General features: G+C 40.3%; 6 protein-coding genes across 9 annotated transcripts in view; 5 read left to right on the forward strand and 1 right to left on the reverse strand.

Moving 5' to 3' along the window:
- The window catches only part of si:ch211-225k7.2, a 3400-nt gene extending 2927 nt beyond the window's left edge, over positions 1 to 473 (forward strand). The window contains exon 5 of the mRNA XM_087260462.1: positions 1 to 473. This exon is cut by the window's left edge and continues 1190 nt beyond it. The gene's annotated coding sequence lies outside the window, so the exon portion shown is untranslated.
- The window catches only part of si:ch211-225k7.4, a 494418-nt gene extending 477049 nt beyond the window's left edge, over positions 1 to 17369 (forward strand). The window contains 3 exon segments of the mRNA NM_001123404.1: positions 15898 to 16103; positions 16491 to 16815; positions 16972 to 17369. Coding sequence (NP_001116876.1) covers positions 15898 to 16103; positions 16491 to 16815; positions 16972 to 17356 — 916 coding nt within the window. The 3' untranslated portion in view covers positions 17357 to 17369.
- On the forward strand, positions 5660 to 11591 carry si:ch211-225k7.3. Of its 2 annotated transcripts, XM_087260466.1 has the most exons (6): positions 5660 to 6914; positions 7951 to 7992; positions 8109 to 8147; positions 8240 to 8575; positions 8977 to 9321; positions 10689 to 11591. In XM_087260466.1, exons 3-6 carry the CDS (start codon positions 8111 to 8113, stop codon positions 11051 to 11053), a joined length of 1083 nt encoding a protein of 360 aa, XP_087116592.1. In that variant the 5' UTR covers positions 5660 to 6914; positions 7951 to 7992; positions 8109 to 8110; the 3' UTR covers positions 11054 to 11591. The 2 variants fall into 2 exon arrangements, with proteins under 2 accessions (XP_087116592.1, XP_087116593.1); XM_087260467.1 differs by lacking the exon at positions 5660 to 6914 and having other exon boundaries at positions 7327 to 8147.
- Positions 17370 to 29900: 12531 nt separating the features above from the next.
- Positions 29901 to 32894, forward strand: LOC147842943 (macrophage mannose receptor 1). Its single transcript, XM_087260465.1, has 5 exons — positions 29901 to 30130; positions 30304 to 30342; positions 30435 to 30770; positions 31047 to 31391; positions 32047 to 32894. The coding sequence occupies exons 2-5, from the start codon at positions 30306 to 30308 to the stop codon at positions 32409 to 32411; spliced, it is 1083 nt and encodes a 360-aa protein (XP_087116591.1). The 5' UTR covers positions 29901 to 30130; positions 30304 to 30305; the 3' UTR covers positions 32412 to 32894.
- An 8591-nt stretch (positions 32895 to 41485) lies between these two features.
- LOC147842944 (C-type mannose receptor 2-like) lies at positions 41486 to 54252 on the forward strand. The gene is made up of 6 exons (XM_087260434.1): positions 41486 to 41724; positions 48250 to 48291; positions 48411 to 48449; positions 48542 to 48898; positions 53088 to 53435; positions 53592 to 54252. The coding sequence occupies exons 3-6, from the start codon at positions 48413 to 48415 to the stop codon at positions 53951 to 53953; spliced, it is 1104 nt and encodes a 367-aa protein (XP_087116560.1). The 5' UTR covers positions 41486 to 41724; positions 48250 to 48291; positions 48411 to 48412; the 3' UTR covers positions 53954 to 54252.
- On the reverse strand, positions 42243 to 45114 carry LOC147842945 (uncharacterized). 3 transcript variants are annotated; one of them, XM_087260381.1, is made up of 10 exons: positions 44930 to 45114; positions 44544 to 44686; positions 44133 to 44352; positions 43937 to 44012; positions 43394 to 43680; positions 43257 to 43310; positions 43091 to 43179; positions 42801 to 42857; positions 42494 to 42699; positions 42243 to 42375 (listed from the first exon to the last, which is right to left on the reverse strand). In XM_087260381.1, the coding sequence occupies exons 1-10, from the start codon at positions 44999 to 45001 to the stop codon at positions 42272 to 42274; spliced, it is 1308 nt and encodes a 435-aa protein (XP_087116507.1). In that variant the 5' UTR covers positions 45002 to 45114; the 3' UTR covers positions 42243 to 42271. The 3 variants fall into 3 exon arrangements, with proteins under 3 accessions (XP_087116507.1, XP_087116508.1, XP_087116509.1); XM_087260382.1 differs by lacking the exon at positions 44544 to 44686 and having other exon boundaries at positions 42245 to 42375; positions 44133 to 44251; XM_087260383.1 differs by lacking the exon at positions 44544 to 44686 and having other exon boundaries at positions 42246 to 42375.
- Positions 54253 to 60948: the final 6696 nt, after the last annotated feature.

Consider the following 60948-nt stretch of genomic DNA (forward strand, 5'->3'; position numbering starts at 1 on the left):
ATAATACGTTCTATAATGTATACGCAATTAGTTTGTATAAAAAACAGAAATACTTTTGCATATAAAATAAAATATAACAATTGACCATAGGTGGCGTAAATTGTCTGTTCAGATATTGGTAAAATGTATTCTTTAATAATTGATTGATCTACTGAAGTTACTATTTTTCCTCGAGTCTCTTCCTCCAGGTTTTTACCTATCTGTAAAATGAATCAATGGGATCTCTGTCTGTGTTTTGATTTATATTGTTATCCTCACTTGTCAGAATGACTGGTTGCATTGTGTTTGTAAACTCTTTCAACATGTATCTTGTTAGTAACTTCATTAGAGATATCTTTGTATTGTTTTCTTTTAGTTTTATCATGAGGTCATTTGCTTCCATCAATAAGTATATGCATTCATGCAGTTAAAGAGTATATCATGAGTTTTCTGCATTCCTTGCATGTGCGTTAAGGACATATATATGCGTCTATGTACTTTATCCTTATTTTAGCAGATAAAAGTGTTTAATCACTCTCTGTCCTTCAGATTAGTCTCTGCTTTATCAGGAGTCTCCACAGTAGAATAACCTCCAGTTAACCAATCAATTAATCAATCAATCAAAGGCCTTTATGTGTCCCATACACTTCCATGTAGTCACATACACTGTCATGTAGTGAAATTGGACCCCCCTGACCATACACAAACATCACATTTCAGGGGAAGAAGGGTCAACGGGAGGTAGCATTAAGAAAAAGGAAGTAAGATACATTTCATGAGAGGCCAAAAAAAAAAAAAAACTCCCTCACACCTTGCCCTTGAATTAGGGCAGTGTGAGATCAGGGAGAAAAAAGCTCCAGCAGCCAAGTACATAGACATAACATCAAAACAGGGGATAAGGATATAGTCTGATTAGAGCAGGCAGCCATCTGGTCCTGCAGTTGAAGAGAGCTGGTCTACCTCGTCCAGTGGGTGAAAGCACACAAAGGCATGGGATGAGGGGCTAGGTAGTGATTGTCTATCTGTAGCTGTGTATGTGTAGCTGGGGCCGGTCTTAACGGCTCGACTACCCCTCTGCATTGTGTTGTGTTGTGTAAAGTAAAGAGCTGGAGTCTGTCTGCAGGTTCAGCGGTCATTTATTTAAGTGCTGCACAAACAGAGAACATGCAGTTAGTCTTCTCTTAAAACTCCTCTTACGCCTGCTACTGTTTATCTTAATTACAAATTTTTGTACTTCATACACATTTTTCCACAGGACAGGAGTAAATGCCTACCTCGCTCTGCTCTGTCCTCCGACAGACTGAAGCAAAGTGCGCGCTATGTCACTGACGTCACCGCGGCAACGCACGTCAATGACGTCATCGCGCCGACGCGTCAAAACAAAAATAAAACATTTTCTCTTTATTTCTTACATATTAATGACCAACAAAACAAAAATTTTGCGCGAATTTATAACGAAAACATACATTTAATACCTGTTACATATGTGTGTGTGTGTGTAAGCCTGTAGAATCCAACAGGTGTCCTTGACAGGAAGCAGGAATTTTAGAGCATCTCCTTATCTTGCTCTCTGGAAGAAATTGTTTGTCTCCAGTAGAGGCCGTCTGGCAGGAGAGTCACAGAGAAACCTAAAGAGAAGAAATATTTTTTTTCAAATTTAGGTTATATCTTCCAATTTTAAATATATTTAATGTCCGTCACTGGTCTCCAGGTCTGGCCAAATCTTGTTGCAAAGCCGCTAGTTTCACCTCAATGTTTTCCAAGTAGCGACCCTGCTCGCCACCATTTCAATCAAGCCGGCCAGCTTGGTGGTAGCAGCACTGACCACTTTCATCAATCGTCAATACCCCAGGGCTCTTTATAAGCCCATCAGCAGAAACCCTGTAATCAAAGATCTGAATAGATATATTCAATATCCTCCAAGGACAGAGCAGCCAGGCACACGGCGCACCATTTCTCCCACTCGTCCATCATGTATTCAGCTGCAAGCGTACCGGCAGGACAAGTAGGCTCTCCCAAGCCCAAACTTCTTGTTGAGAAGATGGTGTCAATTGAGTTTAGAGACTAGTTAAATAAATCCATAGTCCCTTATTCGTTTGGACACAGAGCATGGAGAGCCTCAGAGATAGAATAAGACGAGACAAGAGGAGCCAGCCAGGAAAGATATGGGACGGAGGGGAAAAAAGGGTGATCACCTTTGCTGAGAGCCAAAGAAGAATTACTAACATGCTCAACAGATGGATGCCTTTCCTGCTGCAACCCAGCACTGAAAGTATGCTTACTCGTGAACACCCAGTGCTGGGAAACCAGACACTCTCATTTTAACACACTCATACACTACGGTTAGTTTAGTTTAAGTCACATACACTGTATGTCTTTGGACTGTGGGCCAAATCGACACATCCCATGGAAACCTCCATGTACATAGATGGAACATGCAAACTCTACACAGAAAAACTTCCTGGTCCAGTCGGGACTCAAACCAGTGACCATCTTGCTGTACGACAACCGTGCAACCCAGCATCTGGCCACTTGGTGCACCGACAATAATCTGCTCCTTAACACCAACAAGATCAAGGAGCTCATTGTGGACTTCAGAAAGGGACGAACAGGCTCACATGATCCCATCCACATCAATGGGATGGCCGTTGAGCCTGTCTCATCCTTTAAGTTCCTGGGGACCCACATCTCAAAGGACCTTTCCTGGACCACCAACACCTCCAGCCTGATCAAGAAGGCTCACCAGCGCCTATTCTTCTTAAGGCAACTGAAGAAGAACCAGCTTTCATCAGCCGTCTTGGTGAACTTCTACCGCTGCACAATAGAGAGCATCCTGACAAACTGTGTCACAGTCTGGTATGGAAGCTGCTCTGTTGCTGAGCGTAAGGCACTGCAGCTGAAAACTGCCCAACGCATCACAGGGACCACACTGCCAGCCATAGAGGACATCCAGAAGAAACACTGTCTGCGCCGAGCACGCAGTATTCTGAAGGACACCTTTCACCCTGCTCACAGACAGTTTTCTCTCCTGCCCTCCGGCAGGTGCTTCAGGCTCCCCCGGACAAAAACAAGCAGACTGAGAAACAGCTTTTTCCCCAGAGCTGTCTCCCTCCTGAACTCTGCCCCCCACTGACTCTTTTGCCCCCCCAATACACCCCCCACTCTCCTCTAACATACACTCCTCGCAATCACTGCACTGTTTAACATTTGCACATTTAAAATTTGCACATTCACTGCACCACATTGAACTGTTTACTTATTGAACAGTACATACCCACTGCATATGGACATTTGTAATTATGTACACACCCACTATACATATACACTTGTAATCATGCTTATTTATCTGCATACTACTGATTATTAATAGCAACCTGCACATATATTCATATATTGTAACATATACACTTGTAATCATGTTTATTTACCTGCACACTACTGATTATTAATAGCAACCTGCACATATATTCATATATTGTAACATATACACTTGTAATCATGTTTATTTACCTGCACACTACTGATTATTATTAGCAACCTGAACATATAGTCATATATTGTAAATCTGTTCATAGCTTATCCAACCTGTATATAATGTTGATAGTACATCCATCTGTAAATATCACCATAGTTTTCTATAACTGCACTTTATAACTTACTCCTGTATCCTGCTCTTGCTGCTATTGCACTGCTGGTTAGACCTAAACTGCTGGTTAGACCTAAAGCAGCTAAACATAGAAGTTCTAGTAAATTGAAACTGTGTCAGTTCAGTTTTCAGAGTTGAGGTTTGGTTTAGTTTAGTTCAGTTCAATTCAGTGTGGTTTAATTTTCACTCCTGAAAGCCAAACATCATTGTCATCAAGTCTCAAACCAAACAAACCAGTGTACAGGAACAAAACTTCACCAATTGATGAAAGTGGAGAAAATAAAAAACCTAGTGAGAAAACAGGCTCTGTTGGGCATGACCATTTCTCCTCTGGGAAAACTACTTATGCCGAGATGCAGTCTAGATGCTGGAGGCCGAAGAACACTGGACGTCCATCGTGGAGAACTGCAGGTGTGATCACGTAGCTGGCCCTTGGGATCAATGCGGAGACTCGTTTGTCACTGGGGTCTTTCAGGAATTAGTCTCATGCTCTCCATTCCTTCATGACTGCCACAGCATCAGCTCAGGAAACGGCCTGGTCCAGGATTATAGATTCTTCTAGAAGTCCTCTATAGTTGCGATCATCTCTTCACTGGTCACAATCTCTAGATGCCTCGGGATAAGTATCTCCAGATGGAAATAGGAAGCAAAGAAAACAAATAGTGTAGCTGCTATTTGTAGCGTATTTAATGAAGAGACATTAAATATCAAGGCAAAAATGAAGTGCTATAAATAAAAATAGCAGTTATATGAATAAACATAGGTGAAGTGCGTCATAAAGGTGGTTGGTCAAGCCCACTCACCTGCATGGAGCACACGTGCATCATACTGTTATGTGATGCATTGTGTGTATGTTTTACTTAAAAGATAGGTCTTTAAAGGGTCACGAAATACCAAAACACATGTGTTTGAGCTGTTGACAGTCGTATATGTGTCCCACGCTGCTAAAAACACTATTAGGACACCTATATTTCACTAAAAAGTGTAAATTGGTTGTTTTTGCGTTATTTCAAGCAAATTCGTACTTCCGGTTTGAAACGAATTTTTGAAGCTGCGTCACGGTCATGACATATTAGCGTGTATTCCAGCGTGCAGACTGGGCGTCTGTGCCAGAGGGAGTCTTATTACGTCTTACAGTGTGATGCATTAATGCATGAGTAAAGCTTGGTTCAAACCAATCAGCGCGCTCTATTGTGCAACTTCATTAATATTCATTACTGTCACAGTGTTTAGACGACAGAGACGCCACGTTGTGTTGGCAAAACAAGCGTGAAGTGTTGCTTTTATAGTTTGCTGCAGTTAAGTTTTGTTTTCATTTTCTCTCTGTGAGAGCTCAGACTCACGTGTGGATTAACAGTGTACGCGACGCTCGACAACAATAACTTGCATGTCTAACGTGGATTATTGTTTACCTGAGAGCTGTTCTCATCTGCAAATGCTGAGATCCGGATTCGCTTGTAGTCTCCTCTTAATAAAGACGCGGCTCTAGTTGCTGGTGATTGTCCTGTCTCTACAGATTCGGTAAGTGAGCGACCAGTGCTCTTTGTTTATTCAGTTTGTTCGTATCGAACAAACTATTAACTATGTAAACATGTTAGCACCACAACCAAACTTTAACCTCGTGTAGGATTTTCCCCGCATTTTGAGACCGGAATAACACACGCGGCTTTCTGACACTACCTGCCGAGTGCATCTAAGTTTCCGGGAAATGCTGAGGTTTTTTTTTTTCTCTCATTTGCCGTGCGGTATCAAACATTGCATGAAAAATACACGCTTAGAGCAGTTCCTCGAATCAAATATCTCGTTTGTGAATTTCCAGAATAAAAGAGCCAAACTGCAAGTAAAGTCCACCATTTAATAATTTGGCAAATAATTCGACTATAGATGTCCATGTAAACACAGTCACTTTGTCCCCTGTGTGTGTGTATTTTGACTCTGAAACTCAGCGCACCCAAATAGACACTCCCACACCATGCCTCTTTTCTTCCTCCGACGCTCCCCCCTAAACAGAGCTGGACACGCCCACTTTTCTGACTTTTTCCAAAGTAGAGGTGTAAAAACACCCTGCTGAAACGAGGGGGTTTCATGGCCCTTTAATCTAGTTTTGAACTGACAGAGTGTGTCTGAGCCTTGGACATAGTGTAGGAGCCATACATGAGAAGGCTCAACCTCCTTTAGTAGTCAGTGACAATTATAGTGTAACCTACAGTCCCTCAGGCCTAAATCTGCTTTAATGTCCTTGACAGTGTTGCCAGATTGGAAACGTCAAAGTATCGTACCAGAACCTCAAAATTATTGTATTTGGAGGGAAATTATTGTACACAAATCAAACAGAGAGCATACAACAATTATCCAGACACACAGCATTTCGACACAACGTCCAAATTAGCACAATACATTAAAAACTAGGCATATCTTAATGGGAAGGTTCAAACTTCACCTCTGAGTAGATGTCATCAAACGTTGCATGTTGCCATATGTTGAGGGATTCATTTTGCTGTACAAATTTTATGCCGTTATGGACTGCAAAATAGTGCTGGTTGGCTTGAAAGCAGTGCGCCCTCAGCAGTGCAATTTTAACACACTCTGAGGTGTGCATGCATGCTTCTCGCCTTCTTTTACAGCACTAATTGTTTTAACATTATTGCTTAAAAGATCAACCTAAAACCTCAAACTACTGACCTAACCATGGGCACGCAAAGCAGGAGCGTTAACTCGTGAGAGAGAGATAATTACCGTACGTCTGGCAACACTGGTCCCTGATGCTGTTTAAACCCCTAAATGTATTAACCATGATCTAAATACAAATTCAAGAGTTCACACTTAGCTGATGATTGGTAATAAGCTAGTTTGGCATGCTGTCCCGGGAGAAAGCGCTGAACTCATGAGAGCCTCGAGCCCAGGGCTCCCTCCCGTTGCAGGGCGAGAGGGGAGTTTGAGCTTGGGTAGATCTCGAGAACCCTCCCCCTTCTGCTGCGTGAGGGTTGCTAAGGTGATGCGTTGCTGACAGAATTGAATCGAATTTGGTGCTAATTTGGTTTAGTCAATTTACTTAAGTGTCATGTTTTTGGGAGTGTGGGAGGAAACCGGAGGACCCTGAGAAAACCCATGCAAGCACGGGGAGAACATGAACTCCACACGAAAATGCTGTCCGTTTGGGTAGAGGCCCGAACCGGAGGCACTTTGCTGTGAGGCCGCAGTGCTAGCCACTGGGCTGCCGTGCTGCCCTGTAGACAAAGAGGAGGAGAAGGGCTGGAAGGGGGGATTCTTCAAGACGAAGATGACTAAGGTAAGGTGTTTGGTTATTTATACTTGGTTTGGAATAGTCTGATTGGTGGTTCGTACATTAGCTTGACTCAGGGCCAGCCATGTCAATCATAAGCATGTGATCCTCTCAAAATTAGTTTATGAATAAACTTCACGAAGATAATAATTATTCATGTGTAAGGTTAACGATCTGTTGTAGGGTTTGACACAGAAACACACTGTTGTTCACTGACGCGTTGAGAAAACAGCAACAGGAAACAACAGAAGAGGAAAGATAAACACAAATTATCATTGAACATCAGACCAGGATGTTTCCAGTGTCTTCATGAAGGATTATTATTATGGCAGCTCTGATACACATCTTTTGATCTTTTCTGTTCTCTTGATAGAACCAGCAGGTCTTTTAGATGAACTTTTTTTTTTTTTTTGGCAAAGCTGTGCATGTTTTTTTCTCATCCCACACAGATTTCTCGCATTATATTTTATTTTGATTTTACTGACATCAGTTTTGTAATCAAGCTTGTTTAAGCACTTGAAGAATGTCTCAGTAGTGTCACCTTTTAAGTGACATGCAGTATCCAATATACAGTAGTCAGTGTTTGAGGTTTAATAGAAGTACCTGAAGCCTGTACCATATTACTTGTCAAAATAAGTGGGGTTACAGTTACTGGGCAAAACCAAGTCAATCAGGGGTCCCCAAGAACCAGGGGCCAACACAGTGGAAGTAGTGTTGCTGTCAAGTATTGGATTCAGCTCAATTTGTATCAGCTCTGGGTTTAGACAGCCATGTTTATCAATATAATCACTTAGGCTTTATGGTTTACCTCCAGAATTTAAAAAAAAAAAAAACTCTGAAACAAGCCCCAGATTAAAATTTAGTTTTTTTAATTAATTAATTTAATCATTCAAGTTTACAGATTCTGACTGACGCAAATGTCATGATGCAAATAAGGGAAAATGGTGGAGTAAAAACACACATAGAGGAAGTAAAACAGGTTTTTAAAAAAAATAAACAAATTATGAAAAGTGACTAGAATAATCACAGTCTGAATCTGCAGACAGAAACATCAGACTAAGGACAGAAACACACCAGCTCTGAGGTAAGAACACAAATCTACTGTCTTTAACCAATATTTTCTTATTATTGTAATTTTGTGATGCTGTATTATTAGATAAAAGTGAAGTATTTGAGCTATTCATTGTGTTTCTTCTTCAGAAATGGCTCAGACTCTATATTTCCCTCTTCTCCTCATTGGTGAGTGTGTTTGTGGTTTTATTTATGGTTTATAGTTTCATTAGGTTTGACTCTGTTCTGAAAAGCATTAAAGCAAAGTGTCTCTTTCACAGCTCTCTGCTCCATATCTGAATGTGTTCAGCGTCAGTATCACTTTATACATGAGAAGAAGACCTGGACTGAAGCTCAGAGATACTGCAGAGAGAAATACACAGATCTGGCCACTGTTGACAACATGAATGACACGATTCAGCTGATGAAGAGTGTGAATGATGAACGTATCTGGATTGGTCTGCAGAGGAAATGGCAGTGGTCTTCAGGTGATCCTGCACTCTTTTTGAATTGGGCATATAGGCAACCAGATGGCAAAGATGAGTGTGCTTTTATGATAAATGGAGAGTGGCATGATGGAGCATGTAGTAACACCTTGTTCTTCATATGCTACAACAGTGAGTACAAACGCTTATAAAAAAACTGTCATTTAACAAAGGTTTATTAGGATATAAATATGACTGTAAAACTTGTGTAAATTAAGTGTAAATGCAATTACAAGTCAAATCCACTTTGTATTTTTCATTATATAAAACCAGCTACTCCTTTTGAATTATTTGTTATCTTTAATAGCACAATATATTTATTTATGACAGATGTTCTGTTGTGTGTGTGTGTGTGTGTGTGTGTGTGTGTGTGTGTGTGTGTGTGTGTGTGTGTGTGTGTGTGTGTGTCTGTGTATAATATATATTTTAGTAACACAGACATGCATGATGATTTCATTGCTGTTCCTGTTCACATTTTAACCTAAGCATAGAAGGGCTGAATCATGGTATCATTATTATTTTTTTTATTCAAGTGAGCAGAGGACTGGTGTTTGTCGATCAGATGATGAACTGGAGAGACGCTCAGAGTTACTGCAGACAGAATCACATTGATCTGGTCACTGTGAGGAACCAGAATGAGAGTCAACAGCTGGAGAAGTTCATTAATGACAGTAACTCATCTGGATCTGCAGTCTGGATCGGTCTGTTCAGAGACTGGCAGTGGTCAGATCAGAGCAACTATTCATTCAGATACTGGGATACCAATCAACCTGATAATCAAGGAGGAACTGAAAACTGTGCAGTGATCACTCAGAACGTTCAGGGACGATGGAATGACATCTCTTGTGATCATCAGTTTCCTTTTGTATGTCATGAAGGTGAGCAGATCCTCCAAACACACTCAATCCATCATCAGCTCCAGATCTCTTAAAGGTGCAGTAGGTGATTGCCACAATGCTAACCAGTTTGCATGATATCTTTGAAACACAGTCCCTCCCCTGCAAAAGCCAGGGCTCTTGAAAAAGGAGCGCGTACACCCTAAAGATTACAACCCTCTCTCGCATGGTGTCCTATAGTAACTCTGCTTAGTGCTTGGCCGGCGGCGTGCAGGAATTACACTTATTACTAAGCCATACTTACATGCTATTTCTGACCGAATATTTAGAGTAGCACGGTAAACAATACAGCAAGCACAACACAGGCTGTGATTGTTCAAAACTGAACCAATGTATATAAAACCTACTTCACCTCAGTAAAGCAGACTAGGCAGAATAGAGCTACTGATGTTTTGTTGTTAAACTAAATAAAAATGTACATTTATCGATGCTGTAAAAGGCCCTTATGAAATTGAAAATAATCACATTAATCTTTCGCCGGAAGATTGGGTTATACAACACTTCTGTGTGTACAACCCAATCATAACTGCACACTCTACATTAGTTCTGCGTGACTAAAATAGTTTTAAAACAGAACATGACCTACTTCAGCCATAATGTTGTCCTTCCTCCATCATTTTGCTCTGTCTCTCATGTGCAGGTGAATTTGCATGCTTGCCTTGATGGCGGATGTGTGTAAACGGCTGCAGATATTCAAATCTACATTTGTTGACAGTTTGGCCTACCTAACATAATTATAAGTGATGTCGGCCCAACAATATTTAACTGGATGAACATTTTTTTTTGTTTTATGCCTCATCCAGAAAATAAAAATACATATAAACACATTTAGATCATTTACTTTAATCATTACTATTGGAAAGTGAAGAGACTTTCAACCCGCACAACAACAACATGTTTCTGAAGACAATCACCTACTGCACCTTTAACAATTTCCATGCCAGTGTTTTTAAAAAGATTTGCAGCATTTATAATGATTTTTACCTGAATTTGATGACCCTAAGGAAGTTTTCTTATAGGAATAAATGATCATATTATATATAACAATAAAGTACTAAAAAAATTATATTCATGGATTTGTTTTTTCCCCCAATTGAATGTAGGTAGGTTTAGTCAAAAAGAACTGCATTAGGGCTTCCCTTAACTTAATATTAATAAAACTTGGTTTGCCATAAAAACTTGTCAATAGCAGGGAAGTGTTGTCTCTTAATTAACAAGTTTTCATGTCAATGGCAGGGAAAGTGTTAAAGTTGACTCTACATGTCTGACATGACAAATTCCTCCAGTGTTTGTTCTGCATGTTGTTGTTGATCAGTCTTTCTCTAGTTTCTGCTTTGTTTTGTGTCCAGATAAACTGATTGTGATCCAGCAGAATCTGTCGTGGTCTGAAGCTCTGAGATACTGCAGACAGAATCATGTGGATCTGGTCTCGGTTCAGTCAGTGGAGATGCAGCGTCGTGTGATGAACGTGGTTAAACTGGCGTCTACTGAGGCGGTGTGGTTGGGTTTGCGTTTCTCCCACATTTTGGGCATCTGGTACTGGGTGAGTGGAGAGACCGTGTTTTATCAGAACTGGGCTCCAGGGAACGGCACATCAGAGGAGGACTGTGAGCCCACAGTGAGATCTGGAGCAGTTCAGTCTGGAGGAAGTCAGACCTGGATCAGCCGTCCTGAAACTGACAGACTCAACTTCATCTGCAGCAGATATGGGTGAATGGGCATATAAGAACAAATGTGTAATCACTTCCATTCACTTTTCTCTTTATTCATCAGTTTGTATAAAAAACAGAAATACTTTTGCGTATAAAATTAAATATAACAATTGACCATAGGTTGCGTAAATTCTCTGTTCACATTTTGGTAAAATGTACTCTTTAATAATTGATTGACCCACTGAAGTTACTATTTTTCCTCGAGTCTCTTCCTCCAGGTTTTTACGTATCTGTAAAATGAATCAATGGGATCTCTTTATATTGTAATCCTCACTTGTCAGAATGACTGATTGCATTGTGTTTATAAACTCTTTCAACGTGTTTCTTGTTAGTAACTTCATTAGAGATATCTTTGTATTGTTTTCTTTTAGTTTTATCATGAGGTCATTTGCTTCCATCAGTAATTATATTCATTCATGTAGTTGAAGAGTATATCATGAGTTTTTTTACATTCCTTGCATGTGCTTTAAGGACCTATATATGCTGGAGTACGTCTCTGTATTTTATCATTATTTTAACAATAAAAAGTGTTTAATCACTCTCTGTCCTTCAGGTTAGTCCCTGCTTTATCAGGAGTCTCAACAGTAGAATAACTTCCAATCAATCAATCAATCAATCAATCAAAGGCCTTTATGTGTCCCATACACTTCCATGTAGTCACATACACTGTCATGTTGTGAAATTGGCCCCCCCACGACCGTACACAAACATCACATTTCAGGGTAAGACAGGTCAACGGGAGGTAGCATTTAGAAAAAGGAAGTAAGATATATTTCATGACCACTACAGCATCAGCTCAGGATACGGCCTGATCCAGGATCATGGATACTTTTAGAAGTTCTCTTTAGTTGCGATCATCTCTTCACAGTTCACAATCTCTAGATGCCTTGTATGAGTATCTCCAGGTGGAAATAGGAAGGAAAGAATACAATTAGCTGCTGTTCAAAGTGTATGTAAGGAATAAATTATTAAAATCAAGGCAAAACTGAAGTGCTATAAATGAAAATAGCAGTTATATAAATAACCATGAAAAACACATGATTATTTCTAACATGTCTGGTGCATTAAGACAGGAGAAGTGTGTCCTACAGGTGGTTTGTCAAGCCCACTCACCTGCATGGAGCACACGTGCATCATACTGTTATGTGATGCATTGTTTGTATGTTTTACTAAAAAAATAGGTCTTTAATCTAGTTTTGAACTGACAGAGTGTGTCTGAGCCTCGGGCATAGTGTAGGAGCCATAAATGAGAAGGCTCGACCTCCTTTACTAGACAGTGACAACTATAGTGTGACCTACAGTCGCTCAGGCCTAAATCTGCTTTAATGTCCCTGACAGTGTTGCCAGATTGGAAATGTCAAAGTATCATACCAGAACCTCAAAATTATCATATTTGGAGGGAAATTATTGTACATGAGTCAAACAGAGCATACAGCAATTATCCAGACACACAACGTTTTGACACAACGTGCAAATTAGCACAATATGTTAAAAAAAAAACTAGGCATATCTTAGTGGGAAGGTTCAAACTTCACCTCTGAGTTGCTGTCATCGAACGTTGCATGTTGCCAGATGTTGAGGGATTTGTTTTGCTCTACAAATTGATAGTAGCTTGAAAGCAGTGCACCCTCAGCAGTGCAATTTTTAACACACTCTTAGGTGTGCATGCTTTGTTTTGATGAGATTAACATTGGAAAAATCACGTTCACATGATGCATTCTAATGGGGAAAAATAAGAACATCAAGAGAAAACTCCCCTGTCCTTCTCACCTTCCTTTACAGCACTAACTGTTTTAACATTATTGCTTAAGAGATTAACCTCAAACTGAAAACTACTGACCTAACCATGGGCATGTGCAGCAGCAGCATTAACTCGTGAGCCATTCTCCACGTTGATTGGCTGAGAAGAGGTAACATAAGATGAGATAGAAAACGTGCCAAACTCCACTTTCTACTCACAGACAGTACAGAAAAGATGCAGCTAGATCAATGAGTAAAGAAGCCCAAATATTATAATGAAATCACTTTAAAAGGCCATACAATTCTAAAATTATCATACATTATAGGATTTTTCTCATTATTGATTGTACAAGGGTCGAAATTATCGTACAAATATGATAATTGATATATGTCTGGCAACACTGGTCCCTGATGATTAGACATGTTTATATAGCAATAGGAATCTAAACAAACTTGACATGAGATACTTTGCTGTTTGAACCCCTAAATGTTTTAATCATGATCTAAATACAAAGAAGATTATAATTCTTCATGTGTAAGGTTAACGATCTGTTGTAGGGTTTGACACAGAAGCACATTGTTCTTCATTAACGTCATGAGAAGAAAGCAACAGGAAACAACAGAAGAGGAAAGAAAACTCAAATTATCATTGAACATCAGACCAGGACGTTTCCAGTTTTTTCATGAAGGATTATTATTATGGCAGCTCTGATACACATCTTTTAAACTTTTCTGTTCTCTTGATAGAACCAGCAGGTCTTTCAAATGGACTTTTTTTAGAGTGAGCCGTGCATGTTTTCTCCCCATCCCACACAGATTTCATGCATTATAATTTATTTAGATTTTGCTACCATCAGTTTTGTGATCAAGCTTGTTCAAGCACTTAAAGAATGTGTCAGTAGTGTCATCTTTAAAGTGACATGCAGTATGCAATATGCAGTAGTCAGTGTTTAAAGGGCCATGAAACCCCCTCGTTTCAGCAGGGTGTTTTCACACCTCTACTTTGGAAAAAGTCAGAAAAGTGGGCATGTCGGATGAACAAAGGTGGGAGGGTGTGGGAGTGTCTATTTGGGCGCGCGCGAGTTTCAGAGTCAAAATACACATACACACACGGACACACACACACACACACACACACATACAGGAGAAAGTGATGGTGTTTAACCTACATGGACATCTGTAGTCAAATTATTTGCCAAATTATTAAATGGTGGACTTTAACTGCAGTTTGGCTCTTTCATTCAGGAAATTCATTCATGCCCCTCGCGACAAACGAGATATTTGACTCGAGGATCTGCTCTAAGCGTGTATTTTTCATGCAATGTTTTATACCGCACGGCGAATGAGAGAAAAAAAAAACCTCCGCATTTCCCAGAAACTTAGATGCACACGGCAGGTAGCGTCAGAAAGCCGCGTGTGTTATTCCGGTCACTAAATGCGGTGAAAACCCTACACGAGGGTAAAGTTTGGTTGTGGTGCTAACATGTTTACACTCGGTGCAATAGTTAGTTCGATACGAACAAACTGAATAAACAAAGAGCACTGGTCGCTCACTTACCAAATCTGTAGAGACAGGACAATCACCAGCAACTAGAGCCGCGTCTTTATGAAGAGAATACTACAAGTGAATCCGGATCTCAGCGTTTGCAGATGAGAACAGCTCTCAGGTAAACAATGTTCCTCCTTAGACACGTAAGTTATTGTTGTCGAGCGTCGCGTACACTGTTAATCCACACGTGACGCCAGCTGAGCTCTCACAGAGAGAAAATGAAAACAAAACTTAACTGCAGCAAACTATAAAAGCAACACTTCACACTTGTGGCGTCTCTGTACTGAAAACACGGTGATAGTAATGAATATTAATGAAGGTGCACAATAGAGCGCGCTGATTGGTTTGAACCAAGCCTTACTCATGCATTAATGCAGCACACTGTAAGACGTAATAAGACTTACTCTGGCACAGACGCCCAGTCTGCACGCTGGAATACAACGCTGTTATGTCATGACCGTGACGCAGCTTCACAAATTTGTTTCAAACCTGAAGTACGAATTTGCTTGAAATAACGCAAAAACAACCAATTTACACTTTTTAGTGAAATATAGGTGTCCTAATAGTGTTTTTAGCAGTGTGGGACACATATACGACTGTCAACAGCTCAAAAAATGTGTTTTGTTGTTTCGTGACCCTTTAAGGTTTGATAGAAGTACCTGGAGCCTGCACCATATTACTTTTCAAAACAGATGGGGTTGCAGTGGCTGGACAAAACCAAATCAGTCTGACCAGGGGTCAACACAATAAACTAATGTTGCTGTCAAGGTATTGGATTCAGCCTAATTTGCATCAGCTCCGGGTTTAGACAGCCGTGTTTATCAATGTATTCACATGGGCTTTATGGTTTACCTTCGGCTGATTAAGGTATAGTTGTACATAGTCATACCTGATGAACACAACAATAAAACATAAATAAACTCTGACACAAGACCCAGGTTAAAATGTAGCCTCTTTTATTAATTAATTTAATCATTCATGTTTACGATGAAATGTCATGATGCAAATAAGGGAAAATGGTGGAGTAAAAACACACAAAGAGGAAGTAAAACGAGTTTTTAGAAAAATAAACAAACTATGAGTTTGAATACTAGAATAATCACTGTCTGAATCTGCAGACAGAAACATCAGACTGAGGACAGAAACACACCAGCTCTGAGGTAAGAACAACACACATCTACAGTCTTTTACCAATATTTTCTTTATCATTGTAATTTTGTGATACTGTTGATAGATATTTAATTATTTGAGTTATTCAATACGTTTCTTTCTTAGAAATGGCTCAGACTCTATATTTCCCTCTTCTCCTCATTGGTGAGTGTGTTTGTAGTTTTATTTATGGTTTATAGTTTCATTAGGTTTGACTCTGTTCTGAAAAGCATTAAAGCAAAGTGTCTCTTTCACAGCTCTCTGCTCCATATCTGAATGTGTTCAGCGTCAGTATCACTTTATAAATGAGGAGAAGAAATGGGCTGAAGCTCAGAGATACTGCAGAGAGAAATACACAGATCTGGCCACTGTTGACAACATGAACGACATGATCCAGCTGAACAAGAGTGTGAATGATGTAAATGATGAGTATATCTGGATTGGTCTTCAGAGGACGAGTGTTTATAAATGGCAGTGGTCTTCAGGTGATCCTGTGCTCTTTATGAACTGGACATCTGGAGAACCAGCTGACAGTGATAATTGTACTATGATGAGAAATGGACAGTGGTTTGTTGTGCCATGTAGTAACACCTCATTCTTCATCTGCTACAACAGTGAGTACAAACACTACAGTGACAAACATTCATTAAACAAAAGATGCTTCAAACAGACACTTAAATGTAAAAATAGTAAAATGCTAAAATGTGCACTGCAAATCAAAAGTCAAGCAAGTCAATTCTACTTTGTAATGTAGTGAAAAATTTCTAACAAACCTATTAATATTAATGCAAATAGAATATGAGATGTTAAATTGTAATCTTGCTGACCATGGTTTGACCTAAAACAGTAATCATAGCAATTTCCATAATCCAAGTGTTCATAATTACTCAACTCTTCTGTAACACAGGCTATACTTAACATTTTACACCAAAACCACAAAGCAAAATAGGAATATTGATAAAATAAAATTTTTTATTATTATTTTTTTTTATTTCTTTAAGCCAGCAGAGGACTGGTGTTTGTCAAACAGACAATGAACTGGAGAGATGCTCAGAGTTACTGCAGACAGAATCACATTGATCTGGTCAGTGTGAGGAACCAGAATGAGAGTCAACAGCTGGAGAAGTTCATTAATGACAGAAACTCATCTGGATCTGCAGTCTGGATCGGTCTGTTCAGAGACACATGGCAGTGGTCAGATCAGAGCAACTCCTCATTCAGATACTGGGATACCCATCAACCTGATAATAGAGGAGGAATTGAAAATTGTACAGTGATCACTCAGAATGTTCAGAGACAATGGCATGACATCTCTTGTGAACATCAGTTTTCTTTTGTATGTCATGAAGGTGAGCAGATCCTCCACACACACTCAATCCATCATCAGCTCCAGATCTCTTAAAGTTGACTCTACATGTCTGACATGACAAATTCCTCCACAGTGTTTGTTCTGCATGTTGTTGTTGATCAGTCTCTCTCTAGTTTCTGCTTTGTTTTGTGTCCAGATAAACTGATTGTGATCCAGCAGAATCTGTCGTGGTCTGAAGCTCTGAGATAATGCAGACAGCATCATGTGGATCTGGTCTCGGTTCAGTCAGTGGAGATGCAGTATAAGGTGATGAACGTGGTTAAACTGGCGTCTACTGAGGCGGTGTGGTTGGGTTTACATCACTCCTGTGCTTTGGGCATCTGGTTCTGGGTGAGTGGACAGACCGTGTGCTATCAGAACTGGGCTCCAGGGAACGGCACATCAGAGGAGGACTGTGAGCCCACAGTGAGATCTGGAGCAGTTCAGTCTGGAGGAAATCAGACCTGGATCAGCCGCCCAGAAACTGACCAACTCAACTTCATCTGCAGAAATTATTAAGTCAAAGACCGGTGTGTTTCAAATAATTAATATTTAATTTTCCAGACTATTATAATATATTGTGTTTATTTATAGTGTACAATGAAAAACTCGTTTTAAGATCTACTGCATGTAACATTTCTTTTAGTTACAACTGTACACTGTAAGTTTTAAAGTTTTAAATACTATATATATATATATATATATATATATATATATATATATATATATATATATATATATATATATATACAGTTGAAGTCAGAATTATTTGCCCCCTTTTGATTTTTTTTTCTATTAAATATTAAATATTTCCCAAATTATGTTTAACAGAGCAAGGAAATTTTCACAGCATGTCTGATAATATTGTTTCTTTTGGAGAGTCTAATTTGTTTTATTTCAGCTAGAATAAAAGCAGTTTTAAATTAAAGAATAAAAAAAAAAAATTTGGAACAAAATTATTAGCCCCTTTAAGCAATATTTTTTTTCGATAGTCTACAGAACAAACCATCATTATACAATAACTTGCCTAATTACCCTAACCTGCCTAGTTGACCTAACTAACCTAGTCAAGCCTTTAAATGACACTTTAAGCTGTTTAGAAGTGTCTTGAAAAATATCAAGTAAAATATTATTTACTGTCATTATGGCAAAGATAAAATAAATCAGTTATTAGAAATAGGTTTTTAAAACTATTATGTTTACAAATGTGCTGGAAAAAAATCTTCCCTCCATTAAACACAAATTTGGGGAAAAAATAAACAGGGGCGCTAATAATTCTGAATTAAACTGTATATATATATATATATATATATATATATATATATATATATATATATATATATATATATATATATATATTAAGGGTGGAGCCGAACCCGAATACGGTATTCGGAAAGGCACGAATAGCGTGTTTTTACGAATACTTATTTCGAACAAATACTTGAAAAATTATTTGTATTCGGGAGCAAGAAAAACACTATATCAAAAAGCAGCGTTTCCTCATGAGAACACAGTGCATGCCCGCGTGAGTGAGTGAGTGAGTGAGTGAGAGAGAGAGAGAGCGAGAGAGCGAGTGAGACGCTCAGTCGGAGGGCGGGGCGGAGGTGTCTGCCACAATCTTCTCCACAGATACAGACAGAGAAGGCTCGGCTGAGCGAAAAAAATTCTTATCTGCATCACTATTTTTGTTAAATAGATTTTTGTACCTTAATTGGGTTCCAGATGCAGTTTATAAACTTGTAGCGGAGTTTGATCGGGATCGGGAAGTTTGCAATCGGGTGCTCTCTGTTTACGCAACGTTAGCTCTGTTAGCGCGGTAATTTAGACAATAGACTGTTGACAGAGTAACATTAACGTTCGTTTATAAAGGTTAAAATGATGCTTTTGCAGTTGTGTCGAATAGTATGCACTTATGGGAGTTATATGGTACGTCTACATTACTGTCTTTTGCAGACAGCAAGATATATGCTATAGGCTAGTTAACCTTAGCATAGCTTCCCGTCACTTTTTATTAACTTGAAACTCCTCAAATACATTTGGGCACCCGAATAGAAAAAGAGTGAGACTGCTTCTGAGCCATTTCTTGGTCCTCTACCAGTCAAAAAAAAAAAAAAAAAAAAAACATGTTCTTTGTGGAAGAATTGTACAGTCAATGGAGCTGCAGATAAAACAAACTGATACTGTAACGTTATAATGTGTGCAAAAGTGAAATCGGCAGAGATATTAAACATCTGTCAACATCTCCTATGCATAATCATTCATTTCTTTTCGGCTAAGTTCCTTTATCAATCTGGAGTTGCCACAGTGGAATGAACCACCAATTTATCCAGCATATGATTTACGCAGTGGCTGCCCTTCCAGCTGCTACCCAGCACTGGGAAACATCCATACACTCTCTTTCACACACATACAATAGGGACAATTTAGCTTACCCAATTCACCTGTATTGCATGTGTTTGGACTGTGGGGGAAACCGGAGCACCCGGAGGAAACCCACGCCAACATGGGGAGAACCCAGTCATGGCTCGAACCAGCAACCCTCTTGCTGTGAGGCGACAGTGGTACTCACTGTGCCACTGCGCAACCTTCTATGTAATGTATTATCACATGCACTAAAAGCATCCTCTCCTGATACTGTCTGTGAACCCCCCACAAGCATCAATCCCCTCAATCAGCACAGCTATGTTCTGCTAAATCCTCCACAAGCACCAAACCATCAACACAGCCACATTCTGCCCCAGCAAGTCAGTTTCAAACATAAAAAACAAAAAAAACAAACAAACTTTGTGTCTGTTTTGTGGCAGGCAGATGATAATAGCAGGGCTGTATCTTTTAGTATTATATAGAATACTTTTGTTCTGCCAGATCTCCCAGGCAGGGTTTTATTTAGATTTATTTAGTTAATATTAGTTTTTGGAATTCTGTGCATTGGAAAGAAGTTCTTTCAGAAGAAGAACAGTTTTTTGAAGTATTATTTGTTTTTATTCTGTCTATTCAGTGTCCTTCAACAAGAACAGTGGTGGTGGGGTTCATAATATTCACAATGGTATTTTATTAGTTGTTGGTTTAACCATGGATGAGATAATGCCTTCTATGTTATTTTCTTTTCAATGACATTTCTTGTCACATGTTCAAAAACAACAGCCAATATTGCACATCTATAATTTATATAATGGGTATAATTAAACAATACTTTCACTATAATGTAAATTAGAAGTGTAATAGAAAAATTATAGATTTTTGCGCCATTTTGAATTTTACTCGAATACAAATACAAATACTTTTCCCCCCTCAACAAATACAAATACAAATACAAATACCGGCTGCTCCGCACATCCCTAATATATATATATATATATATATATATATATATATATATATATATATATATATATATGTGTGTGTGTGTGTGTGTGTATGGATTTAGGGTACCTTTAAAAATGTGACTCCAAAACATTTGACTGTTCAATGAAATTTCAGTCAATTAGAAAAGTAGCAAATAATGGTATAAGTATGAGGTTTTTACTAAAAAATGTAACTATTTTTGTTAATTGATTTTATGAACTCTTTGTTTTCTGGTGGTTTGGCAATTTCCTTTTCACTACTGTGTATTTTCATTAGTTTTATTTTTGCAATTTACTATTTTAAAAAGTGATTGTGAGAATCAAACTCGTAATATCGTGCATGTTATAAAATACAATTTTTCAGACTGCCATTAAGAGTTACTTATAAAATATCTTACAACATGTATGCATCTTAAACTGTACACAGGAGTATTCAACAACATCAGCTCAAATAAACTTATTTAAAATTTACTAATGCTCATTCTTTTCTAATTTCAAGAGTTTACACTTCAAATCGTCACTACAGCTGACGATTGATTATGAAGCTTGTTCATCGTAAAATCCTTTTGTTTGCTGGCGAGAGGGGAGTTTGAGCTCAGGTAGGTCTTGAGAGCTCCTCCTTATTTAGGGCTTATGACAAATTAGAAATTACTATATAGAGATATTTATCTGCTGGTTAAGAGCTCGACTATAGTGCCAATTTGTATTGATCACTTCGCTTATGATTCATGTCTGTGGATTATGGATTAAAGTGAGCACAGGAAAAACAATTAAAACGCCACACAGAAACGACAACTGGCCTGTTAAGTACTTGAACCAGTGAAATTCTTGCTGAGAGGCAACAGTGCTAACCAATCTGTGGAAAATAAAGGTTAGGAAAATTATGATGCAAACAAATCTCAATATAAGAGCAAAGAAATGTTAATTAAAAGTGGTTATGACTTCAGCACAATATTTGGCATGATCTGAAGCCACTGGACACCTTTTTTATTTTCACTTCAAGAGTTCACACTTAGATATAGCTTGACAACTGTAAGCAGGTTTGGCATGCTGTCTCGGGAGAGAACCCTGAGCTCGGAGATAGTTGAGCCCAGGGCTCCCGCCAGGTCCATAGAGCATGTGAGGGGATTACGAGATCAGGTGGTTTTCGAGAGCTTCCCTTTTTTGTAAAGGAGAAAGGGGGTGGATGGGGGTTTTCTTCGGAAAACGAAGATAAGGAAGTAATATCTAGCTAGGCTACTTATAGTGAGTTAGGATAGATCTGATTGGCTAACTAATGGGTGTAAATAGGTGGCCAGCTGCAGTCAATTATATCACGTGCTCCTCTCGAAATTAGTTTAAAAACTTCACTTCAAAAGTTCACACTTAGATATTGCTTGACAACTGTAAGCAGGTTTGGCATGCTGTCCCGGGAGAGAACCCTGAGCTCGGAGATAGTTGAGCCCAGGGCTCCCGCCAGGTCCATAGAGCATGTGAGGGGAGTACGAGATCAGGTGGTTCTCGAGAGCTCCCCAAATGCATGAAGCTCGGGACAACAGCCGTGTATTTGAAGAAACTCCCCAAAAGGCTTGAAATGCTATATCCGGCTGCTGGATATAGTTATTTGAAAAAGAAAAGGTAAAGAGGGCTCCTTTGGAGCAAAGGGTGAAACAGGTTCCTGCGGGAAGCCGAGCAGAGTTGGCGTGGGCTGTGAATACTCCTGCGGGAGTAGAGACTCGGGGAGACCCCTGCGGGGGCGTTTTCACTGACTCTTGCGAGAGTCGAAGCTCTTGGCTCTCCTGCGGGAGAAAGAGCTGTATGTGCCATCTCCAGCTGGAGTCAGGAAAAGGAATGGTCGGTGAAGCCCCAGCTGGACAGTGAAATGGCAGTTGGGCGTCCGGTGCTCGGGATTAACTCCGCGGGAGTTAGAGCTTGACGGTGACAGCACTATATATAAATATATATATGCGTGTGTGCATATATATATATATATATATATATATATATATATATATATATATATATATATATATATATATAAATAAATGTAAAAAATAAAAGATAAGTGTGAGAAATAAACATAAATAAAAGCTAGGGCCGGGGAGGGTCGGTGACATGACTCGTGTCACAGCTCGGGGTTGGATGAGCTATTTGGCTGGCTCCGGTAGGAGTCGGGAAAGATGAGGGGGAGGTGAAGACTCTTACTGGAGGGTGACGGGCGGTATAGGTGCTTAGACTTAGACTTAGAAAACTTTATTGATCCCGCAGGAAATTGCTTACGTAATGACTGCCATAACACACAAAACACAGAAACACAAAAACACAAGACAGAATAAATAAATTAAATAAGTGAAATAAGTCACATAAATTCAACCAATCTATAGAAGGAAACAGCCACAATACATAAATATACAAACTATTATATAAGATATTACACTTAAAAGAATCAGTGGTAACTAATACTATTAAGTCATATATCAAGTAATAAAAATATTATTAACCAAAACCAATAATATTACACATAAAACAATTGCACATAAAATATTTCAAGTAATAAAGTGATTCAACACTCATTTAAAAAACAATGATATTGCACTAAAAATATTTAACACCTAGTAAAAAAACGTACAAATATTGCACCTAGTAGACTATTGCACATCATAAAACATAATGCACAGACTTCCCCACACTACAACCCGTAATAAGTAAATATACGGCACGAGCAGCAAGGTATTGCATAGATTACTGTGAGGGTAAGTGACTGAGGGAGACGTTATGAAGTCTGATAGCAGTGGGAAGGAAGGATTTTTGTGGCGTTCAGTGGAACACTTTAAGCTGGTAAGTCTGTGACTAAAGGTACTTCTTAGCTTATCAACCACATTATGAAGAGGATAATCTACATTGTACATAATTGACCGAAGCTAGGCCAAGAAAGGAAGCTAGATGGCTGGGTCATGCACGCGCCCTTGGGAGACTGGGTAGTTCCTCTGCCCTCGGGAAGCTGGTATGGTTGGGTCGTATTCTCTCCCTGGACTAGGCCCATCCCCTTGGCCACTGGGATTACTGCGTCTGCTGGTGAGGGTTCTCTGAGCTTCCCTGAGATGGCTGTGGCTGAGTCAGATATAAGATTTGAAGACATCGGGAGACCACCTTCCTAGTGTTTGTATGTGTTGTTGCGATAGCCCTTTGTGTGCTGCTGTGGTGGCGGCTCCAATTCTGAATGAGTGACTGGATTATGAATCTGATGGAAGCCTGAATAGTCCTACGACTTTAAGGTGTTTTTGAAACCTAAACATGTTACTGGGTGGTGTGTGTCATCTATGAAAGGGGGCTAGGGGACTTGCGCTTAGTGTTTTCCTATAGTGTATAAAGCTAGGAGTATTTGGGCTTGTGGAGGATGGAATGTTGAATGTGAAGATGCAATGTCCTTTCTGGATTGATCTGTTTGCTTTGCTTGATGAGGAAGGAAATTGTTTCCTCGTCAATCAAGGTCAGATCTGTGATGGTGGGTGGATAGTGGGATGGAAATTTAATGTTACTGTAAATTCAGAACATCTGGTAAAACCGAGAAGGACGAGAATATACATTGCATCTAGAGTGTGGTCTGTATGAAAGGATCGGTAGCCTTTCTGATTGTGCAATGCATTTGGAGAGTATGTTGTGTGTGTGGTGGGCAATCTGGTATATATGGGGGGGGGGGGGGGGGGTAATTCTGAATGCCTTAAATTCTGAATGCCTTAAATTAGCAATAGAATCAGAAATGGAGACGTACATGAGTTTGTGGAAGAATCTAATTCCACTTAAATAGCTCTTGATGGAGTTGTCTTGAATGTGTTTGTAAGAATGCAAGTATGTGATGTATAGACTGATTATAAGCGGGGAAAACAGAAATGAAGTGTTGTGTGGGGAATGGAATGTGTGGATATGTTGAGCAGTGAGAAACTGATGAGGTGTTCTGGGGTAACTTAAAATGTATAAATGAATGTTGATGCAAATTGTGTATGCTGTGGTTATGGGATTATCATCTTAAAAGGAGAGATGGAGTCAGCTGCGGCTCTGCTTCTGATACCAGTTTCTGAAAATAAAGCAAAAAGAGAGTCAGCGATTTCCTATGCAACTAGGAACATGTACAACAGTTAAAATGGAATTTTATATATTTTTTTTTATTCAGAATGTAGCGATGAAGAGCCGCCTTAAGCAGGATAATGATAATGCCCTTTATTAGTGCAGTGAACGGCAACTTCGTTGTAACTTTGCATGAGAATATTGGAGGCAGACTATTAATTTCTCCACTATATTGCCCGTTAGAAGCGCATCGGTGACCCTGATAATATCCCCCACGGAGGGGGCAGCATCTGTGTAAAAAGGATATACTGAGGATGAAATTGGATAGCTAATAAATGAACGGCTTCTATTCCAGCGCTTAAGGAAGGAAGCATAAGCAGGTCGCATGCTTCAAGCGCCACCTGATGGTTACAAACCTTTATGAATTTCTTTTCTGTTAAACCAGGAGTCACCAAATATGGTTCAGGTGGGCACCAGGTAGCCCACGAGGCTCTTGTGTGTTGCTCACAGGCCTGTTCTAAAATAGCTCACCATAACGCCACTTACAAGTAAGCTTTCTCTAATATAGAAGTAATCATTTAAAAATGTTAATATTTGCGAAGATAAATAAAATAGTGTTGCACATTGATATATTAATTACAGGGTATTTCCTACCCTGTTAAATCATTGTTGGTAACTTTGAGAGAATCATAACATGATCAGTGACTTAACCTGGATGAATATTATTAATTATTACCAAAAACTTAAATTATAATTATATGTAAATTGAGCAATTTGTTACTTGAGAAGTGCTTATCAAACTGGTAGCCCTCCACGTTAATCTGTGCCCGAAATGTAGCTCTTAGTTTCATAGAGGTTGGTGACTCCCGTGTTAAACGCTAAAGACAACATTTTGAAAAAAGCTGAACCATTGACTTTCACAGGAAGGAAATAAATACTAAGGAAGTCAATGCGGCTGTCCGTAGTGCCCAGCCACAATTCATGACACTTCGTATTCTGCCGCGCCGCGGAGCGCCATTTGTATAATTGATTAGTTTATTTGATAAAGTATGAATGCGTGTGTCTGGTGTGCATTAATCTACTATTCTCTGTCGTAAGCGCGCCGCATCACCGCGCCGTCGGCGCCTCTGGTGCGCGACGCCCTTCAGGCAGAGTTTGTTACGGCCAAGATTGGATTTAGATCATTTCTCTTCTATTCCGGAGATTGCTGCTGCAAGATGAAGTAGGTGAGTGACGAAAAGGCATCCCTGCGGGATAATGCGCATGTGTGTTTGATGTTCTAAGATGGAGAGCAGTTTATGCTTAGCGTGATCTTTCTTCCAGAATATAAAAGGGGACTAATTTGTTGATTTATTCAGTAGCTTATTAATGCTTGAAATTCTATCACTCCGAATGATGCTTAAGAATTCTATAGAAGTGTTTAAGCCGGAGGTTCATCCGCGATGAGAATGCAAATATTAGAAAACCGGTCACTAGTTTAGCTGGGGGATATTAGGGAAAGAGAAACGGGGAACTTGTAGGTGAATTACGTGCAAACGCCGTAGTTATTGGCGAAATCCAGCAGATCGTTTTTGAGCATAAATGTGTGTGCTACTTCTGCATCCGAATGTTAAACGGACTACGAAATATAATTGTGACCTCCGATTGCCAGAAATCGGGTGGCGGGTGTAATGTTGATTGCAACCGAGCGTTGCAGCCGTCTAGATTAGAGAGATTGCTTGGTTTATAACGTGATCATTTAAGCATATTCATCAGGCAGAATCATGCTGTTAATGCTGAAAAAGACAGAATTATGAGGAGATGAAAGAGCCGTTATTAGACGTTTTTTAATTTCTGTTTACACTAGGCTTAGCACTTGGCTGACGGCGTATCCATCGCCGCAGTAGCTGCGAGCTTGTAAAAATAAGAGGGGAAAAATGATACGCAAGGTAGAGGGGCGGGGTGCGTAGCCCGTAGGTGGTAAGGATCGCTGAAAGAGGAGGACTGGAGTATGCACTGGAATCGGGAGCTGCAGGCTGGAAGAGGTGAGGTGGAATTCCCAAGAGTTGCTTTATTGTCCGGGAGATTGGTTTTATCCGTGTTTAGAATTATGATTGCTGCAATATGTCCAATCCAATGTTGCTTTTTAAATCCTTTCCTTGATTTAATCCGGGGAGGCGGAGAGATTGCGGGTTTATTGTCTGTTTAGGATAGGGGGTGTGGCAGGAGCGTGTTATGTCCTGGGGGTGGCGGTGAAGACGTGGATTTGCAAGTGTTTTGGGTTTAATGCAGCGGCTTGAATTGTGGTCCTGGCGTCTAGGAGTTTGGAGGAGTTCAGTGACAGTCGTTGTTGGATATGAGAGACGCATGATGATGCTGGAGAAGGTACGTAGCGGAGCTGGGGATTGCATTGTGATCTGGCTGGAGTGGATAGGCCTACGGCTTCTTGTTGGAGCCTCGGTCTCGAGCTGACTTTCATGCTGGGCTGGTTGTTGTTAAGACGGGGCTGGTGTTTCATGGAGCGCGGAGCTTTCTTTCTTGTATGTAGCTGCGCTGATGCTGTTGTGATCTCTGCCGCCGTCGCTGTTGTTGTTGTTTTTGTCATTTTTTTTTTGTAGTTGCTGACAATGGTAGTAAAGGTGGTGTGGTATTGTAGTTGAAGGATAGTAGGAGATGTGGAGGATCCGTTTTGTCCGTGAGTAACTTTTGGAGGCGCTAGAGCGGACCTGTCGTTTGTTTCTTCGGAAAACGAAGATAAGGGAGTAATGTCTAGCTAGGCTACTTATAGTGGGTTAGGATAGATCTGATTGGCTAACTAATGAGTGTAGATAGGTAGCCAGCTGCTGTCAATTATATGACGTGCTCCTCTCGAAAATAGTTTAAAAACTTCACTTATAGCATCACATCCTTTCATTTAATTGTTCATCGTTTACCTGGAGTGACTTAGGGTGCTTTCACACTTGGTTCATTTGCCTGGACCTACCCAAGTTCGATTGTCCACCCCTTGCCTCCTTCTCGGTTGGTTTGTGTTCACGCTGTCTTTTGTCATTCTGAAACCTGCTACACTTGCATCATTGAGCTGCTGTTGTGTGTACTGCTATTGCTAACTGATGGACACGAAAGCAAAGCCCCAAAATGGAAAGACGTACACACATCGCGGTTGTTCTGCTTTTACTGAATCGTTTGGTTTTGGAAATACAGAAAGCGACTCGCATCTGTCTGCAGCAAAAATATATTATAAACGTTCAGAACATCACAGAACATCTGCAGAAGCTGTTCTTGGAGAGGACAAGCAGACATTATCACTGTGTTTGCCCTGACTCAATCCCGCTTATCACCAAGGTACAGTAAATGATACACAGACTCACACACACACATGAATGAACAATGTGAAAACGACAGTTTGTTGTACAGTTGGCGGTTCACATCACCTGGTACGATTGTATTCTCATCAGAAAAGCTACAGAGTTCACATGAACCGTACCCCAGACCACCTCTTTCAGGCGGACTCATGTATGGTTATTGGGTGCTCACCTGAGTTCAGAAGACATTTGCTAAACTTACCGAACTGTAACGTCAAACAAACCCGGGTGCAGACCAAAAGTGCCAGTGTGAAAGCACCATTAGAGTATTATGCTGGCCATCTACATATGCTCAGGGACACAACCTCTGGGTATAGTCAGAGGATGTAACTGTAAATTAATATTCTTCAAGTAGACCACTCAAATGCAAAAGAATACATAAAGAATACATCATGTTATATTTAGTGAGTGATTGCCAGAAATCAACAGGTCCAATATGTTGAGCACTAAGCTTATCCATATGAAGTAGTCTTATTAGCTAGCTTGAAAAATGGAATCAAAGTCAGAAAAAGTCAGATCTGCAGATTTGCTGATTTCTTTTTTTTTTTTGTTAAATCGAGGACATGATAACCGTAGGCTGCACAATTCTGGCAAAAATGTGAATCATGATTTATTTTTTTTAAAACCATGATCAGGATTTTCTCACGATTCTGTAGATGTAAAATAAAGGTTAATATGATTAGCCTATTATTATTGTTAATTCTCAAACATATGGTAAAACAACACTAATAATATTAGGCCTGTGTGTAGCTCTACTGTTGCTTAAAATACAACATTTTGTACAGTAATTATGGTGGACTTGAACAGACTTTCAACATATCCTGTTTGTTAATGTAAAATGATGACATCACAATAAAAATATTTATAATTATAAAGTTGATTTATTATGTTTAGGACATGTGCTTGTCATCTGTTATTGACAACATTATTAGATCATTTGTTTTCACTGGTAAAATTAGAAGTTTGTCATTATCAGATTTCTTCTTGCATTGTATTCAACATGATATAGGCTAGGATTGTTATACTGACACAGTAAACATTTATTTTCATGCACAACACTTTGTGTTCACTGTGAAAAGAAAAAAAAAACATATCAAATGCTTGTCTTAATCATAACTGTCCAATGTGCTATGATCATTTAAATGATGTGCACACCGGTTCACTTTCACTTCCGAGTGCGGCTCATGGCTGCCATCACTGTGAGAAAAAACACACATATGCAAATCAAATGTCCCGCACGGCCCTCAAATGATCACTCTGTGCATCAAACTGAACGTTATTTACAACTTCATTACCTGTTATTCACAGACTTTGCAGCTTCTGTTAACTGAAGTAGGCGTTATGTGTGCACGTGCGCATTCTTAGAAGTAAACAAACAGCTGGGGGTCAGCTTACATGTGATTTTGCGGGTGCGAAGACATCATTACGTGAAGACAGAAATGACATTTCTGGGTGAATTATACCTTATGAATACAGTATGTGACACTGTTAACAACATTTGAAGGTGTCTATGTTGCTGTGAAGACTTGTGTGTCCGCCTTCTCCCTTCTCCCTGACCTTGAAATATAATTAGCTGAATCGTAGAAAAGCTGAATTAAGATTGTGTGTATGGTCGAATCGAGATCCTGATCTTTTTTGATTAATTGTGCAGACCTAATCTAAATTATCACCTTATATATAAGTATGATGGCTTTTAACTAGGCCCACACAGAATCTGCGTGTGCTGATTTCTGCAGATTTTTAGCATTTAGATTTTCATTAATTCTGTTTATTTACTGGTGTGTGTGTGTGTGTGTGTGTGTGTGTGTGTGTGTGTGTAAATCTATATTTATTCAGTTTTCAATTAATTTCAGTAATATTATTGACTAACATAAATATTTGATTTCTTTACAGTGTGTAGAATAATATTTTCTGTCTTTTAGTAGCAAATATTATTTGAGAGATTTGCTTTGTTTACCGAGTAAAATGGATTTAATTGGATTTGCATTGTAAACATTAAATAAAAGTTAATGAGGTATCACTTTTTATTTAAAATATTAAGGTTTTAGTTATGATACCCCCAAAATCATTTGCATAAATCCACAGATTTTCAACAATATTCTGCGCAGAAACAGCAAAAAATGTCTGTAGATTCTGTCTTTACTTTTAACTGATTAATTTGAATTACCTCAAAATCTTTGCAGTAACGTAAATTTTCATAAAAAAAGAAAAATGTCACACCAAATCAACTGTTAATGATGTTATTTCAAACATTTAAATCGTCATACGAGTAGGTTGACTTGTTTATTACTTAAAATAGTTTGCATTTTAAAAGGTTATCTAATATTATAATAAAAAACAGACACTGGACTTCATATTTCATTCAAATTAGTATATTTCCAAGGAAATACAGAAACAATATGCAAATGCAGCTGAATGGGGAAAAAACTGAACAAGGCCTTTTTTGAGTAATAAGCAAATGATGTGACGAGCTGAATGACGGATGAGAGCAGATATAGAATAATCACAGTCTGAATCTGCAGACAGAAACATCAGACTGAGGACAGAAACACACCAGCTCTGAAGTAAGAACAACAGACATTTCATTCTTGAATCAAAAATATTCAGACATTTAACAATTACACTAATGATTATAATTTTTTTTTGTTTGTTTCTGATAATTGTTTAATGCACAGTCATGTTTTACTTAGAAATGAATTTTAGAGTTATTGTTTATCTCAATGTGTTTCTTCCTCAGAAATGGCTCAAACTCTATATTTCCCTCTTCTCCTCATTGGTGAGTGTGTTTGTAGTTTTATTTATGGTTTATAGTTTCATTAGGTTTGACTCTGTTCTGAAAAGCATTAAAGCAAAGTGTCTCTTTCACAGCTCTCTGCTCCATATCTGAATGTGTTCAGCGTCAGTATCACTTTATAAATAAGAACAAGACCTGGGCTGAAGCTCAGAGATACTGCAGAGAGAAATACACAGATCTGGCCACTGTTGACAACATGAACGACATGATCCAGCTGATGAAGAGTGTGAAAAATGTACGTCTCTGGATTGGTCTGCAGAGGAAATGGCAGTGGTCTTCAGGTGGTCCTGCGCTCTTTTTGAACTGGGCAAATCAACAACCAGATGGCAGAGATGATTGTGCTTTTATGAGAAATGGAGAGTGGCATGATGGACCATGTAGTGACACCTTGTTCTTCATATGCTACAACAGTGAGTACAAATACGTACAAAAAAAAATTAATTTAACAAAGATTTCAAAGGAGATGTAAATATGAGCGTATAATTTTTGTAAATTAAGTGTAAATGAAACTATTCAAGTCAAATCCACTTTGTATCTTATAGAAATATTGTTGAATATATCAACCCATTATTTTAGTAACACAGACATGTATGATGATTTCATCAGTGTTCCTGTTCACATTTTAACTTTAAAGCATAAAAGGGCTGAATCACGGTATCATTCATTTGTTTAATTTTTAATTCAAGTGAGCAGAGGACTGGTAATGGTCAATCTGAAGATGAACTGGAGAGATGCTCAGAGTTACTGCAGACAGAATCACACTGATCTGGTCAGTGTGAGGAACCAGAATGAGAATCAACAGCTGGAGAAGTTCATTAATGACAGAAACTCATCTGGATCTGCAGTCTGGATCGGTCTGTTCAGAGACTGGCAGTGGTCAGATCAGAGCAACTATTCATTCAGTTACTGGAATACTGGAGAACCAAATAATTACGGAGGGAATGAAAACTGTACAGTGCTAATAGAGAACACTAATGGACACTGGTCAGACATCTCTTGCGACCATCAGTATACTTTTGTGTGTCATGAAGGTGAGCAGATCCTCCAAACACACTCAATCCATCATCAGCTCCAGATCTCTTAACTCTTTCCATGCCAGTGTTTTTAAAAATGTTGCCAGCATTTATGATGAGTTTTTTTCCTCTGGAATTTTTCTGTAAGGAATATATGATAATATATAACAATAAAGCACCAAGAGTCTGTTTTAAAAAAAAAAATGTTTCCCCCAATTGAATGCAGGTTGGTTTAATCAAAAATGCAACATTTTCTGACAAAAACTAAGAAAAGGAAGTACATTTTTAAGAAGTATACACATGCATAACTGTGTTTTAGTGAGCAAGTGTCTGTGTGTGTGAGTGTAAACTCTTTCACATTTCTAACCTCATGCAAATCAACACGGTGGATCATTTCACTGTGGTAACTGATGAAGCTGTAAATAAGCCAAATGAAGCTTGTATAACTAATTTTTACACGCAACCTGACTTTCACTTTCTGATTTATTTTTCACTTCCAAGAGACTCTGAACTCCTGCAACTGCATTAGGGATTCCCGTACCATATTGACAATGGCAGTGAAAGTGTTAAAGTTGACTCTACATGTCTGACATGACAAATTCCTCCACAGTGTTTGTTCTGCATGTTGTTGTTGATCAGTCTCTCTCTAGTTTCTGCTTTGTTTTGTGTCCAGATAAACTGATTGTGATCCAGCAGAATCTGTCGTGGTCTGAAGCTCTGAGATACTGCAGACAGAATCATGTGGATCTTGTCTCGGTTCAGTCAGTGGAGATGCAGCGTCGTGTGATGAACGTGGTCAAACTGGCGTCTACTGAGGCGGTGTGGTTGGGTTTACACCACTACTGCAGCATAAACACATGGCTCTGGGTGACTGGAGACATGGTGTGCTATCAGAACTGGGCTCCAGGGAACGGCACATCAGAGGAGGACTGTGAGCCCACAATGAGATCTGGAGCAGTTCAGTCTGGAGGAAATCAGACCTGGATCAGCCGTCCTGAAACTTATAAACTCAACTTCATCTGCAGCAGATATGAGTGAATGGTCATATGAGAACAAATATGTAATCACTTCCATTCACTTTTATCTTTATTCATCATGTTACATCTCGACCAGTCTATGGTTGGTGGGAAAAATAACAAGAGTGTAAATAAATAAATAAATTAAACCTAAATACTCAATTCAGGGTTTTCCCCTTCTCCTGTGTCAACTCATAATGATCATAACGTTTATCAAGAAGTAACAAGGTTTATTATTTTCTTATAATAATAGGGAATCCAGACCAAAATAATAAACAAAAGACAGCTAACTTGCGGGGAAATAATTCTTGCCTGCTCAAATTAAAAGAACCCCAAATAAAATTACAGCAAACTTCCCTTTCTCCCCTCGCTGCCACAAACCAGGAGAAAACGTTTTTAAAGTAAATGCCGATTTCCAACCCACTGCTTCTATTTATAACCAAAAAATATATATATTTAATAAGTTAAAAGCAAACAGGCTCAGATCTAACAGCGAGCCGTTTAGAAAAGAATTAAATTGTCATTTAAAGAAATCAATGTATCACACCACTAAGTCAACCAACTATCTGGGGCAGGAGATAGGAGACGCTCGGAACAACAGCGACGACGGAGATTTGTGACCTACACCGAGCAGAAAGATTCCTCCTTTGTTCCTCTCCTCCAGCTTATATACACTCGAACTCGCAACACAGCTGGACCGTATTCAAGCGCAGCTCTAAAGGGAGAGAGAGAGACCTGCGCATGCTTCACAGCGCACAACACAACATCAGCTCCAAATGCATAAACAAAACACTATATATAAATCTGTATATATACAATATTTTTATATATATAAAATAAATGAACTAATAATATTTTCTATAATGTATACGCAATTAGTTTGTATAAAAAACAGAAATACTTTTGCATATAAAATAAAATATAACAATTGACCATAGGTGGCGTAAATTCTCTGTTCAGATTTTGGTAAAATGTATTCTTTAATAATTGATTGATCTACTGAAGTTACTATTTTTGCTCGAGTCTCTTCCTCCAGGTTTTTACCTATCTGTAAAATGAATCAATGGGATCTCTGTCTGTGTTTTGATTTAAATTGTAATCCACACTTGTCAGAATGAATGATTGCATTGTGTTTGTAAACTCTTTCAACATGTGTATTGTTAGTAACATCATTAGAGATTTCTTTGTATTGTTTTCTTTTAGTTTTATCATGAGGTCATTTGCTTCCATCAATAATTATATTCATTCATGTAGTTGAAGAGTATATCATGAGTTTTCTGCATTCCTTGCATGTGCTTTAAGGACATATATATGTGTCTATGTACTTTATCCTTATTTTAACAAATAAAAGTGTTTAATCAATCTCTGTCCTTCAGATTAGTCTCTGCTTTATCAGGAGTCTCCACAGTAGAATAACCTCCAGTTAACCAATCAATTAAAAAATCAATCAAAGGCCTTTATGTGTCCCATACACTTCCATGTAGTCACATACACTGTCATGTAGTGAAATTGGACCCCCCTGACCATACACAAACATAACATTTCAGAAGAAGACAGGTCAACGGGAGGTAGCATTAAGAAAAAGGAAGTAAGATATATTTCAGGAGAGAGAAGTGAAAAAAAACTCCCTCACACCTTGCCCTTGATTTAGCGCAGTGTGAGATCAGGGAGAAAAAAGCTCCAGCAGTCAAGTGTAGCAGATCCCAATCTGTACTTAACAAATAATCACACCGGAAACAGCAGGACAGCTTTGCATCATCTTTTTATTGGTCCCTGAAACATATGTGGGACTCTCAATCAGAAACTCTCTCCACGCTTTCCTCTATTTTCACACACACAATACGAACACAAGTGTAGGAGAAACTTATGCACGTCTTTTCCCGTCAGCGTCTGGATTCCGACTGAGGCTGACTGTATAACATTGTACAATATTAATCACAAAAAAACATGTATTTGTTTAAATAAAATAAAAATAAAGTGAAAATAAGTGGTGTTGCTCTTTACAATTGTACTCAAAGTGCTAGATCAAATTTATATTCTCAAAAAAAAACAGCAAATAATGTTCTCAAACAATTAGGCTTATTCATTATGCAATAAACCATGAAATAAAAGCACAATTTAGATTCAGATAGTCAATTATTAATTTTTGAAAACAACCAAATTGACAAAAATATTATAAATAGATTCACACATAACAATTTTACAATTTGACTTCATCAACATCAAACATACCTGAAACACATGTGGGACATTCAATCAGAAACTCTCTCCACGCTTTCCTCTCCTTTCACACACACTGTGCACAATATTAAACTCACATAAATCTCAGGATTTTTTCAATATTATAAACTGACTGAATAAAAAAACGATCCTAAACATATTTTATGCAACATTATATGAACTTCAATCGAACAGACTATATTAAACATACCAATACGAACACAAGTGTAGGTGAAACTTTTGCACGTCTTTCCCCGTCAGCGTCTGGACTCCGACTGAGGCTGACGCCATAGATATATACACTAGATGTCGCCTGGCCTATTGTTGTCTATTGGACGGAATGCGTCAATAGCGCCACCATCTTGCTACAGGGTAGCGCTCCTTTGAAATGAATGCGGGACCAAGGTACAGTGGAGGACTATGGCCATCCAAAGCCAAAGATATACACATATATCTATGATCGGGAGTTTTCCTGGATGTTAGTATGCAATTTTTTTTTTTTTCTAATTATGAAAATTATAATTTTACATCACTTTTTTACATTGATGGATCAGTGACCGCACGGGCATTCCTGACTAAAAGCTTGTGTTTGCGTGTACAGAAATGTACTATCCACCCTCCCTGTTAAATTTAATCTAATCCGTATCCTGAAACACAGCTCCTCTCCTGCTTTCACTTCTCATACTGACGAGAGCGATTCATTTGTGAATGAATCCCCCGAACGACTCTTTCAAGAGTTCACACTTAGCTCATGATTTATACATAGCTTGTTTGGCATGCTGTCCCGGGAGAGAGCCCTGAGCTCAAGGGATCCTCGAGCCCAGGGCTCCCCCCCTTTTGCAGGGCGAGTGGAGATTGAGCTCAGGTCTATCTCAAACTCCCCCGCTGCTGAGGCCAAGGCGAACTTCCTGAGAGTAAGACATTATAAAAAAGGTTTAGGCTTGTTTTATCTATAATATAGAGCACATTTGGATGGTGAGAGGAAACCGGGGAACCCGGGGGAAACCCACGCGGACACGGGGAGAACATGCAAACTCCACACAGAAATACCAGATGGCTCAGCGAGGACCCAACACCATTGGTATTCTTGCTGTGAGGCAACAGTGCTAGTCACTGGGCCACCGTGCCGCCCATTCTGGATAAAGGAGGAAGAAGGGGAGGAGGGGGGTTTCTTCCAGACGAAGATAGTTGTAGAAAGGAAATGAGGATATATATAGTGGTTTGGGATCCTTTGATTGGAGGATCATAATTAGTTAATGTGGACCAGCTGGGTAAATCATGAGCACATGCTTCTCTCGAAATTAGTTTAAAACTAAACTTCACTTCAAGAGTTCACACTTAACTCATGATTTATACATAGCTTGTTTGGCATGCTGTCCCGGGAGAGAGCCCTGAGCTCAAGGGATCCTCGAGCCCAGGGCTCCCCCCCTTTTGCAGGGCGAGTGGAGATTGAGCTCAGGTCTATCTCAAACTCCCCAAAAAGCCAATGATAAGCGCTCGGGACAGCAGCCGAGTGTTTACACAGGAACTCCCCAAAGTGCAAAGAAAAAGTGCTATATCCGGCTGCTGGATATATATGTGAAGAACTGATAAAAAGTGGGGGAAAGCTTTCTAGGGAGTGTGTAAAGGGCAGGGTGGGCTTGGTGGCTAAGAAATAACGTTAGGAAGTCTGAGGGAGTCTGAGTGGCTTAGAGGGTGGGTGGAGACTCGTGTGTAAATTGGGGCTTAAATGGGCCCTCTACGGGAGTCAGTGCTTAAGAGAAGGTTTGTGAGATGTAATAATGAAGGGTGTGGAGCTGGCTGTTTAAGAGGAGGGAAGAGATTTGGTAGCGGAAGCATAAAAAGCTGTTGGGGGTAAACAAAGGAGAGAAGCTGGAGGAAACAATGCTATATAAATTACTGTATGGAATATACAACTGCTATGCAGCAGAAGCACTCAATGTTGGCATGTTGCTAGAAACTGGCAGGGAGAAAAAGAGGGGAAGGAAGCTGGTATTAACACAGATTTAATATATTAACAATAAAATAAAAACATGAAACATTAGGGAAATACTATGCATAATAAAATGCAGTAAGCAGCGGAAGCACTTAGCGCTGGCAGAAGAAAAATAGCTGTAATTAACAAAAATATGCTATACAATTACTATGCATAATATGCAAAATAATCAATAAGAAAGATACTAATGCAGCGGGAGCCCACAACGCTGGTAAGGGGAGAGAAAAAGGGGGGAGCTGTTGAAGTAACAAGGTTACTATGCAAAATACAGAACATGAAATGCTTATGAACTACTATGCAGAATAAACATGTCAATGCCGATACTGGTGAATAACTATAAAGAATAAATAAACTGATGCAGCGGAAACACTCGACACTGGCAGGGGAAACTGGAAGGTGAAGGCGATAGGTGAGGCTCTTGCGAGAGCCGAAACTCCTATTGACTCCGGCAGGAGTCAGAGCTTAGGGTGATGTTAATGTGGAGGAAGGAGGTTGGATGGGAGTCAAAAACAATGAGTAAACAGCTGGTAGAAAACAGTAAGGCACTCAATTCTGGCAAGTGGAAAGGGGAAAGCTGCTGGGAGTAATATGATTATTATCCAGAAATACACAATATAATACATGAAATACAAATGGACTACTATGCAGAATGAACACAATGTAGACATTTATCGATAACTATATGGAAAACAAATAAATTGGTGCAGCGGAAGCACTCCACACTGGAATGGGAAAAGAAATGGGCAAGGTGGCTGGAAGTAACAGATATACTAAATTTTTATGCAAATGATACAATACAAGATATAACAATAAACCATTATGCAGAATAAATTAATTGGAGCTGCAAAGGTGCTTGATGCTGCAGGGCAGGTAAAAGGGGGAGAGCAGCTGTAAGAAACACAAATATCCAACACAAGTACTATACAGAATATACAAATTATGCAATAAGATACTAAGGCAGAGGGAGCATACAACGCTGACAGGGGGGAAAGAAAAAAGGGGAGAGCTGTTGGAGATAACGAGATTACTATGCAAAATACAGAATATGATAACATGTAATGCTAATGAACTACTATACAGATTAAACAAAATGTAGAAACTGATGAATGACAATACAGAATAAATAAAATGATGCAGCATAAGCACTCATTTCTGGCAGTGGAAACAGGAAGGTGAGGGTGATAGGGGAGGCTCTTGCGAGAGCCGAAGCTCGTGTTGACCCCTGTGGGGGTTTGAGCTTTGGGTGATGCTAAGATGGAGCAAAGAGGTTAGTTGAGAGTCAAGGCAAGGAGTTAAGAGATTGGAGGGAACAGCAGAAGTGCTTATCGCTGGCAGGGCATACAGAAAGGAGAGGTTGATAGGTGAGGTTCTTATGAGAGCCACAGCTTGCGTTGACCCCTGCAGGAGTCTGAGCTTAGGGTGATGCAGATAGAGCAAGGAGGTTATGAGAGGGCCAAAGGCAAGGAGTGAAGAGCTAGGAGGAAACAGCGGAAGTACTCAACGCTGGCAGGGATAACAGAAAAGAGAGGGTGAAAGGGGAGGCTCTTGGGAGAGCCGAAACTTGTGTTGACCCCTACAGGAGTCTGAGCTTTAAGCAGATTGAGCAAGGTGGTAACAAGAGAGCCAAAGGCGAGGGGTAAAGAGCTAGGAGGGAACAGTGGAAGCACTCAACACTGGCAGGAGGAACAGAAAGGAGAGGGTGAAAGGTGAGGCTCTTGCGAGAGCCGAAGCTCGTGTTGACCCTTGCGAGAGTCTGAGCTTGGGTGATGCACATAGAGCAAGGAGATTATGAGAGGGCCAAAGGCAAGGAGTGAAGAGCTAGGAGGAAACAGCGGAAGTACTCAACGCTGGCAGGGATAACAGAAAAGAAAGGGTGAAAGGGGAGGCTCTTGGGAGAGCCGAAACTTGTGTTGACCCCTACAGGAGTCTGAGCTTTAAGCAGATTGAGCAAGGTGGTAACAAGAGAGCCAAAGGCGAGGGGTAAAGAGCTAAGAGGGAACAGTGGAAGCACTCAACACTGGCAGGAGGAACAGAAAGGAGAGGGTGAAAGGTGAGGCTCTTGCGAGAGCCGAAGCTCGTGTTGACCCTTGCGAGAGTCTGAGCTTGGGTGATGCAGATGGAGCAAGGAGGTTACCAGAGAGCCAAAGGCAAGGGGTAAAGAGCTAGGAGGGAACAGCGGAATTACTCAACGCTGGCAGGGGGAACAGAAAGGAGAGGGTGATAGGGTAGGCTCTTGTCAGAGCCAAAGCTCATGTTGACCCCTGCGAAATCTGAGCTTAGGGTGATGCTGATGTAGCAAGGAGATTACATGAGAGTTAAAGGCAGGGAGTAAAGAACTAGGAGGAAACAGCAGAGGAACTCAATGCTGGCAGGGGGAACAGAAAGAGGGTCATGTTAAGCTCTGCGAGAGCTGAAGCTCATATTTACTCCAGCGGGAGTCTGAGCCGTGAGGGGGTTTGCTAGGGATGGACAGATAGATGGCTTTGGCTTGAGAATAAAGGGGTGGCCAAGATTGGGCTGAGAGGTTTGAAAGAAACAACTTGGGTTCTTTGAGATGAAAAGACTGAGGCGAATGTAGGATTTGAAAGGCTTCAGAGAACCAATGACCAAGGGTCTGGATCTGGTGCTGGGAAAGCCTTTTAATAATGCCAATTCTGAATGAATGGCTGGAGATTGGTTCGGGAGGAAATCCTGAGAGGTGGACAACTTTGAGGTGTTTCTGGAACCAGAGATGTGATACTGGACGATTAGCGTCATCAGTAAAAAGGGGGGCTAGGGGGTTTGTTTCTTATAATCCTCGAGTGTAGGTATACTAGAGAGTTTGGACTGGGTGGGTGAGGGCAGGAATGTTGAAGATGTAAATGAAATGTTCTTTGTCAATAGATCTATCTTACTTTGCAGGACGAGGAAACCCTTTCTTTCCTCATCACACAAAATTAGATCTGCTATGGTGGGTTGGAGTGAGGGTTGAGTTTAAATGTTTCATGCTGTGATGTGTGACTGAAGGGTCTAAAGGTTACCACTTTAATGGTAAGTGATATGGAGTTTGGTGGAGGTTATAATGGGGGTGGCTTAAGGTAATGTCATTTGTGGAAAGGGATGGACAGGCGTTGAGTTGGGGTCCACTTCTGTAGCCAGTGACCAAAGTTTCTGGAAAGAAAATGAGAGAGAGTCAGTGATTTGGTTTTGCAACCTGGCACGTATTATGCAGACATGATAAATTGACTAATGTCAAATAAGACATCTTAAAAGTAGCATTAAAGCTTAGAGAGTAGGAACGCCTTTGTCTATGCATTATATTGTTTCTTCCTCAACACAATAAATGAGAATCCTAGAGGTGGACCATTCGTCTCCCCATAGTATGGCGGCAGCGACTATTGGGTACAGTTTGAAGAAAGCTGATGAACAATGGTTTCTAGAGTGGAAATAGATTGAGGGGGCCATGTGGTGGCAACCAGTGGCCTCTGAGTACCCTTGGAACCCAACTGATGGGGTAGCACCAGTAAATAGACAAATATCTAATGGGGGTGCGAACAATCTCTGCAGAAGAAGGAACAGCCGTTCCATAGCTTAAGGAAGCAATCCATAAGCGGAGTTCATTGTGGGTGGGTTTTGAGAGAGAAATTGTGCCTTTTAAATCGTGACTTGTGGTAGGGAGCTGGAGTAGGCAAGTTTGAGGTAATTTGCACTGTGAATTTTAGGTGGCCGAGGATAGATAACAGTATGTGTTTAATTCAAGTCTCTTTCTTATAATACAAGATAAAGAGAAATTATTCAGCCAATTTTCTCTTTAGGAAGAGAAGCTTGGAATTTGAGCAAATCGAAGTTGATGCCTAGAAATTCGATAAATGTATTGGGTCCAGCCTTCTGCGAGCAGAATACCTAGATTGGCGAAAACCTTTTGGTGATCTCTAGGTGTTTGGCTGGAGGCAATGTGGGGGGGTGATTAGAATATCATCTAAAGTTGGATAAGGTGGGGGATTCTGCGATTGTTAGAAAGAAGCCAGTGATGGAGAATTTGCAAGTTGCACTGCTTATGGGACAAATGCGTGAAACCTTGAGTGGTGGGGCAGAGAATGGTCAAACATAAAGTGGTTGTCGATCTCTTTTTAAATAAGATGATCCACAATTTCTGGTTCAATCAGCAAAAGCTGACTGAATATTAGGATAGGAAGGGAGAGCTGAGGTGCCCGGGTGGAATCCATAGGTTAGACCTGAAATGAGAAAATCAGAAAAATTAGTGGTGAGAACGCAGTTCTCTAGCGAGGTGAGGAATCGACAGACAGATAGTGTTTTAAATGTTTTGGTAGACGTTCATTCCCCCCCAGGATAGTGGAGGGCCAAGGATATTGAGCATGGCTTGGCTGGTGATCTTAAAAATACCTCTTTGAAGTGGAGTAGGTGAAGTGATAAGTTTAAATTCCTGTGACATATTACGATCAGACTTCTATGATCGATGGATGCTTATTGTCATTAGGTGGGTAATTTTATTTTAGAAGTTAAATAGCTATTGGAAGTGGCAGGGTTTGTTTATTTATATGCATGTTTATTTATTTATGTTAGTTATTTGTTTAATTTATTTATTTATTTAACTTCTAAAATGATGTTGTCATTTAATTTGCACTTGAACAATACTTATTAAACTGTGTCAATTAAATGTTTACTATGGGCTTTACTTTAATCTGATTGATTAAATAACATTACATTTGGAATCTTAACATGAATGAAATCAGAAGCATAATTGGCCCAATTCATTCACAAAGTCTTTGCAACCAAGTCTGTTCATAACTATCGTAAGAGAGGGCGGGACCATCTCATGTTCTGACAGCTTGGATGGTGACACTTCTCTTTTCAGCTATTGGCTCAATGAAGTGTCAATCAAAAGGTCGGCAGCCATTTTGTTAGACCATAATACAAGTGTTTTTGTCTGAAAGATACTACTTTACTGAAAGCACTCCAGCAACAAGTTTGGATGACAGCAGTGTATCCATGTATGTTTATAAACATGTAACATGTTGTGGACTAAAGTTTTATGGATTGGATTGCTTTGATCTTTGCAGTCAAATCAGCCAGGCTGTTAAAATGTTATGGACCTGTGAACAGACAGCAAGCTTGAAAGGTGGGTTTATTTGGTTTGTTATAATCTCTGCTTGTTTACAGATTATAGGAGGACGTTGTCCATAGTGTTTGTGTCTTTAAAATGGTTTAAATTATTTTTTTATTTAAGAGAGTCTTGCTTTTCTAAAGACATAAGAAATATTTAGTCTTTTGGAGAGTAGTTTCTCCTTAAAGAGAGAAGTTTCCCCTTAAAGCATACTACGTTACCACAGGTGGACCGCGAAGAGCGGTGAGAGTTTGGCTTCATTGCAGTGGCTGAAGTCTCAGGGAGAGCAGGGCTCTGGTTGCAGTTGTAGATATTGTTGGTTATTTCCATATTGATGGGCTAAAAAGTGCAATGCTGTAAAAGCTTTTAGAGCTAAAGCTTTTTAGAAGCAGGAAGCTTTCTTCCAAACGAAGATAGTTGTAGAAAGGAAATGAGGATATATATAGTGATTTGGGATCCTTCGATTGGAGGATCATAATTAGTTAATGTGGACCAGCTGGGTAAATCATGAGCACATGCTCCTCTCGAAATTAGTTTAAAACTAAACTTCACTTAATGACACTTACCGAAATAGGCCATTGTCAAGGTCATTTATTGAGTACTTTGGCATTTTTCCTTTACCATCCTCTCCTTCGAAAAGCTGAGTCTCTATACCACTAATCATTTCTATAGTTAAAAAATTAGCAAAATTCCAATATGAAGACACCAAACAATCTGACCAGAACATATTAATTAACATAGCAAATGTTTTGTGATCAAAGGTATCAGATGCAAAAATCCTCACCGGTCAGAAATTCTTTACGCAGAGCTCCTGTGTCAACTCCAGCCTCTCCCAAGAATGTAACTTTTAAAGTATTGATTGGGGAGCTGAGCTTTTGACGCTTCCACAGTGACATACCTCTTTCTAAGAGGTTCATTCTGGACACACAGATACTAAATTCTTTAGTGGTGTCAACACGTGCAGCTATCCATCGCAGTACATCCTCTTCACTGTCAAATTGTAAAAAAAAATAAGAGTGTTTTAGACAGCATTGTGATATACCAGTTATTTTTAAAAGTACTTTATTAATTAAAATATTGCATACAATTACCATGACATTTCTTCTTTTTGTGGCTCCATTACATCAGGGCTTGGACAGTTAAGTGGACTAAAGAGAGAATGCAATCATTTACCAGTGAAAATGTAAACCAGTGGTTATGTAAAACAAACATTTTTGATTTAATAAGAAACTAATATGCACAATGCCACAAATGTCAACTGCTATGTACTGTAAACATAACTTGGAACATTCATAATCTTTAACTAACAGGACATAGGCAGCATATCACATAATGCACCACAAGATTACATTGTTGATTCTGTTCATAGCATTACCATTACCTATCTAAATCGCCACAAAAACTGGCATGTAGCTCCAACTCCATCACAGGAAAACTTTGCAGACAAACAGGACACTTTGCCTCTGTTGACTAAAAAGCATGTAATGATGTAAAATCCACATTAAAAGAAGTAAGAATAATGTCAACCCAAGCAACTGGGTGATTACCTTTTCTTCAGTAGCAGGAGATAAATCGGGTGAATCAGGAGGTAGATTGGACAGCTAGAAATAGACAAAACATTTGACATATTTCCACATGAATCTTACAGAATACTCATTAGGTTTATTTAAACAACTTATCTTACCTCTGGTTCTGAGTCTGTAAGTGTCTCATATTCAGCAGTGTTGCATTCCTTTATGTGCAGAGCAAGAATCTGTAGTGGCATAGATTTGAAGCATTTCTTACATTCAGCTTTAGGCATCTGAGAGAACTCCTGGGCATCAGATGGTAGTGGTGACAGGTCAAACTCATCTTGTAAAGGAACAATATACAACATTGTTTTTCCCCCTGCAGTTGCACTTCTAATTGTGCTGCCACTGTATCCTTCAGACTCCGGAGGAACTAAATTTAACCTTCGTCTTCCCTGTCCACCTGAATAAATAAAAATGCAAGTGCTACTTTGTTATTATAGTTCCTTCTAAGATTGTTTACAAAATGAAAAAAAAAACTACATATTAAAATAAACTGACAATAAAATTAATAATAAAGCAAGACTTTCATGCAATAATAACTCTAAAAATTATCTTCTTATGTTTTAAAATGTACATAAACAAATGAAATTCACAAAACTATTTGCACTGTGTGATAATGTAAAACAGGTCCCTTTGTGTTACTGCACAGATCATACCAGTTGCTTTGTACAGAAGCCAGCCTCCAGATGCTGACTTCATTTTTGGGTATGCATCACTGAACAGGCTAGAGACCTAAAATACACAGACAACTTCAGATTAGAAAATAATTATTGTTAATAATTATTAATACAGTTGTTGATAACTAATAGGCAAAGCTGTTTAATAAACGTATGGCGTATAAACATGCATCACCTGTGAATGTGTCAAGTCATCAGGCATAGTGACATTCCGTTTACCCAAGCCAGCTTGCAAAAGTTGCACCTCTTCAGCTGATGAAGGGACCATGTCTGTATTTTTACTCAAAAGAAACACTGAAAACACAAAAGGTTTCCATAGTTTGTTGAGCTTCGCTGGTCTGCTAAAGCTGGGTAGCCGTCTTTTTGAACCACGCTTAAAAAATCCAGGGAAAGACCTTCAATAAATTGAAAATAAAAATTACTAACGTTATTGAATTATATTTAATACATGGATATGTTTATTGGGAACACAACAAAACCTCAAAAATAGCCCCTAACTACTATCACTGTTCTATGTATAGTGTTAAAATGTATTATAAATAGAAAGTGTTGCTATTTGTTATTGTCATGACTGCAAAACTGAAACCTGGCCATCTCTTGGTCCACTGTTTGACTCTGTCCCGAGTGCTGACCCTGCTTTGTGCTGGTTTTCCCGAGCGACTGGTTAAGAATTTCAAGGATGTTATGTACAGCTGCAGATGCAGCATCTGCACCAAGATTAATGCCTTGCTGTAGAATATAAAGACCAGTTTGATACCTGCACTACAATGACACGTCCTTACATACAACAAGTATAACTGTATAATACAGCAATCTACCTAAAATTAAAACAATTAAACTACATGACATAACATCAGTGCACTGCAAACTTGTGAATAACAACAATAACCCGCAAAATAACTTGCACACTGTACATGAATAAAACTTTTATTGTTGTTATTGATAAACGTTACTTTAGCAACACGAACTTACTTCAAGCTGCCCTGAGGGACAAGCTGAGGTGGAAGATGATGGCACCGCTCCGTGTCTCTCCCGGGAGGTCATCTTTAGAAACTAAGAGACGACCGTAGGTAAAATGCTAACATTAATACTTAACATAAAGCACGACGTATTGCACACCGCAACAACTTTCCGATATGCGCGCCACTGACGTCACCGTCTGTGCTTCCGGGTCAGAGAGCAACTGTCCATCAAAAGCTCATTAGCCAATCAGTGTAGATCGCTGTTAAGCCCGCCCCCACGAGAAGTTTGTGCCAAAACAGCAAACGAAAATTTACGAAGCGTAAGCGAAAACTGTGGCAACGCATTCAAAATCCATGATTCACGAAAACGATTCTTTGAAAATCATTAACAAAGAATGAAGCATATTTGAAGAGCATGTTAAATTCGTGCGACTGAGTTCATATTTTTGTTTTCATTGTGTTTTTCTTCTTTTTGCAGTGGCATATTTTTGATCGTTTCTTGGAAAGTTACGTTTAGTTTTAGAAAGTTACGTTCATTCTTATTGGCACAAAAATTATTCCATAGTCTATCACCCACAAACAGACAGGCTGGTGGAAAGATTTAATCGCACGCTTAAATCAATGATCCGTAAATTCGTTCACGAGGACGCGAAAAATTAGGATAAGTGGTTGGAGCCCTTATTATTCGCTGTGCGGGAGGTTCCCCAAGCCTCCACAGGGTTTTCCCCCTTCGAGCTTCTCTACGGCAGACAGCCCAGAGGGGTTTTGGATGTTGTTAGAGAGTCTTGGGAGGACGAGCCTTCTAATAGTAAGAATGAAATTCAATATATCCTGGACCTCAGAGCAAAACTCCACACACTGGGGCGGCTCTCTACAGAGAATTTGCTTAAGGCTCAGGATGACCAACGCCGGCGATATGATAAGGGCACTAAACTCCGTAAATTTTCACAGGGAGATAAAGTACTTGTACTGCTACCCACTTCTAACTCTAAATTACTCGCCAAGTGGCAAGGGCCGTTTGTGGTCACACGACGAGTCAGTGATCTCGATTACGAGGTGGTTCGTTCGGACAGGGCTGACTCGCGTCAGATTTATCACATTAATCTGCTTAAGCAGTGGAGGGAGCCGGAGGACGTGGCGCTGGCTACGCTTGTTACTAGCGAGGATGACCTGGGGCCGGAGAGCTCCGGCCGAGAACGGCCGAGCGCTCTGGTCACCGGGGGTGATCATCTCTCAGCGAGCCAGCTCCTCGACATCCGGCACCTCCAACGTGAATACTCTGACGTGTTTTCGCCCCTGCCCGGTCGTACTAACCTGATTCAGCACCATATCGAGACCGAACCGGGCGTGGTCGTTAGGACCCGGCCGTATCGCCTACCTGAACACAAGAAAAAAGTGATTTAGGAAGAATTGAATAATATGTTGAAAATGGGAGTAGTAGAAGAATCCCACAGCGACTGGGCCAGCCCGATTGTCTTGGTACCTAAGACGGACGGCTCGGTCCGGTTCTGTGTGGATTATCGCAAGGTGAATGCTGTGTCGAAATTCGACGCTTATCAAATGCCGCGTATTGACGAGTTGCTCGACCGGTTAGGTGCTGCTCGATATTACTCGACATTGGATTTAACGAAGAGCTATTGGCAGATCCCCTTATCTCCAATATCCCGCGAAAAAACAGCCTTCACTACGCCGTTTGGATTGCACCAATTTGTGACGCTTCTGTTCGGGCTGTTTGGGGCGCCGGCGACGTTCCAGCGCCTGATGGACAAAATACTCGGCCCTCACGCAGCATATGCCGCTGCTTATTTAGACGACATCATCATTTACAGTAATGATTGGCAGCGGCATATGCAACATCTGTGGGCGGTATTGTCGGCGCTGAGACGGGCCGGGCTCACGGCCAACCCACGGAAGTGCGCAATTGGGCGAGTGGAGGTAAGGTATCTGGGCTTCCACTTAGGTCACGGGCAGGTGCAGGTGGAGAGGTAAGCATGATCGAATACCCAATAAAGGGGGAGAGCATGCTCAGAGCCCGGCGGCTAATCAGCAGGCCAATCCGAAATAATAAGCAACACCTGTTTATTCTAGTGATTGGGCCGGAGAGACACCCGTCTTAAGGAGAACGGGAGGAACAGTCGAGAGAGAGAGCTGAACGACGGCCACAGAGTGGGAGCTGTCCTGTGCAGTTGATAAGAAAATAAAAAAATCTGTTACTTACCTCAACGCCGACCCTGTCTTCTTCTTCCCACACAAAGAACCTTTGTTACAATTACAATAAAAGAATTTTACAAATACGTCTGGCAACACTGGTCTCTGATGATTAGACATGCTTATATAGCAATAAGAAACTAAATACACTTGACATGAGATACTTTGCTGTTTAAACCACTAAATGTTTTAATCAAGATTTAAATAGAAAGAAGATAATAATTACTCATGTCTAAGGTTAACGATCTGTTGTAGGGCTTGACACAAAAGCACACTGTTCTTCACTGACATCATGAGAAAACAGCAACAGGAAACACAAATGAGGACAGATAAACACAAATTATCATTGATCATCAGACCAGGATGTTTCCTGTGTCTTCAAGAAGGATTATTATTATGACAGCTCTGATACAGATCATTTGATCTTTTCTGTTCTCTTGATAGAACCAGCAGGTCTTTCAGATGAACTTTTTTTTTTTTTTTTTTTTTTTGGCTTGAGCCGTAAATGTTTTCTTCCCATCCCAGATTTCTCGCATTATAATCCATTTTGATTTAACTGACATCAGTTTTGTGATCAAGCTTGTTTAAGCACTTGAAGAATGTCTCAGTAGTATGTAATATACAGTAGTCAGTGTTTAAGGTTTGATAGACATACGTGGAGCCTGTATCATATTACTTGTCAAAACAAATGGGGTAACAGTTACTGGACAAAACCAAATCAGTCTGACCAGGGGTCAACACAGTCAAACTAGTGTTGCTGTCAAGGCATTGGATTCAACTTAATTTGCATCAGCTCTGGGTTTAGACAGCCGTGTTTATCGATGTAATCAGTTAGGCTTTATGGTTTACCTTCAGCTGATTAAGGTATAGTCATACCTAATGAACTAAACAATAAAACATAAAAAATAAATTTAAAAAAAGAAAAACGCTGATACAAGACCCAGATTAAAATTTACCCTTTTTTTATTAATTAATTGAATCATTCATGTTTACAGATTAAATGTCATGATGCAAATAAGGGAAAATGGTGGTGTAAAAGCACACATAGAGGAAGTGAAACAGGGTTTTAGAAAAATAAACAAATTTTGAAATGTGACTAGAATAATCAGTCTGAATCTGCAGACAGAAACATCCGACTGAGGACAGAAACACACCAGCTCTGAAGTAAGAACACACATCTACTGTCTTTAACCAATATTTTTTTTATCATTGTAATACTTTATCATTGTAATGCTGTTTTATTAAATACATATTAAAGTGAGTTATTTAATGTGTTTCTTCAGAAATGGCTCAAACTCTATATTTCCCTCTTCTCCTCATTGGTGAGTGTGTTTGTAGTTTTATTTATGGTTTATAGTTTCATTAGGTTTGACTCTGTTCTGAAAATCATTAAAGCAAAGTGTCTCTTTCACAGCTCTCTGCTCCATATCTGAATGTGTTCAGCGTCAGTATCACTTTATAAATGAGAAGAAGAACTGGACTGAAGCTCAGAGATACTGCAGAGAGAAATACACAGATCTGGCCACTGTTGACAACATGAATGATACGATCCAGCTGATGAAGAGTGTGAATGATGAACATAATGATAATATTTGGATTGGTCTTCAGAAGACGAGTGTTTATAAATGGCATTGGTCTTCAGGTGATCCTGTGCTCTTTCTGAACTGGACATCTGGAGAACCAGCTTGCAGTGATAATTGTACTATGATGAGAAATGGACAGTGGTTTATTGCGCCATGTAGTAACACCTCATTCTTCATCTGCTACAACAGTGAGTACAAACACTACAGTGACAAACATTTATTAAATAAAAGACGCTTCAAACAGACACTTAAATGTCAAAATAGTAAAATGCTAAAATGTGAACTGCAAATTAAGTCAAGTATTTTTCTAAGTAAAATCTTCATTGTAATGTTGTGACAGATATTTCTAACAAACCTATTAATAGTAATGCAAACAGAAAATGAGATGTTGATGTAGCTGTCAATCTAAAGGCTTTTATTTTCCTTCAAATGTTTTGTTGTTTTTTTTGGAAAGATATTTTGGTTATAAATCATTTTATATGATATTATTGTTATTTCGTAAATTATGGTATTCGAAATTGAATAAAAGTGACACCTACAGGTGATACAGAGGTAGTTTTAGTTTACTGTCACATGGTCTTGTTAAGGCTGATTTATACTTCTGCATCAAATGCCGGCGTATGCTACGGCGCTGACGCATAGCCCTTCGCCGTGACCGTCGCCGTCACTGACGTGCACCTCTCAAAAAATGTAACTACACATCACAACGACGCGTAACGTAAGCTCTTTGATTGGTCGGCTTGGTAGCGCTGACGAGTCTGGGCGGGACCGAGAGCCACGCGAATGGCGCGAGCCTGACGGAGCGATTGTTTACAAGTGTGGAGTCTCGTGAAGGAGCTCCGGATGGAAAGTTTTGTTTTGTGTTTACCTCATAGTTAAAGTTGTTGCACGTCCGCCGGTTCCTGCCTCAAAAAGAGCGAATTTGAGCCACTTGTACATCCAGGAAGTGTTCAGGAAAAGCAAAACAACAGCGAAGAAACTCGACACAGAGGAACATTTACACCTCACTGCCCACTAGCGTTTCGGAAGTGTTAATGCAGACCGACAGACAGCGCGCAGAAGTATAAATGCACAGCCACGCGCGTTGCATGCGCCATGGGTTACGCCGGTCACTTGACGCAAAAGTATAAATCAAGCTTTAGCCGTGTGATTATGCGTTAAACGGAAAGTTAATAGGTGCGTTCGACTTCATGCAGCGCTGCTCAGATCGATCCAAATCTGTCTTAAAGATTCAAAAGTTTCAAAACAATTCACTTTTCATCCCATCTCTATCCTGAACACATCATGCTTATTAAAAGACTACCAATATTGTACTGCAGTGTCATCTTTTGTTAAATAATCTGGTTATAAAGGTTAGCTTGTTTGCACAGGTTTATTTCCAACTTTTTTATACAGACTATTTACTGCATTCATCTCCATGAACGATTTAAATTATATATTTTAGTGTATATTTTAGTGAATAACCTAATTATGAACTCAAATAAGTCTTACAGTCTTTAAATAAATAATCATCATCATTGGTCCTGCCACCCAAAAGCTCTCTTAACAATTTAAAGGGGTGGTCCAGAATGTTATTTTTAAGGCTTGGTTGTGTTAATAAGATGCAAAGCAATGTGTGCTCATGTTTAACTTGAAGGAAATCGTGTTATTTTTTCATAAATCTCACTTTGATTATACACAGCTACTCAGCTAACATGAAAACGACTGTCATATTTCCTAGTTTCTCTAAAAGGCCCACCCTCAAGTGACTCTGATTGGTCATCATCATAATATGCTGTGATACGCCGATCGGCTTCACGTCACGCCCTGACAAGCACGCGCGTTTTGTGTAAACAGTCAGTCAGTCAGTCAGTCAACACGTGTCTGTAACGAGTGAAAATGGGATGCGGCTCCTTTAACTGTTTCTGTGCCTTTTAGTGTGTTTATGCGTGTATACGATGAAGTATTTGTAACACGAGAAGCGCATGTGCGCGGGAGAGATTTTTATTGTTCTTTTTCTCTCATGCTCGGATTAAGTTATTTTCTGTGGTGACAGAATAAAGCACAAGATGTGAGATGAGACCTTTGTGAGCCTGGATTGATTTGTTTTTGATGTTACACTCCAGTTGGGAAATCATTGCTGTATTTTTTTAAATCAATGCGTTACAGGACGTCTTTCATGCATATGCGGAATATGCCTGTGTAAGTAACATGAATCGTTCACATATCTTTTGCGACTTTATTGTCCGAGTTGTAAAACGCATAGCATAGCTGCCTATAGAGAGAAATTCTGCCGTCTCACACTGAGAGACGCAGGTGCTGGCCAAGAGTGCGTGTATGTGTATGTGTGTGTGTGCGTTTACAGCCGTTTGATAAATATGGATTTGTAACGTTAGCTAAGTCGTTAGCGGTTACCATAATTTCCCGTTGTTTACATCTTTGCTACAACACACCGTTAAAGTTAGACACTGTACATGTCATGATCAATTTTAACAAATAAAAACACTTACAGGTCATGACTCAGAGTTCACAGCGTCTCCTTGCTCCATCTTTGAGGAGATTTTAACTGAATCCAGCACTGAACTGGGAGAGATTCTGGAAGCTGTGTTTTGTCAAATCATGCTTACTGTGTATTTTATAGTTCTCTGGAATATAATTAATATTGAACTGTAAGCACTTCTGTGTTTGGGTCGTGTCATTTGGAAGCCCAACAACAGAAACAGAACAGCTCTGTGGAAACAGCAGGATGGCATTTCTCTCTCTGCAGTAACGTTACAGCGCCTCTGGCCACGGCCTTTACCTGCGCAGTGTGGGATGCGCAATAACGAACTTTTGTGATCTCACAGGGGGCGGAAGTATTTTTTGTAGTCCCCAAAATTCGTTAATTGTAGGCGTTGCTAAGCTAACTCTGTACAAATCAAGGTCTCCCTTTGCATTAAACTTTGAATATTTTACATTCAGAGATGCTGTTTATGTTCACACAGCTACATTACACATCAACTGAAGTTTAAAATATAATATCGTAGTGGACCACCCCTTTAAGTTAAAGAACTATTTTATTAAATAATTATAAAATGGTTTTATTATTATAATATAAATATATATTTTATTTCCTGTCTAGCAGTTTAAAGGCTACCTGCTCTTTCTGGGAAACTTCTACATCGCTCACTTATTTTACTTTTTGTTCTTGTCAACACAATCTTTTCGGATTAAAATGCTTTTTTGAAAATTCATTCATTATCCAAAATAATCTCATTTATTAAGACCTAATCAAAACACCTTGTTTTGCTTTTTACGCTGTAAATTTTTATATCTATAAATGTACATATAAGTAAACCCTTTTTTAGCATATTCAAACAAGAAGTATTAGCCTAAAGATTGATGTTTAACTCCTAGAATTTATGCTTATTGCTTTTTATTTAATAGACCTGTTAGTTTTCATGTTTATATTAACCTCTCATTTCCCTCATGCATTTGTTATATATTTTATTCATAATTCTCTCTTATTGTTTAAAAAGGAACTATAGTTTGTAGAGACTGTATTCTGTTTTATTTGTAAATGTTTTGTTGTTATAAATAAAAATAACAAAAGAAATATGATGACGCCATGTGATCGGTCATCATGACTGCTGCAACTTTGAGTCCCGAAGTGTCCAGCTGTCCAACTTGACGGCTCCGTTTTCAACTCCGCCCCGCCTGCGCTCGGCTAATCTCGTTGATCCCCGGCTGCAGCTGAGCTTCATGTCGAACGCACCTAATATGAGCAGTTGACACAAGCAGTGATATTCTTTTGTAAAGAAAAAAAAAAGTATGATTCTATATAAAAGAAGAACAAACTAAAAACATCTCAATGACTCCTAGACTTTGATTAGAAGATAAACAAGGTATGTTGTTTTTTGTTTGTGTTCTACCAGCTGATTTGTGAAGTTAAAAACAGTGTATATTAATGCTGGTTTGATAAGAAACAAAACTGTTTCTATAGTTTTTAATTACTTCCCCCTTTTTATGGTGTCATCATGTAAAATGTTAAGATATTGTGTCCCTTGGGTGTCACGTTGTTCCAGCGTTGTCAAAATAACATGAAGCTGTCATGATGATGACGATGATAACTATAGAGACATTAAACTTTGAGACATCAGTTGAAGCGTGATGCTTTTATTCAGAAGAAAGCATTCAGGACCTGTTAAAGTTGAATTATAATCTTTTAGACTTTAGTTTGACCTAAAACAATAATAATCGCAATTTCCATAATCTATATGTGTTGATAAGAACTCAGCTACTCTGTAACACAGGCTTAAATTAATCTTTCACCTCTGCTTCTGTTTACACCCCAAATCATAAACCAAATTAAGAATATTGATTATAATAATGTTTTTTTTTAAATTAATTTTCTTATAGTGAGCAGAGGACTGGTGTTTGTCTATCAGATGATGAACTGGACAGCCGCTCAGAATTACTGCAGGCAGAATCACACTGATCTCGTCACTGTGAGGAACCAGAATGAGAATCAACAGCTGGAGAAGTTCATTAGTGACAGAAACTCATCTGGATCTGCAGTCTGGATCGGTCTGTTCAGAGACACATGGCAGTGGTCAGATCAGAGTAACTCCTCATTCAGATACTGGGCTGCTACTCAACCTGATAATCAGGGAGGAACTGAAAACTGTACAGTGATCACTCAGAATGTTAAGAGACGTTGGAATGACATCTCGTGTGATAACCACTTTACTTTTGTGTGTCATGAAGGTGAGCAGATCCTCTAAACACACTCAATCCATCATCAGCTCCAGATCTCTTAAAGTTGACTCTACATGTCTGACATGTCAAATTCCTCCACAGTGTTTGTTCTGCATGTTGTTGTTGATCAGTCTCTCTCTAGTTTCTGCTTTGTTTTGTGTCCAGATAAACTGATTGTGATCCAGCAGAATCTGTCGTGGTCTGAAGCTCTGAGATACTGCAGACAGCATCATGTGGATCTGGTCTCGGTTCAGTCAGTAGAGATGCAGTATAAGGTGATGAACGTGGTTAAACTGGCGTCTACTGAGGCGGTGTGGTTGGGTTTACGTCACTCCTGTGCTTTGGGCATCTGGTTCTGGGTGAGTGGACAGACCGTGTGCTATCAGAACTGGGCTCCAGGGAACGGCACATCAGAGGAGGACTGTGAGCCCACAGTGAGATCTGGAGCAGTTCAGTCTGGAGGAAATCAGACCTGGATCAGCCGTCCTGAAAATAAACCACTCAACTTCATCTGCAGAAATTATTAAAAGTAAAAGACCGCTGTATGTTTCAAATAATTAATATTTAATTTGTCATACTATTATGATATAGTGTGTTTATTTATAGTGTATAATGAAAAACTGTCATTTCAAGATCTTCTGTATGTAACATTTCTTTTAGTCAAATATGGATTTAAGGTACCTTTCAAATTTTAGTCATTGTCTTCTGGAAAAAAATGTCTCTAAAACATTTGACTGTTCAATGAAATTTCAGTCAATTAGAAAGTAGAATATAATGGAACAAGTATGTACCATTACACTAAAAAATAAACAATTTGTGTTAATTGATTTCATGAGCTATTGGTTTTCTGGTGGTTTGATGACTTCCCTTTAACTACTGCATATTTTCATTACAATTTCATTACTGTTTCGTTACAGTTTTAAAAAGTTATTGTAAGCATCATACTCTTAAAGGGCCATGAAACCCCCTCGTTTCAGCAGTGTGTTTTCACACCTCTACTTTGGAAAAAGTCAGAAAAGTGGGCGTGTCCAGCTCTGTTTAGGGGGGAGTGTCGGAGGAAGAAAAGTGGGAGGGTGTGGGAGTGTCTATTTGGGCACGCGCGAGTCAAAATACACACACATACAGGAGAAAGTGATGGTTTTTAACCTACATGGACATCTGTAGTCGAATTATTTGCCAAATTATTAAATGTTGGACTTTAACTGCAGTTTGGCTCTTTCATTCAGGGAATTCATTCATGTCTCTCGCAACACACGAGATATTTGATTCAAGGAGCTGCTGTAAGCGTGTATTTTTCATGCAATGTTTTATACCGCACGGCGAATAAGAGAAAAAAAACTCCGCATTTCCCAGAAACTTAGATGCACACGACAGGTAGTGTCAGAAAGCCGCGCGTGTTATTCCGGTCACTAAATGCGGTAAAAATCCTACACGAGGTTAAAGTTTGGTTGTGGTGCTAACATGTTTACACTCGGTGCAATAGTTTGTTAGATACGAACAAATTGAATAAACAAAGAGCACTGGTCGCTCACTTACCAAATCTGTAGAGACAGGACAATCACCAGCAACTAGAGCTGCGTCTTTATGAAGAGAAGACTACAAGCGAATCCGGATCTCAGCGTTTGCAGATGAGAACAGCTCTCAGGTAAACAATGTTCCTCCTTAGACACGTAAGTTATTGTTGTCGAGCGTCGCGTACACTGTTAATCCACACGTGACTCCAGCTGAGCTCTTACAGAGAGAAAATGAAAACGAAACTTAACTGCAGCAAACTATAAAAGCAACACTTCACGCTTGTTTTGCCAACACAACGTGGCGTCTCTGTCCTAAAAACACGGTGATAGTAATGAATATTAATGAAGTTGCACAATAGAGCGCGCTGATTGGTTTGAACCAAGCCTTACTCATGCATTAATGCATCACACTGTAAGACGTAATAAGACTCACTCTGGCACAGACGCCCGTCTGCACGTTGGAATACACACTATTATCTCATGAGCATGACGCAGCTTCAAAAATTCGTTTCAAACCGGAAGTATGAATTTGCTTGAAATAACGCAAAAACAACCAATTTACACTTTTTAGTGAAATATAGGTGTCCTAATAGTTTTTAGCAGTGTGGGACACATATACCACTGTCAACAGCTCAAAACATGTGTTTTGGTGTTTCGTGACCCTTTATTATCATGCATGTCTCCATAAAATGCAATTTATTTTTCAGATTGCCAATAAGAGTTACTTAATCTTGCAACATGTCTGCATATTAAACTGTTCATAGGAATATTCAACAACAGCTCAAATAAACTCATTTAAACATGGCTCATTCCAACATAATGCTCATTCCCCATCTAGGGAACTTCAAAACTGCGTCTAACCAGAACGCTAGGGGGAACACCTCTTTTATACGCGTCTTGAAGCACATGTGAAATCAATCTAATGTAATTAAGCAGGTGTCGTCAGACCAGAGAGTATAAAAGCCTGTACTGAGCATTCAGTATCAACTTCTTGCTTTCAAGAAGCACGCACGTGAAAATACACCCTCTTTCTGTGAATTTTCATTACTGACTTGCATACACAAAATACAAAAAAACTGACAACTTACTTTTTTGTTTTGATATGGCAGAGAAAAGCTTTAAACGTTGTGTGCCTCCATGCCCTCGCTTTTTTTACGGCTGGTGACTCACATGATTTGTGTTAAGAGTGTTTGGGAGAGGAGCATGCCCTGGCAGCATTTGAGAATGCTGACTGTGGGCACTGTGACGCTCTCTCCCGCAAAGTGCTGCGTAGTAGGAGGGAGTTTTTTAACAAAGCTCCCGTGGCGCGTTCTCCTCGCGGTTCAGGTCCCGCTAGTGCTGAGGCTGAGCGTTGACTTCGGTCGTGGGGTTCGCAGCTAGATCTGGCGGATGAGATGAAGACAGACTCTGTCCTTTCTCTTTCTGGATCCGTGAGATCTAATCCTCCTTCGGGAGCGTCAAAAGCACGCTCTGCGGTTTCTTCTGCTCCTCGTGGGAGGGCGGCGTCCTCCGTTTCCGAGGAAACAGAGACGCCGCAGCAGCAAACGCAAAGAGGGTCGGGGAATCTGCCGCCCCAGTCAGTGGAATGTGAGGAGTCAGTGGAGGTGATTTCACGTGCTGCTGACAGGTTTGACGTAATAGAGTGACAGCCAGCACATGAGCAGCAGGAGCTGCGTCTGACAGGAATGCTGGATGAGAGAGAATTACCCAGCAGAGTAGATCCTCCACTGAGGGACCTCCCCTTTTGCCCCGAGCTACATGAGGCTGTTTCGAGATCATGGAAAAATCCTTATTCAGCACGTTTAATGACACAGAAAACGGTTATTTATTCAGCAGTTCGTGGGCTTAGGGAAAAAGCATGTAAAGAAATGCCTTTAATAGAAGAAGATTTAGCGCGTCATCTGCGTCCAGATTTAAAATCTGCAAGGGTCCCTCCTTTGTTGTCTAGACCATTAAGAATAACATCAGGTCTTGTCAGCAAAGCATTTATGACGGCTGGTCAGTCTGTCGGATGCCTGCACACTATGTCAGTGTTGCAGGCATATCAGGCTGACCTAATTAAAGAGTGCCTAGATGGTGGGGGAGCAACACCTGAACAGCTTCGAGAAGCTCTTCGGGCATCAGATTTAGCTTTAAGGGCTACTAAAGAGGCGGTCTCTAGTTTGGTGCAATCTATGGCCACCCTGGTGACTACTGAGCGGCACCTCTGGCTGACACAAGCAGAGGTGTCAGAAACAGACAGAGCTATTTTCCTGGACGCTCCAATATCGAGCTCAGGGCTCTTTGGCAACGCCGTCGATCACGTCGCCGAATCCTTTGACCGAGTCAAAAAACGCTCTAGCTCCCTCGGGGACTTTCTTCCCCCAAGACCAAAAAGTCAAGGGGCTGTTAAAAGACAGCCCCAGCCGTCAACCAGCTCCTCATACCATGCGGTACAAAAGGAGAGCGTGGCTTCCCGGGCTTCCCCTCAGAAAAAGAGGGCCTGGAGAGCACGCTCTCAGCCTGAGAGGCTGGTACCCCTAGCACATTTTCTGGCAGCGTGGAAACACCTGCCGATGGTGTCTCAGTGGGTCCTGTTCACAGTGGAACATGGCTACAAAATACAGTTTTGTGCACGCCCACCTCACTTCAATGGTATTACACCCACCGTAGTGAAGCCAGAACAGGCTCTGGTTATGGAACAGGAAGTACTGGCTCTAATAAAGAAAGGCGCAATAAAGTGTGTTCTCCCACTCGACAGAGAGTCAGGGTTTTACAGCCGGTATTTTATAGTTCCCAAAAAGGATGGGGGATTGCGTCCCATATTAGATCTGAGAAATCTTAATCGGTCCGTCGGGGCCCTCAGGTTCAGAATGTTAACCATCAAAAACGTGGTGTCACTAATTCAGTCCGAGGACTGGTTCGTGACAATAGACCTGAAAGACGCATACTTCCATCCTTCCCCAACACAGGAAATACCTGAGGTTCGCTTTTGGGGGCGAAGCGTTCCAGTATCGGGTTCTTCCATTCGGCCTAGCTCTGTCACCTCAAACCTTCACCAAAATAGTCGAAGCGGCACTAGCTCCACTTCGTATGCAGGGTATACAAATCCTAAACTACATAGACGATTGGCTAATTCTAGCTCAGACTCACGATATGGCAGTTCAGCATCGAGATGTCGTTCTCACCCATATTAGAAGGTTGGGGTTTCGGTTGAACACCGCAAAAAGTGTGCTTGTTCCAGCCAGGACGACCATTTTTTTAGGTGTGCTATGGGAATCCATGACGATGCGAGCACGTCTGTCCCCGCCACAAATCGCTTCGATTCAGTCAGCCATACACAGAGTCAAACTAGGCCAGTTCATCACTGTGAAACACTTTCAGAGGTTGTTGGGTCTCATGGCAGCAGCAGCCAGCGTAATTCCGTTCGGTCTGCTGTACATGAGACCCCTGCAGTGGTGGCTCAAATCCAGGGGGTTTTCCCTCAAAGGGAACCCTTTCCGCATGATCAAGGTCTCGCGGCGCTGCCTTCGAGCCTTAAGTATGTGGAAAATGCCCTGGTTCCTGTCCAAGGGCCCAGTGTTGGGGGCTGTCTGTCATCGTGTTATGCTTATGACAGATGCTTCTCTAGCGGGCTGGGGAGCAACCCTGAGGGGGCTTCCCGCAGCGGGACGATGGGGAGAACATCATCGTTACTGGCACATAAACTGCCTGGAGATGATGGCCGTGTTTCTGGCCTTAAAACACTTTCTCCCAGATCTAAGGGGCCATCATATTTTAGTCCGCACGGACAACACATCGGTGGTCTCTTACATCAACCATCAGGGGGGTCTGAAGTCTCGAATGCTATGCAAACTAGCACATCGGATCCTCCCGTGGGCCCAGAACAAAATTCTGTCCATCAGGGCAATGTATGTCCCGGGCCATCTAAACATGGGAGCAGATCTCCTGTCGAGGCAGGGGGTGAGATCCAGGGAATGGAAACTTCACCCCGAGGTGGTGGAGACCATTTGGGAAAGATTCAGAAAAACGCAGGTAGACCTGTTTGCTTCCCAAGAGACCACGCAATGCGTACTGTGGTTTTCTCTCTCGCATCCAGCCCCTCTGGGACTGGATGCCATGGTTTAGACATGGCCGAGGCTACGTCTGTATGCTTTTCCCCGGTCACTCTGCTTTCAGGAGTCCTGGAGAGGGTCCGTCAAGACGGAGTACAGTTACTGCTTGTAGCCCCATTTTTGCCTACCAGAATTTGGTTTTCGGACCTCATAGCCCTGCTGGCGGGTCTCCCGTGGGAGATCCCCATCAGGAGGGAACTTCTGTCCCAGGCGGGAGGAATGATACTTCATCCCCGACCCGACCTATGGAAACTGTGGGTGTGGCCTCTGAAGGGGCCCACCTCATAGAGTATGGACTGTCAACCGAGGTTGCTCAGACCATTCTAAGCTCCAGGGCTCCCTCCACAAGGAAGCTTTATGCCCTAAAATGGGCTCTCTTTTCAGCTTGGTGCAGAGAAATCCAGCTGAACCCAGTTAGCTGTCAGGTAGCCTCAGTGCTGGAATTTCTCCAAGATCGCCTGTCTGCTGGGTTAGCTTGTAACAGTTTTCCTGTTACTATTTGAAATATATACCTGTAGTAGCTATCTCACCCATTAGAGGGCGATCTATATACATACATTTCTAAATACACATGATACAATATACATTTCTAAATACACATGAATCTCTGAAAGTTGTTTTGTGGTCTCTCAATTTCTTTAATGTAGCTTCAAAAAAAAGTAGTTGTTACAAGCTGCATCCACTCTGAGAGTGTACGTGTCAGCTATAGTGGCTTACAGTTCTCCCCTAGATGATGAGTCACTAGGACAGCATCCGCTAATGCGTCGCTTCCTTCGTGGAGCCATAAGGCTAAGGCCTGTCAGCACACACAGGGTACCGACATGGGATTTAACATTGGTGCTCGAGGGCATCTGTGTTCCCCCATTTGAGCCACTGCAGGAGGCGTCAGATAAGTTTATGACACTAAAAACAGCTTTCTTATTAGCTATTTCTTCCTTTTTTAAAAAAAAAAAGGGTTGGTGACCTCCAGGCTTTGTCGGTTGCACCTTCATTTCTGGAGTTTGCTCCAGGCATGTCCAAAGCCTTTCTTATTCCCAGTCCGGGGTATGTGCCTAAGGTGCCCACTCATGTGGCGAGACCTGCTGTGCTACAGGCCTTTCACCCGCCCCCATTTCAGTCGTCGGACCAAGAGAAGTTAAACTTACTCTGCCCAGTTAGGGCTCTGAATACATATGTTAACCGGGTTATCAACTGGAGAAAGAGTGAACAGTTACTGGTCTGCTTCGGACCCTCAAAGAGGGGGAGTCCGGCGAATAAGCAGACAATAAGTAATTGGATAGTTGAGACTATCTCAATTACCTATCAGGCTGCTGGACGTCCTGCACCTAAATTTGTTAAGGTCCACTCCACAAGGGCTGTAGGGGCCTCCAAAGCTGCCTCCAAAGCTTCTATTTCGGGCTCAGCCCTTTCTGACATTTGTTTGGCGGCAGGATGGTCGACACCACATACATTTGTGGGTCACTATCAACTCGATGTAGACCCCTCACCAGGGTCCTCTATTCTCACTGCGTAGTGTGCGTTCACAGTCAGCAGTGAGTCTGGCCTAGTGGGTATTGCGTTCCCCTAGCGTTCTGATTAGACGCAGTGTTGAAGTTCCCTAGATGGGGAACGTCTCGGGGTACGTATGTAACCATAGTTTCCCGAGAGGGAACGAGACACTGAGTATTCCGCCATACTCTCTTCTGCCTGTTACTTCTTTCAGGCAAATTCGAAGTTGATACTGAATGCTCAGTACAGGCTTTTATACTCTCTGGTCTGACAACACCTGCTTAATTACATTAGATTGATTTCACATGTGCTTCAAGATGCGTATAAAAGAGGTGTTCCCCTAGCGTTCTGGTTATACGCAGTGTCTCGTTCCCTCTCGGGGAACTATGGTTACATACGTAACCCGAGACGTTCTTTTCTAATTTC

This window comes from Danio rerio, chromosome 7, assembly GCF_052040795.2.
Source record: "Danio rerio strain M-AB ecotype USA chromosome 7, GRCz13ab, whole genome shotgun sequence".
Classification (NCBI taxonomy): domain Eukaryota; kingdom Metazoa; phylum Chordata; class Actinopteri; order Cypriniformes; family Danionidae; genus Danio; species Danio rerio.

Coding starts and splice junctions, on each gene's coding strand:
- si:ch211-225k7.3 (XM_087260466.1), top strand. CDS start 8,111: ATGGCTCAGACTCTATATTTCCCTCTTCTCCTCATTG. Junction 8,576..8,976: donor GTTCTTCATATGCTACAACA/GTGAGTACAAAC, acceptor TTTTTATTCAAG/TGAGCAGAGGACTGGTGTTT. Junction 9,322..10,688: donor TCCTTTTGTATGTCATGAAG/GTGAGCAGATCC, acceptor TTTTGTGTCCAG/ATAAACTGATTGTGATCCAG.
- LOC147842945 (XM_087260381.1), bottom strand. CDS start 45,001: ATGACCTCCCGGGAGAGACACGGAGCGGTGCCATCATCTTCCACCTCA. Junction 44,013..44,132: donor ATGACTTGACACATTCACAG/GTGATGCATGTT, acceptor TGTGTATTTTAG/GTCTCTAGCCTGTTCAGTGA. Junction 42,858..43,090: donor TTTTGTGGCGATTTAGATAG/GTAATGGTAATG, acceptor TTCTCTCTTTAG/TCCACTTAACTGTCCAAGCC.
- LOC147842944 (XM_087260434.1), top strand. CDS start 48,413: ATGGCTCAAACTCTATATTTCCCTCTTCTCCTCATTG. Junction 48,450..48,541: donor TTTCCCTCTTCTCCTCATTG/GTGAGTGTGTTT, acceptor TCTCTTTCACAG/CTCTCTGCTCCATATCTGAA. Junction 53,436..53,591: donor TACTTTTGTGTGTCATGAAG/GTGAGCAGATCC, acceptor TTTTGTGTCCAG/ATAAACTGATTGTGATCCAG.
- LOC147842943 (XM_087260465.1), top strand. CDS start 30,306: ATGGCTCAAACTCTATATTTCCCTCTTCTCCTCATTG. Junction 30,343..30,434: donor TTTCCCTCTTCTCCTCATTG/GTGAGTGTGTTT, acceptor TCTCTTTCACAG/CTCTCTGCTCCATATCTGAA. Junction 30,771..31,046: donor GTTCTTCATATGCTACAACA/GTGAGTACAAAT, acceptor TTTTAATTCAAG/TGAGCAGAGGACTGGTAATG.